This window comes from Leptodactylus fuscus, chromosome 3 (assembly GCF_031893055.1).
Source record: "Leptodactylus fuscus isolate aLepFus1 chromosome 3, aLepFus1.hap2, whole genome shotgun sequence".
NCBI classification, from domain to species: domain Eukaryota; kingdom Metazoa; phylum Chordata; class Amphibia; order Anura; family Leptodactylidae; genus Leptodactylus; species Leptodactylus fuscus.
The window spans coordinates 106,575,904-106,637,130 of NC_134267.1; the positions used below are offsets into that span (position 1 = coordinate 106,575,904).

The following is a 61,227-nucleotide window of genomic DNA, read 5'->3' on the forward strand; positions in this document are numbered from 1 at the left end:
TATATAGTGCCATTGTCTGACTGGGAATTCAAAGAATATATGGGGGTTACGTGCACCCACAATTTTTGCTACTGCTATACAGTGCCATTGTCTCACTGGGAATTCAAAGAATATATTGGGGTTATGTGCACCCACAATTTTTGCTACTGGTATATAGTGCCATTGTCTGACTGGGAATTCAAAGAATATATTGGGGTTACAAATACCCTCATTTCTTGCTACTGCCATATAGTGCCAGTTTCTGACTGGTAATTCAAAGAATATATTGGGGTTACGTGCACCCACAATTTTTGCTACTGGTATATAGTGCCATTGTCTGACTGGGAATTCAAAGAATATATTGGGGTTACAAATACCCTCATTTCTTGCTACTGGTATATAGTGCCATTGTCTGACTGGGAATTCAAAGAATATATTGGGGTTACGTGCACCCACAATTTTTGCTACTGGTATATAGTGCCATTGTCTGACTGGGGATTCAAAGAATATATGGGGGTTACGTGCACCCACAATTTTTGCTACTGCTATATAGTGCCATTGTCTCACTGGGAATTCAAAGAATATATTGGGGTTATGTGCACCCACAATTTTTGCTACTGGTATATAGTGCCATTGTCTGACTGGATATTCAAAGAATATATTGGCGTTACAAATACCCTCATTTCTTGCTACTGCCATATAGTGCCAGTTTCTGACTGGTAATTCAAAGAATATATTGGGGTTACGTGCACCCACAATTTTTGCTACTGGTATATAGTGCCATTGTCTGACTGGGAATTCAAAGAATATATTGGGGTTACAAATACCCTCATTTCTTGCTACTGGTATATAGTGCCATTGTCTGACTGGGAATTCAAAGAATATATTGGGGTTACGTGCACCCACAATTTTTGCTACTGGTATATAGTGCCATTGTCTGACTGGGAATTCAAAGAATATATTGGGGTTATGTGCACCCACAATTTTTGCTACTGCTATATAGTGCCAGTTTCTGACTGGTAATTCAAAGAATATATTGGGGTTACGTGCACCCATAATTTTTGCTACTGGTATATAGTGCCATTGTCTGACTGGGAATTCAAAGAATATATGGGGGTTACGTGCACCCACAATTTTTGCTACTGCTATACAGTGCCATTGTCTCACTGGGAATTCAAAGAATATATTGGGGTTACGTGCACCCACAATTTTTGCTACTGGTATATAGTGCCATTGTTTGACTGGGAATTCAAAGAATATATGGGGGTTATGTGCACCCACAATTTTTGCTACTGCTATACAGTGCCATTGTCTCACTGGGAATTCAAAGAATATATTGGGGTTACGTGCACCCACAATTTTTGCTACTGGTATATAGTGCCATTGTCTGACTGGGAATTCAAAGAATATATTGGGGTTATGTGCACCCAAAATTTTTGCTACTGCTATATAGTGCCAGTTTCTGACTGGTAATTCAAAGAATATATTGGGGTTACGTGCACCCACAATTTTTGCTACTGGTATATAGTGCCATTGTCTGACTGGGAATTCAAAGAATATATTGGGGATACAAATACCCTCATTTCTTGCTACTGCCATATAGTGCCAGTTTCTGACTGGTAATTCAAAGAATATATTGGGGTTACGTGCACCCACAATTTTTGCTACTGGTATATAGTGCCATTGTCTGACTGGGAATTCAAAGAATATATTGGGGTTACAAATACCCTCATTTCTTGCTACTGGTATATAGTGCCATTGTCTCACTGGGAATTCAAAGAATATATGGGGGTTACGTGCACCCACAATTTTTGCTACTGCTATACAGTGCCATTGTCTCACTGGGAATTCAAAGAATATATTGGGGTTATGTGCGCCCACAATTTTTGCTACTGGTATATAGTGCCATTGTCTGACTGGGAATTCAAAGAATATATTGGGGTTACAAATACCCTCATTTCTTGCTACTGCCATATAGTGCCAGTTTCTGACTGGTAATTCAAAGAATATATTGGGGTTACGTGCACCCACAATTTTTGCTACTGGTATATAGTGCCATTGTCTGACTGGGAATTCAAAGAATATATTGGGGTTACAAATACCCTCATTTCTTGCTACTGGTATATAGTGCCATTGTCTGACTGGGAATTCAAAGAATATATTAGGGTTACGTGCACCCACAATTTTTGCTACTGGTATATAGTGCCATTGTCTCACTGGGAATTCAAAGAATATATTGGGGTTATGTGCACCCACAATTTTTGCTACTGCTATATAGTGCCAGTTTCTGACTGGGAATTCAAAGAATATATGGGGGTTACGTGCACCCACAATTTTTGCTACTGGTATATAGTGCCATTGTCTCACTGGGAATTCAAAGAATATATGGGGGTTATGTGCACCCACAATTTTTGCTACTGGTATACAGTGCCATTGTCTCACTGGGAATTCAAAGAATATATTGGGGTTACAAATACCCTCATTTCTTGCTACTGCCATATAGTGCCAGTTTCTGACTGGTAATTCAAAGAATATATTGGGGTTACGTGCACCCACAATTTTTGCTACTGGTATATAGTGCCATTGTCTGACTGGGAATTCAAAGAATATATGGGGGTTACATGCACCCACAATTTTTGCTACTGCTATACAGTGCCATTGTCTCACTGGGAATTCAAAGAATATATTGGGGTTACGTGCACCCACAATTTTTGCTACTGGTATATAGTGCCATTGTCTGACTGGGAATTCAAAGAATATATTGGGGTTACAAATACCCTCATTTCTTGCTACTGGTATATAGTGCCATTGTCTGACTGGGAATTCAAAGAATATATTGGGGTTACGTGCACCCACAATTTTTGCTACTGGTATATAGTGCCATTGTCTCACTGGGAATTCAAAGAATATATTGGGGTTATGTGCACCCAAAATTTTTGCTACTGCTATATAGTGCCAGTTTCTGACTGGTAATTCAAAGAATATATTGGGGTTACGTGCACCCACAATTTTTGCTACTGGTATATAGTGCCATTGTCTGACTGGGAATTCAAAGAATATATTGGGGTTACAAATACCCTCATTTCTTGCTACTGCCATATAGTGCCAGTTTCTGACTGGTAATTCAAAGAATATATTGGGGTTACGTGCACCCACAATTTTTGCTACTGGTATATAGTGCCATTGTCTGACTGGGAATTCAAAGAATATATTGGGGTTACAAATACCCTCATTTCTTGCTACTGGTATATAGTGCCATTGTCTGACTGGGAATTCAAAGAATATATGGGGGTTACGTGCACCCACAATTTTTGCTACTGCTATACAGTGCCATTGTCTCACTGGGAATTCAAAGAATATATTGGGGTTATGTGCACCCACAATTTTTGCTACTGGTATATAGTGCCATTGTCTGACTGGGAATTCAAAGAATATATTGGGGTTACAAATACCCTCATTTCTTGCTACTGCCATATAGTGCCAGTTTCTGACTGGTAATTCAAAGAATATATTGGGGTTACGTGCACCCACAATTTTTGCTACTGGTATATAGTGCCATTGTCTGACTGGGAATTCAAAGAATATATTGGGGTTACAAATACCCTCATTTCTTGCTACTGGTATATAGTGCCATTGTCTGACTGGGAATTCAAAGAATATATTGGGGTTACGTGCACCCACAATTTTTGCTACTGGTATATAGTGCCATTGTCTGACTGGGAATTCAAAGAATATATTAGGGTTACAAATACCCTCATTTCTTGCTACTGCCATATAGTGCCAGTTTCTGACTGGTAATTCAAAGAATATATTGGGGTTACGTGCACCCACAATTTTTGCTACTGGTATATAGTGCCATTGTCTGACTGGGAATTCAAAGAATATATCGGGGTTACAAATACCCTCATTTCTTGCTACTGGTATATAGTGCCATTGTCTGACTGGGAATTCAAAGAATATATGGGGGTTACGTGCACCCACAATTTTTGCTACTGCTATACAGTGCCATTGTCTCACTGGGAATTCAAAGAATATATTGGGGTTATGTGCACCCACAATTTTTGCTACTGGTATATAGTGCCATTGTCTGACTGGGAATTCAAAGAATATATGGGGGTTACGTGCACCCACAATTTTTGCTACTGCTATACAGTGCCATTGTCTCACTGGGAATTCAAAGAATATATTGGGGTTATGTGCACCCACAATTTTTGCTACTGGTATATAGTGCCATTGTCTGACTGGGAATTCAAAGAATATTTTGGGGTTACAAATACCCTCATTTCTTGCTACTGCCATATAGCGCCAGTTTCTGACTGGTAATTCAAAGAATATATTGGGGTTACGTGCACCCACAATTTTTGCTACTGGTATATAGTGCCATTGTCTCACTGGGAATTCAAAGAATATATGGGGGTTACGTGCACCCACAATTTTTGCTACTGCTATACAGTGCCATTGTCTCACTGGGAATTCAAAGATTATATTGGGGTTATGTGCACCCACAATTTTTGCTACTGCTATATAGTGCCAGTTTCTGACTGGTAATTCAAAGAATATATTGGGGTTACGTGCACCCACAATTTTTGCTACTGGTATATAGTGCCATTGTCTGACTGGGAATTCAAAGAATATATGGGGGTTACGTGCACCCACAATTTTTGCTACTGCTATACAGTGCCATTGTCTCACTGGGAATTCAAAGAATATATTGGGGTTACGTGCACCCACAATTTTTGCTACTGGTATATAGTGCCATTGTCTGACTGGGAATTCAAAGAATATATTGGGGTTACGTGCACCCACAATTTTTGCTACTGGTATATAGTGCCATTGTCTCACTGGGAATTCAAAGAATATATTGGGGTTATGTGCACCCACAATTTTTGCTACTGCTATATAGTGCCAGTTTCTGACTGGTAATTCAAAGAATATATTGGGGTTACGTGCACTCACAATTTTTGCTACTGGTATATAGTGCCATTGTCTCACTGGGAATTCAAAGAATATATTGGGGTTATGTGCACCCACAATTTTTGCTACTGGTATATAGTGCCATTGTCTGACTGGGAATTCAAAGAATATATGGGGGTTACGTGCACCCACAATTTTTGCTACTGCTATACAGTGCCATTGTCTCACTGGGAATTCAAAGAATATATTGGGGTTATGTGCACCCACAATTTTTGCTACTGGTATATAGTGCCATTGTCTGACTGGGAATTCAAAGAATATATTGGGGTTACGTGCACCCACAATTTTTGCTACTGGTATATAGTGCCATTGTCTGACTGGGAATTCAAAGAATATATGGGGGTTACGTGCACCCACAATTTTTGCTACTGCTATACAGTGCCATTGTCTCACTGGGAATTCAAAGAATATATTGGGGTTACGTGCACCCACAATTTTTGCTACTGGTATATAGTGCCATTGTCTGACTGGGAATTCAAAGAATATATTGGGGTTACAAATACCCTCATTTCTTGCTACTGGTATATAGTGTCATTGTCTGACTGGGAATTCAAAGAATATATTGGGGTTACGTGCACCCACAATTTTTGCTACTGGTATATAGTGCCATTGTCTCACTGGGAATTCAAAGAATATATTGGGGTTATGTGCACCCAAAATTTTTGCTACTGCTATATAGTGCCAGTTTCTGACTGGTAATTCAAAGAATATATTGGGGTTACGTGCACCCACAATTTTTGCTACTGGTATATAGTGCCATTGTCTGACTGGGAATTCAAAGAATATATTGGGGTTACAAATACCCTCATTTCTTGCTACTGCCATATAGTGCCAGTTTCTGACTGGTAATTCAAAGAATATATTGGGGTTACGTGCACCCACAATTTTTGCTACTGGTATATAGTGCCATTGTCTGACTGGGAATTCAAAGAATATATTGGGGTTACAAATACCCTCATTTCTTGCTACTGGTATATAGTGCCATTGTCTGACTGGGAATTCAAAGAATATATGGGGGTTACGTGCACCCACAATTTTTGCTACTGCTATACAGTGCCATTGTCTCACTGGGAATTCAAAGAATATATTGGGGTTATGTGCACCCACAATTTTTGCTACTGGTATATAGTGCCATTGTCTGACTGGGAATTCAAAGAATATATTGGGGTTACAAATACCCTCATTTCTTGCTACTGCCATATAGTGCCAGTTTCTGACTGGTAATTCAAAGAATATATTGGGGTTACGTGCACCCACAATTTTTGCTACTGGTATATAGTGCCATTGTCTGACTGGGAATTCAAAGAATATATTGGGGTTACAAATACCCTCATTTCTTGCTACTGGTATATAGTGCCATTGTCTGACTGGGAATTCAAAGAATATATTGGGGTTACGTGCACCCACAATTTTTGCTACTGGTATATAGTGCCATTGTCTGACTGGGGATTCAAAGAATATATGGGGGTTACGTGCACCCACAATTTTTGCTACTGCTATATAGTGCCATTGTCTCACTGGGAATTCAAAGAATATATTGGGGTTATGTGCACCCACAATTTTTGCTACTGGTATATAGTGCCATTGTCTGACTGGATATTCAAAGAATATATTGGCGTTACAAATACCCTCATTTCTTGCTACTGCCATATAGTGCCAGTTTCTGACTGGTAATTCAAAGAATATATTGGGGTTACGTGCACCCACAATTTTTGCTACTGGTATATAGTGCCATTGACTGGGAATTCAAAGAATATATTGGGGTTACAAATACCCTCATTTCTTGCTACTGGTATATAGTGCCATTGTCTGACTGGGAATTCAAAGAATATATTGGGGTTACATGCACCCACAATTTTTGCTACTGGTATATAGTGCCATTGTCTGACTGGGAATTCAAAGAATATATTGGGGTTATGTGCACCCACAATTTTTGCTACTGCTATATAGTGCCAGTTTCTGACTGGTAATTCAAAGAATATATTGGGGTTACGTGCACCCATAATTTTTGCTACTGGTATATAGTGCCATTGTCTGACTGGGAATTCAAAGAATATATGGGGGTTACGTGCACCCACTTCTTTTGCTACTGCTATACAGTGCCATTGTCTCACTGGGAATTCAAAGAATATATTGGGGTTACGTGCACCCACAATTTTTGCTACTGGTATATAGTGCCATTGTCTGACTGGGAATTCAAAGAATATATGGGGGTTACGTGCACCCACTTCTTTTGCTACTGCTATACAGTGCCATTGTCTCACTGGGAATTCAAAGAATATATTGGGGTTACGTGCACCCACAATTTTTGCTACTGGTATATAGTGCCATTGTCTGACTGGGAATTCAAAGAATATATGGGGGTTACGTGCACCCACAATTTTTGCTACTGCTATACAGTGCCATTTTCTCACTGGGAATTCAAAGAATATATTGGGGTTATGTGCACCCACAATTTTTGCTACTGCTATATAGTGCCAGTTTTTGACTGGTAATTCAAAGAATATATTGGGGTTACGTGCACCCACAATTTTTGCTACTGGTATATAGTGCCATTGTCTGACTGGGAATTCAAAGAATATATGGGAGTTACGTGCACCCACAATTTTTGCTACTGCTATACAGTGCCATTGTCTCACTGGGAATTCAAAGAATATATTGGGGTTATGTGCACCCACAATTTTTGCTACTGCTATACAGTGCCATTGTCTCACTGGGAATTCAAAGAATATATTGGGGTTACGTGCACCCACAATTTTTGCTACTGGTAGATAGTGCCATTGTCTCACTGGGAATTCCACAAATAATTTGGGGATTCATTCACCCTACATCTCAGGCTCTTGCCATATTCACCCAGGTTGTCAGTGCTGCACCAGCTCGTTCCCAGACAGTTCGGCCCGAAAAACACGTTACCTATATAGAGGATTTGGACAATGAAGACAACATGTTCTAAATCTAATGTCTGCACCTTCTCCAGAATTAAAATAAAGGCAGCGTTTAACTTTCAAATAGCACTGCACAAAGGAAGAGCTTATCAGCTTGTCTCATGACATGCTACTGAAAAGTGTCATTTGTGTATCTTAATGTAAATATAGTTGTATAAGCTTTTTGGGTTTTAGGCACTGCCAAGTTATTTATTACCACCCGCTCCCTTATAATGATGATGACGCCAAAGTCACTGTGGGTGTTCAGAGCTCACAGCTTTGGTTGACATTTGTCTTTCTCTCTGTCGGTACCAGCTGTCTTTTTGGATACCGTAAAGTTATGTTGACTTTATTAACAGCTATAGAAGCTTTAGCCAGGTTGTGACGGTGTGTAACCCTAACAACACTAAGTGGGATGCACATTAATAGTCAGTCTATGTACGCTAAACGTATCACTGAAGTAATTTTTTTTCCCTCTCCCCTAATATAAGAAAGGAACAGACATTAGACCTAGACCGGGGTTCGAGGCTTGTAAAAATCCAGTATTATTTGTTCTTCATGATGTGAAATATGTGTTGAAAAGCAACCCAAGATGAAGTCAGCCATGTGTGCCAGTGTGTTACTTGGCATGCCTTTGCTGGCCCCAACTGTAAGGGTCACTCTCCATTTCCTCCATTTTCCACTCCCCTTCACACCATTTGTGGTGAAGCAATGGGATGCACTGAAGTGCACCCTCTAGCCTCGTGTGGGACAGGGACATCAGATGCCACTCCAACCCCCTCGTCTTCCTCCGCCAGCCAATGGTGCGAAGATGAGAGGAGTGTGCTCTGAATGTTTTCTGCCTAGCAGAGGCTAGTTCTCACTTACGAAAATGGCCCCACTTTGACCTGTATATCAGGCACAATGGTGTAGGTTTCAAAGAAACATGGCACCAACAAGTTGAAAAACGTGGGCCATGCGTGGACCGTGTTTGAGTCTGGCAAGCTCCAGATCTGCTACCAGGTTCCAGCCATTATCACAGGCGCAAAAATGCCAGGCCCCAGGTGTAGCAGGGAAAAAAAAATGCCATCTCAGCCAGGATGGCATCCCTGACCTCGGAGGCACTGTGCTGTCTGTCCCCCAAGCTGATCAGTTTCAGCACGGCCTGCTGACATCTCCCCATGCCAGTGTTACAGTGTTTTCCGCTAGTAGCTGGGGTGGAGGTTGCAGCATCGTAGGGTTTCAGTCTACTCCTGCCATGAATTTTGGCCTGGGAGAGGAGATAGGCCAACCCAGTTTGCACCCGGGGAACAGACTCCACCACATTCACCCTGCCTGTCATTAAAGATAAGCACTGCAGCATCCCTGACCACAGGCGCTTGTCCATGTGTCGGTGGTCAAGTGGACCTTGCAGCAAAGCGCAGAGCTCTGGGCCCGACTGATGTTATGGGACACATGCAGGCGCAAGGCAGGGACAGCACACCAAGAGAAGTAGTAACGGCTAGGCCCAGCATAGGGAGGTGCCCCAGCTGCCATCTGCTGACGGAAGGCCTGGGTCTCCAGAAGCATAAACAAACACCAACATCTCCAGGGCCAGCAGTTTATCGATGAGGCTGTTAAAGGCTTGGGCATGGGGGTGGGTTGTGTTGTACTTCTGCCTGCAATGAAAAGCTTGGGAAATGTGGAGTGGCTGGGAAGAGGTGCATGATGGTGCAGGCCAAAAGGGCGCATGAGGGTGAACTCCCCAATGTGTCAGAGATAGGTGTGTAGGTGTCCTTGCATCATATACTTGCACCATATTTGGCTTTGGAAGTTAATTTTGTGCCAAAAAGTGGTTAAGACAGCGATCCCTCAGCTACTCCCGTTACACTGTCTAGTGAAATTACCATCTTTGGAAGTGGACCACCACTTGTAAGATCCCAAAGGAAGCAGGCAAGAGATGTGCAGTGCAGAAAAAAAGATGAGAAAATAAGTGTAGGCTGTAGAGCACAGAGGGATCGGAGAGGACAGAGCTGGTGTCGGCCAGGTATTCCCACAACATGCGCCTATACTTGTCCCTCCTGGTGACACTAGGCCCCTGAGTGGCAGTAATTTGTCCAGGGGGGCCATTAACGTGTTCCAGACCTAGGAATAAGTCTTCCAACAGGGTAGAGTTTTGCATGCCTTTGCTTCTACCCACTGTTTTTGCTGCTTAGCTTCCCTCCACATCTACACTGCTTTCACCCCTAAACATCACCCCAGTTTATGCCTTTGTTTCTACCCTGTTTTTTTTGTTGAATTAGCTTCCCTCCACATCTACACTGCTTTAGCCCCTAAACATCACCCCAGTTTATGCCTTTGCTTCTACCCTGTTTTTTTTTGTTGAATTAGCTTCCCTCCACATCTACACTGCTTTAGCCCCTAAACATCACCCCAGTTTATGCCTTTGCTTCTACCCAGGTTTTTTGTTGATTTAGCTTCCCTCTACATCTACACTGCTTTAGCCCCTAGACATCACCCCTGTCCATGTGGGGTCGGTGGCCTCGTCATCCACCAACTCTTCTTCCAATTGCGCACTGGCCCCTTACTGCAAACCGCACATGACCACAGCTTGCCCTGATAGCAACTGTGTCTCATGATCCCCACTTAGGTCCAGACAAGTCGGTGGCGGGTCCAAAACCCCAAAATTGGAAGGAAATGGTGGATGCTGCAGTATTTCTAACACCTGTTCCTGGTGCTCGGGCCTGGTCTGTGTTGTACCCTGCACCCTGCTTAACGCAGCTACCATATCTGAAGTTGTGCTGAGCGCATGCTAATGTTTCGTGTCCAGTGCAATGGATGGGATGTGATTTCACATAAGTCTGCCACCCATGGCCACTCATGGTTGAGCAACTGAGGGAGTTGACTTTGACAAACCCGAGGGTTTTGGAGTTGGAACTACATCAAAGGTCTGTGCTGCTTACACACTCTGCTCAACACATGATATGTTTAGTGCCAGCAGTGTGGAGACGTCGCACAACAGCCGTTGTTCCAGCAGGTACAGGCGTTGTAGGAGTGCATAGAGGCTAGCAGCGGCAACTATAGACTTTAAAAACTATCCGCACAAGCGCCACACTTTCACCAGTAGCTCAGGAACATTGGGGTACCTTTTTAAAATGATTAGCAGCAATGAGTTAAAAACGTGGCCCAGGCATGGAATATGTTGCAGGCTGCCAAGCTACAGAGCCAATCCCAGGTTACGGCCATTATCACACATGACAACATGCCTGGGCCCAGGTGCAGTGGCAAAAACCACATTGCCGTCTCATCGAGGATGGCATGACTCACTTTGTAGGCAGTGTGCTGTCTGGCCCCCAAGCTGATGAGCTTCAGCACGGCCCGCTGACGTCTCCCCACACCAGTGTTGCAGCGTTTCCAGCTCGTAGCTGGGGTCAATTTAACAGCGGAGGAGGGTGGTGTTTCAGCCCTCCTCCCAGGAATGTTGTGCGGGGAGACAAGTCAGGCCACCACATTTTGCGACCCGGTCCACGCCTCAACTACATTCAACCACTGTGCCCAAATTGAAAGGTAGCGTCCCTGTCCGCATGCACTTGTCCATTCGTAACTGGTCACATGGAACTTTAGGGCTAAGCGCTGAATTTAGGGACCGCCTCATGTTTGGGGGAAAGTGCTGGTGTGGACGGCACAGTGCGGTGGCGCAGTAGACACTCTGCCCAAAAAGGGCAGAGTGTCCCCCAGCCGGGATTCCAACATCTCCTGGGCCAGATTTCTTGAGATGAGGCCGTTGAAGCCTTGGGCATGTGGGTGGGTTGCGCTGTACTTTAGGATGAAATGAAAGGCTTGGGAGATGGGGAGTTGCTGGGAAGAGGCGCATGATGGCGCGGGCAAAAGGAGAAATGGCAGGAAAAGGTGAGGATAAGGGTGAACTCCCCAAAGTGTCAGAGGCAGATGTGGAGGTGTCCTGGCTGCTGGTCTGGACTGCAGCGCCAGCCCTGTCAACAGTGGGAGAGGCAGTGGCCGCCAGGCCAAACGACGATTATCCTGCGCTTGCTCTCACCCACTGAGCCCAGGGCTTGCCTTCCAAATGATGGCACCCGCAAGAGGTGGTGAGATTCCTCTCCGCAGATCTCCAACCCATCTTGGACTTGCAAATTGCACTAAATTTGTCATGTAACTGACATGTATATGATGAGTCTATCCATTGTCTGTTCATTTTGGTGAAAGTCAGCCTGTCAGCTGACAGACAGCTGTGCTTGTCAGTGATGATGCCACCGGCTGCTTGTACCCCCAGTTTTTGCTGCTTAGCTTGCCTCCACATCCACACTGCTTTTGCCCCTACACATCACCCCTATCCATGCCTGTGCCTCTAGCCATAAGTCTGCCACCCATGGAAACTCATGGTGCAGAAAGTGAGGGAGCTGACTCTGAGGAACCCTTGGGTTTTGTAGCTGGTACTCCATCAAAGGTCTCTGCTGCTCACACACCCTGCTGAACATACGGTATCTAGGGTTAGAGCGTGTGGTGACCTCGCACAACAGTAGGTGCTTCAGGCAGATGTAGGCCTTGCTGGAGTGTATTGCGGCTAGCTCCAGGTACTGTAGACTTGGGAAAGTGGGTGTCCAAGTGCCGCACTTTCACCCTTAGCTCAGCTAATTTGGGGTATGTTTTTAAAAATCATTGCACCACTACATTGAACACGTGGGCCAGGCATGGAACGTGTTGGAGGCTGGCAAGCTCTAGAGCCCTCCAACAAGACAAAAAAGCCTGGCCCCAGGGGCAGCGGGGATAAACAAATTGCCATCTCATCCAGGATGGCATCCCTGACCTCAGAGGCAGTGTGCTGTCCGTCTCCCAAGCTGATGAGCTTCATCCCAGCCTGCTGACGTCTCCCCACACCAGTGTTGCAGCGTTTTCAGCTCGTAGCTGGGGTCAATCTAACAGCGGAGGAGGAGGAGGGTGGTGTTTCAGCCCTCCTCCCAGGAATGTTTTGTGGGGAGACAAGTCAGGAAAATTCTTGAAACAGGGGAGAGTTTTGCATCTTTGCCCTTGCTGCCTATGGACATCCCTTTGCCTCTAGCCACCATTTTCCCTGCTTTGCTTGCCTCCACATCCACACTGCTTTTGCCCCTAGACATCACCCCAGTCCATGCTTTAGCTTGTACCCCCAGTTTTTCCTGCTTAGCTTGCCTCCACATCCACACTGCTTTTGCCCCTAGACATCACCCCAGTCCATGCCTTAGCTTGTACCCCCAGTTTTTCCTGCTTAGCTTGCCTCCACATCCACACTGCTTTTGCCCCTAGACATCACCCCAGTCCATGCCTTAGCTTGTACCCCCAGTTTTTCCTGCTTAGCTTGCCTCCACATCCACACTGCTTTTGCCCCTAGACATCATCCCTATCCATGCCTCTGCCCCTAGCCATAACTCTGCCACCCCTGGAAACTCATGGTGCAGAAACTTTGGGAGCTGACTTTGAGGAACCCTTGGGTTTTGTAGATGGAACTCCATCAAAAGTCTGTGCAGCTCACACACCCTGCTCAAGATATGGTATTGTAGGGTTTCAGCGTGTGTGAATGACGGACAACAGCCTGTGTTTGGACAGATGTAGGCCTTGCTAGAGTGTTTTTAGGCTAGCAGCGACTCCTGTGCACTTGCAAAAGTGGGCGCACAAGCGCCGCATTTTCAACAGTAGCTTCGGTACATTTGGGTATGTTTTCAAAAATCTTTGCACCACTAGGTTAGACGTGGGCCAAACATGGAACGTGTTGGAGGCTGGCAAGCTCCAGAGCCACTACCAGGTTCCAGCCATTATCACAGGCATAAAAATGCCAGGCCCCAGGTGTAGCAGGGAAAAAAAAATGCCATCTCAGCCAGGATGGCATCCCTGACCTCGGAGGCACTGTGCTGTCTGTCCCCCAAGCTGATGAGCTTCAGCACCGCCTGCTGACATCTCCCCACACCAGTGTTTTAGCATTTGCCGCTAGTAGCTGTGGTGGAGGTTGCAGCGTCGTAGGGTTTCAGTCTACTCCTGCCATGAATTTTGGCCTGGGAGAGGAGATAGGGTACCTCAGTTTGCACCCCGGGACCAGACTCCACCACATTCACCCTGCCTGTCCTTAAAGATAAGCAGCATCCCTGACCACAGGCGCTTGTCCAAGTGTCGGTGGTCAAGTGGACCTTGCAGCAAAGCGCGGAACTAAGGGCCCACCTGATGTTGAGTGACACGTGCTGGTGCAAGGCGGGGACGCCACACCGGGAGAAGTTGAGACGGCTAGGGACGGCATAGTGAGGTGCCACAGTTGCCATCAGGTCCGGGAAGGCGGGAGTTTCAACAAGCCGGAACGCCAACCTCTCCTGGGCCAGCAGTTTAGCGATGTTGGCGTTCTAGGCTTGCGTGGGTGGGTGGTTAGCGGTGTATTTCTGCCGGCGCTCCAATGTCTGAGAGATGGTGGGTTGTTGTAAAGAAGCGCCTGATGGTGCCTTTGATGGTGCAGGAGAAGGAGATAAGACAGAAACAGGGGAGGATGAGGGAGAAGTCAACAAAGTGGCGGAGGCAGATGAAGTGATGTCCTGGCTCGTCCTCTGGAGTGCATCGCCAGCACTATGAGCAGAGGCAGTGGCATGAACGGCGGGCGACGTTTGTCCTGCCGTTGCTGCCTGCCACTGATTCCATTGCTTGGATTCCAAATGATGGTGCATTGAAGTGGTGGACAGGTTGCTCTTCTCAGGGCCCCTACTCGATTTCGAGAGGCAAATTGTGTAGACGACACTATATCTATCCTCGGCGCATTCCTTGAAAAAACTCTACACCTTCGAGAAACGTGCCCTCGATGGGGGAGTTTTTCTGGGCTGGGTACAAAAGGGAACATCTTCGGACATTCCGGGTCTGGCCTGGCTTCGGCGAAGCTGTTGACCTCTGCCTCTAGCTACCCTTTTTGGTGCTGCACCTGCCTCAACATCCACACTACTTTCCCAGCTTGACATCCGCCTTGTCCAGGTTGGGTCGGTGTCCTCGTCGTCCACCACCTCCTCTTCCAACTCCTGTCTCGCCTCCTCCTCCTGCACAATGCGCATGTCAACTGGCTGCCCTGACAGCAACTGCATCTCATCATCGTCAATGAGGGTGGGTTGCTGGTCATCCGCCACCAAATCGACCGGAGATGGAGGAGACTCTAGTGTTTGAGCATCTGGACACAGATACTCGTCTGTTAGGTCCGTGGAATCGCGAAATGGAGGGGCAGGTTGCGGTACAGTCAAAGGAAGGGAGAACAGCTCTGGGGAGCAGGGACAGTTGGGGTTATTGTTCTGGGAAGATTGGGAATTTTGGGTGGAAGGAGGACAAGACTGTTGGGTAAGAGGAGGTAGAGGCTGACTGGCTGGTGGACAATGTGCTTTAAGCGTTATCCGACAGCCATTGCAAGACCTGTTCCTGGTTCTCGGGCCTACTAATCTTTGTACCATTCAGCCTAGTTAATGTGGAACTTTTGTGCAAAGCGCAGAACTTAGGGCCCGCCTGATGTTAAGGGACACACGCTGGTACAAGGCTCAACTCACCCTAAGTGCCAAAAACACTGCTGGTGCAAGGCTCTACTCATGCCAAGGGCCTCAATCTCTGCTGGTAGCTCAGCTTAAGGTCCTGTAACTTTGTTTGGAAGGGCTCATGTTAAGGGCTAGAAAAGTGAATTTTGGAAGGTCTTACCACATCACACACACACACACACACACACACTCAAAATGACAGTTAAGGGTGAGGGCTTTTGGAATTCCCATTGCCTATTCCATTTGTGGTTGTCATGGGGAACGTGATTTAAAGGGGTGGTTGTTACTGTTTGTTGAGCTTAAATTGGGGTTTGTGTCCATCCATTTGGGGAGTAAAGAAGGTTTCCAGGTATTTTCCCACTTTGATAGAGGTTTTTTTGAATGTGGAAAGTGTGTAGTTGTTAGGCAGTGATGTTGGGGTAATAGAGGGTCTTTGGTGTGTTAGATGCCCCCAGACATGCTTCCCCTGCTGTCCCAGTGTCATTCCAGAGGTGTTGGCATCATTTCCTGGAGTGTCATAGTGGACTTGGTGACCCTCCAGACACGGATTTGGGTTTCCCCCTTAACGAGTATCTGTTCCCCATAGACTATAATGGGGTTCGAAACCCGTTCGAACACACGAACATTGAGCGGCTGTTCGAATCGAATTTCGAACCTCGAACATTTTAGTGTTCGCTCATCTCTAATCACTAGTATTCCTTACTTAAACCTGGAAATGCGATATTCTCAGATAAAGCATGAGACTTTCTATGCAGACTTGCGGTAAAGTCAGGTGACATGTCTCATGGGACAAGTTGAGATAGGTGACGTCAAGAAGCGGTGAATTTAAATAAACCGAATAATCTAAACAGCATGCAATATACAAATATTACAAATGGACATGTCAGAAAAAAAAAGTGTGCTTTGTCAATAGCAATGCTCCGGAACAAAATGAATCCAGTATATAATAAACTAGTAACAACCTAATACATGGCCAGTGAGCACTCACATGAACAATCATGTTAAATGAAAAACATCACAAAAGTGATAATTCTATGCAAGCTGGATAGTCTGTATAATGGTCAATGAAAAATTGTCCTAAATGGGCATTTTTCAAAGAAAAATACCACTAAAACCTATTAAAACTGCACCAATGTTGTAGTCTCAGGTTAATGTAAATACGGACACCGAATTTTGCCAGTATTAAGCAATAAAAATCCACAATCATGGCCGTAACTTATTAAATTCAAAGGTCAACAAAACAAACTAATTGAAATTTTCTTTTTGTTCAATAAATTGCCATCCACAAAGCAATCCATGTAAACCACCTATAAACCTACCGTATTTTACGGACTATAAGGCGCACTGGACTATAAGCCGCATTGCCCATGAGCGCCTTATAGTCCGTCTCGGTTCATATATAAGGCGCACCGGACTATAAGCCGCAGTCCGGTGCGCATTATATCTTATTGAAAGCGGCGGCAGGCAGACTTTGCCAGCGGCCGCTTAACCCCCCGCGTGCCAGCCGCTTCTATTGGAAGCGCTCGGCAGGCGAGGAGGGGCTCTATCAGCAAAATCATGCTGATAGAGCCCAACCGTAAACGTTAGGTTAAACTACCCCCCCCCCCCCCCCCCCCCCCGTTTTAAAATAAAAGCCTGAAACAGAATGTCAAACTTACCGAGCGGTGTAGGGTGGGCGGGCATTCAGGCCTCCTCTTCCTCCGATGTTCCGTCCTCCTCCGGCGCTCGCAAGCTGATAATGGCCAGGGCACATGCGCAGTAGAAGCATTATGATATTGCGCATGCGCCCCGGCCATTATCAGCGAGCGCCGGAGGAGAAGGACGGAACATCGGAGGCAGAGGAGGCCTGAATGCCCGCCCGCCCGCCCTGCACCGCTGGGTAAGTTTCACGTTCTGTTTCAGGCCGGCGTGACAGCAGGGCTGCCGGACACTTCCTATTCATTTCTATGGGAGCCGACATGCGAGCGCTCCCCATAGAAATGAATGGACTGCTTTTTTCCATTCATTTCTATAGGGAGCGCTCGCATGCCGGCTCCCATAGAAATGAATGGGAAGTGTCTGTCCATTCATTTCTATGGGGAGCGCTCGCATGCCTGCTCCCATAGAAATGAATAGGAAGTGTCCGGCAGCCCTGCTGTAACGCCGGCGTGTACGGCTGTGATACACGCCGGCGTTCGGTAGTGTGAATGCACCCTTACGGTGCCTTTTATGTATGTATGGAAGCGGCACGCAGTCTTTGCCGCCGCTTCCATCCATATATAAGCCGCACCGGACTATAAGCCGCACTTACGATTTCTGAGGAAATCGTAGGTTTTTATGTGCGGCTTATAGTCCGGAAAATATGGTAATAATAAACATCTTTAGGTGTCCCCTTATTAAGCATTATGTATATATATTCAGGTTCAATGCTTGTTTATAAAATTAATATGTATGTATGTATATCACATCCTATCACACACAGTTAAATATTATGTGACTTCTAAAAAGACACACTATGAACATGAAAAGCAACTTAATATAAATAAGCTAGATCACTTTTCATGTTCAATCCTGTCGGAAAACGAGTTCCCAACTTTAATATCCAAAAATCTTTTGGATACGACATAGTGACAGGTTTGAGGCTATGATTAGTGGAGGGTCTAGGTGCTGAGACCAATCAATATGGAGGTTAGGGTGGCACTACTGAGTGCATACAAACAGTATTATTGAGGATAAGGGGTAAGCCTCATACAATTCACTGGTGGTGCTCACAATAAGCAAAAAAAGTCCAGGTACAGTCCAGAAGTAGAGAAAACTGGGCACTCACCATTAGAAGTATGTAGTTAAAATTCCAGTCTTTATTTCAAAAATTCATATTAAAATACACGCCTGGAGAGGAAGGTGCTGAGACCCACCACTGAATACTATAATGCGCAAGGTGCGGTATACAGATTCATAGCAAGCCTATAGATTCTCAAAGAATCCATACACTGAAGATTGAGCTTTTTTTCTAAAGCACATGATTCAACTGTGTACTGAAAATAGAATGAGGCCTACAAAGAAAAGAACACAGCAGCAGAAGTCAAATATATTGGAGGTTCAAAGCTGTTTTGGGATTGTTTTGCTGTCTCTAGCATTGGGTGCCTTGACTGTGTGCAAGACATCATGAAATCTGAGGGTTACCAAAGGATTTTGAGTCGCAACGTAGGGGCCAGTGTCAGAAAGCTGGGTGTGCGTTCTAGGTCATGGGTCTTTTTGCAGGACAATGACCCCAAACATACTTCAAAAAGCACCCAGAAATGGATGGAAACAAAGCTACGGAGAGTTCTGAAGAGGCCAGCAATCTAAATTGAACTTTTGTGGAGAGATCTTAAAATTGCTGTTGGGAGAAGTCACCCTTCAAATATGAAGTTTGCAAAAGAAGCGTGACCCAAAATTCCACTTGAGATGGTGTTGATGGTTATAGGAAGCAGAGGGTGAGTTTTGCATGAAATTATATAATTGTTGGCTTTTTTTTCCTCTGTTTTTGTATTCCAATACACATACACACACATACACAAAAAGTGTATAACCAAACATATGTAATTGCAATAATTTTCTGGGAGAAATACATCATTTTCTGGAAAAACTTCAAGGGTGCCAACACTTACGGCTATCACTGTATATAGTGTAGTGTATTTCTAGGGTCTGTATATACAGCTTATACAGCCATTTCTAAAGCATGTAACATCTTATTGAGGAATGTACTTTGTCAAAATGAACGTCTAGCAATGAATACCACAAACATATGTTAATAGAAATTTAATGACTGTAGAAAATTCTATAACAGCGAAATATATGTACCCAGTGTATCCTAAAAAGTCAAGGGTTAGGTCTTCAGATGATAATATGATAGGAACTTTGTCATGTAATCTACAGCATTATATTCATGTTGCACATCACTAGTTTGGAAGGTTTCATTTTATTCTTTTCTATTAGTTTTTTTTGAGCCATGTGGCGGTCATATGCTAGAAATTAGTAATAAGGTCCTTCCATTATGGGATATTCCCCCACCTCTGCTGTGCCCTACACTATTAAGGGCTTGTTCACATCTGCGCCCGGTCTCCGTTCTGCAGGTTTTTCAGAGATGATTGTTCTATTGAATCTCAATTTGTTTCCATATACATATAAAATAGATACATTTTGCAATTGTAGCACTCATCTTTCAGGTGAATGTAAAATATATATGTTTATAAGAAATGTACAACATCATTGTGGATTTTAAATTGTTTTTCTTTTTATTGTTGTTTTTATTCATATTATCATCAGTTCAGTACACATTTTTTTAGGCTTTATTGTAATGCTCCATTAGGGACTTCAGGTGTTTCTGATTCAGTCCGGATATCCTGAGGCCTTTTTAAAGGAGGCTTATGTGGTATTGTGTCAGGCTACGACTAAGAGGATCATACATCCTCGAAACGCGTCAGTGAATAGTTCCTGATATGTTTTTGTACTAACGGAAAGATGCGATGATGTATGGCTTTTTAAATGCCTTCAATAAAAGTTAAGTCTTAAAGAAAACGTCACGTTTTGGTACTGGATACTGTTTATATATTGGTCACTGAAGATTACTGCGAGAGAAATCATTTTCATACAGAATAGAGATGAGCAAACACTAAAATGTCCGAGGTTCGAAATCCGATTCGAACAGCCGCACACTGTTCGACTGTTCAAACGGATTTCGAACCCCATTATAGTCTATGGGGGATGCAAAATTCGATAAAATCATACTTACCAAGTCCACGAGTGACGGTCGGGCTAGATTCTGCTGGAAGTCTTCTCCCGGCGCAGGGTCCCCGCGTCTTCTTCCGGGTGGAATTCACTCTGCCTAGTGCATCCGGCCTAGGCAGAGCCGACTGCGCATGCGTGGACATGCATGCGCATTCGGCTCTGCCCAGGCCCGACGCCTGAGCAGAGCCGACTGTGTATGCGCGTGCATGCGCAGTCGGCTCTGCCTAGGCCGGATGCCTAGGCAGAGTGAATTCCACCCGGAAGAAGACGCGGGGACATAGCGCAGAGAAGACTTCGGAAAGGTAAGAGAAGAACCAGCGTTGATTGGCAATGTATAGCATTCTGCCAATCAACGCTGGTTCTGCATCGAACCTTAAACTTTGAACAGCTAGTAGTGTTCGATCGAGTACGAGTATTTAGAATACCGTAGTATTCGAACACCTACTCGATCGAACACTACTCGCTCATCTCTAATACAGAAGAAAACCGGGATTTCTACCGAATGGCGGCGTGAAGAAGACATCTAAAGGTAGGAGAAGAATAGTCTTTTTTAAGGCTATTCTTACGTGTTAAGGAGAAAAAAAAAACGGGATTCCAATGATTGGAATCCCTTTAAAGATGGACGTGGTCCCCTGCTTCCTATATTTGTTTCTGGCCCTGCCAATTTGGATTCTGAGCTCATTCTTCTCATTGCTTATATGATTTAATGATCAATTCTTGACAGTTTTATCAGTTATGTGACATAGTGTTAGCTATCCTAAGAGCAATAAGAGTAGCTTGCCTCATGCCTGTAAATACTCTAAAGTCTACACCTTTATGGCCTTAGAATAAAGGAACTAGTTTCAGTTTACCCACAGATGCAATCTGTCCTGAAACAGAGTTAGGAGCTTCATCATAAAAGCATTCTCCAGCTGTGCATGGATTATGTAGACAGCTACACTAAACACTAGTCTTCAACAATTGCTTCACCCTTGATAGCAATGTTTTTGGTTTCCAGTGTCCTGACTCTTCCATACCGCTAGACTAAACCTATTTTGCCATCAGGCAGTGACCTCTACTGTTCGGTTTTACATATATAATTGGAGTCCCCAAATAAAGACACTGAAATATACTTACATTTAACAGTAACGCAATGAAATTACAGGGTTGTCGCCACATAAAAAACAAAAATAGTTCTAAATCCAGAAAAAAAATAAAGGGAAAAGTGTGTAGAGTTCAAGCCAATTTTATTTGCACTAGGCAAAACAGAACATTTTGTACAAAAGTAGCAGGTACCATTTCCCATACACGAGAACTGCCATGCTGTTACACATATACAGTGTTGGCCAAAAGTATTGGCACCCCTGCAATTCTGTCAGATAATACTCATTTTCTTCCAGAAAATGATTGCAAGCACAAATTCTTTGATATTATTATCTGCATTTAATTTGTCTTCAAATGGAAAACCACAAAAAGAATTGTCAAGAAGCCAAATTGGATATAATTCCACAGCAAACATAAAAAAGGGGGTGGACAAAAGTATTGGCACTGTTTGAAAAATCATGTGATGCATCTCTAATTTGTGTAATTAACAGCACCTGTTACTTACCTGAGGCACCAAACAGGTGGTGGCAATAACTAAATCACACTTGCAGCCAGTTGAAATGGATTAAAGTTGACTCAACCTCTGTCCTGTGTCCTTGTGTGTACCACATTGAGCATGGAGAAAAGAAAGAAGACCAAAGAACTGTCTGAGGACTTGAGAAGCAAAATTGTGAGGAAGCATAAGCAATCTCAAGGCTACAAGACCATCTCCAAACACCTGACTGTTCCTGTGTCTACCGTGCGCAGTGTCATCAAGAAGTTTAAAGCCCATGGCACTGTGGCTAACCTCCCTAGATATGGATGGAAAAGAAAAATTGACGAGAGATTTCAACGCAAGATTGTGCGGATGGTGGATAAAGAACCTCGACTAACATCCAAACAAGTTCAAGCTGCCCTGCAGTCCGAGGGTACAACAGTGTCAACCCGTACTATCCATTGGCGTCTGAATAAAAAGGGACTGTATGGTAGGATACACAGGAAGACCCCACTTCTTACCCAGAGACATAAAAAAATCCAGGCTGGAGTTTGCCAAAACTTACCTGAAAAAGCCAAAACGTTTTGGAAGAATGTTCTCTGGACTACCAACAAATTTTGCAGCATAATGTAGGGCCCAGTGTGAGAAAGCTGGGTCTCCCTCAGAGGTCATGGGTCTTCCAGCAGGACAATGACCCAAAACACACTTCAAAAAGTAATAGAAAATGGTTTGAGAGAAAGCACTGGAGACCTGTAAAGTGGCCAGCAATGAGTCCAGACCTCAATCCCATAGACCACCTGTGGAGAGATCTCAAAATGGCAGTTTGGAGAAGGCCCCCTTCAAATCTCAGGGGCCGGGAGCAGTTTGCCAAAGAAGAATGGTCTAAAATTCCAGCAGAGCATTGTAAGAAACTCATTGATGGTTACCGGAAGCGGTTGTTCGCAGTTATTTTGTCTAAAGTTTGTGCTACCAAGTATTAGGCTGAGGGTGCCAATACTGTTGTACGGCCCATTTTTGGAGTTTTGTGTAAAATGATCAATGATTTGACTTTTTTTTTTTTCATTCTCTTTTGCGGTTTTTCATTGCAAACAAAATAAATGAAGATATTAATACCAAAAAGTTTGTGCTTGCAATAATTTTCTGGAAGAACAGGAGTATTATCTGACAGAACTGCAGGGGTGCCAATACTTTTGGCTAACAATGTATGTTATGTGTACATAAAGTATTCTTACAGGAAAAAATATATATATAAAATATATCACATAAACAACTCCATGTATTTACTGAAATTGTACAATGAAAACCAGCGTCCTATAAATCAGTCTAAACAACCTTTAAAGTTTGTGCTGAACACTGCACTGAAGCTTGTACCTCAGGCAGCAAGTCCTGAAACACAGAGAAACACTTTATGACATCTGTTCAGCGTGTCAGTCACTCTTGCTTCTCTTTGGGCTGTTGTCTTCATTTGCTGCTGCTGCCATTTTTTCTGCTGGTCTCTTCTTCAGTGCCTTGACTTTACGAGTTTGTAATTTACTCAGATCCTGTTTCTGCATATGGATTCTGCCATACTGTGTTCCAAATGTATCATGAGATATGTTCTTCTTTTTCTTTGCCTATTTAGAACAAAAGCATATTGTCAGCAAGCAAATAGACTAGAAAGCCAGACTTTGAGAGAGTAGGGCAGAAGGCTGTACTTCAGAAAACCAGAGTACATGTCTTCCACCTCCTTTGAGAGTTGTAGACACTTTCTGTGTCTTATCTGACACAGGACAGGGCTTACAAACTGACACCATGTGCCCATCATTTTGGCCCTTTTTTGTCACAAAATAAACAAACTTATAGGCGGTGTAAACTTTAGACTAGACACACTGAAGATAAGTTAGATTTAACATCCAGCTTCAGTCACTGGGAGAAATCTAGTAAATTTTGTGAGGAGCTCCTTCCCTTCTGTATCTGGCTGTGGCCAAATCAGCAGTTTATACTCGCAGCATATGACATTAAGTACGTTATTCTGGGTATAGCATTGTCATACATGAATGCATAAACTGGAAAAATACAGGGGTGTAGATGTAAAGGAGTGCTATGTGGCTTTTGATAAGCTAGATATACAGTAACATCCAGCTTTAGCCATTGGGAGAAATCTGGTGAACTTTAAAAGATAAAAATTTTTAATCTTAAATTTACACTTAAACTTCAACCATAATAGTAACTCTACCAGAGTTTTTTCCTTGCACAAAATAAGATAGGTCTGCATCTCTAATAGGAAAAAAAGTCATGAATGTAATAACAGCATTATGTATGAGCTTTAAAAAAAAAAAAATATTGGGTATGTGGTACCTGAAGGGCTTTAGGACGTTTCAGAGCCAGTTTGTATAGGTCATCAGAAGCCAGATGAGTCCTTCGCATCACAAAATCAAAAGAAGGCCCCATTTCTTCCAGTTCTATTCTAGGTGTCCTGCACCCAGACTTCTTCATCAGTACCCTGTTCACATTATCAGGAAAGAATACATAATGAATCAAAAAATAAACTCTTGGAAGAGGAGTGAGGTCCTTACTGGGTAAATGGAATATAGAGGCTGATTAGAGGGAAAAAATTGGCCACACATTAGATATGTATTAGCCAATCCCACTAATTTCAGAGAGACCTGCCATCCATGTAATGTGTATGGGGCTTCCCTACACTGGAAAAAGATCTTCATTTTATTTAGAATGTTGCATAAGGTACTAAGATGCCATCTTTTCCAAGCCTCAGACTGATAGATTACAGTGCTAGTTACTCATTGTACTTGTCAAAACTCAGGAGACCATACATAATTTAATAACGGCCAGATGGGCAGTGACTATCGCATAAGCCCACTCAACTCCTGAGCAGGCACCAGCCCTAAAGTTACATGTACAACAGATAAATTCTCATATCACAAAGTCAATAATTAATCCTGGTACATTGGGGGATATTTGCTAAGGTAAATGTTTCAAATTTCTGACCCAATTGACACAAAAAAACCCCAAACAAACAAAGAAAAACAAAACAAAACACACTAGCCTACATTCTGTACATTATACAGTTTTTTGCTTTATACAGGCCAGGCTTAGCTTGTCAAAAAGGGGATGGGGTATGGCTTAAAAGGAGCGCTATCGCAAGTCCTTCCTCCCAACCGCGATCAGGCTACATAATCTACATCAGACCAAGCAAAGATCACTCTGCACAGAGAACTAAATGACCCTGAAGTCTTCTTTCTTTCTCTCTTCTCTTCCTTAGCTGCTATGGACTCCTAGTATATCTTCTCTTCTCAGCATATGTGTGTCTACTTCCATAATATATTACTGTTTATTATCCTGTATCTGTATTACTATGCTGCTGTAACATACTGAAATGTCCCCACTGTGGGACTATTAAAGGATTATCTTATATTATCTTATCTTAAAAGGATTTGTACCAAATCATGACGGTAATGTCATGCTCAGTTGAGGTGCAACCACTAGGACACCCAGTGGAGCTCCCGTTCTCTCATTCTGATGGAGGAGCAGGCTGAGCATGTGGTATTCGTTTCCTTGGCTACCTCCGAAACCCCCATAGAAAATGACAGGGGAGGCAGTACACATGCTCAGCCTGCCGCTCCATCAAAATGAAGTCCCATTCTTGGGATTGATGGAGGTCAACTCCCCTAAAATGTGGCAAGGAGTGAGACAAGCACAACAAAGAATGGATGGCATAAACATAAAATAAAAGATATATGGAAAATGCAAGATTAGTAGTATGGGCATATAAAAACCTTATATAAAAGAAAGGACACTGAGATACATCTTTGAAGATGGCCATTTATCATCCAAATGGTGGAAGGAGAAATTAGATTGGGATGGTCTGTTCTATCTACATAATAAATGAAATGACAAAAATAAACAATGAAAACTCAAACTAGGTTAATACTTACTTGTAGCTGCGCATAAAAATTTTCCCATCCATTGCAGTGAAATGCAAGACATGCTCAAGCCCAGCAAGTCGGATGGCAGACACAGTTGGTCCTCTAAAGAAGTCTACAAACGACAAATAAAAACACCAGCTATGAAGCAGGAAATGTGTACTGGAAACTAAAATACTATAAAAGGTTCTTCTAATAATTTTAATTAGTAAATTAGAACAGTTAACTCTTACAAATAACATAGTCTTATTATTTGCTGTAGACAACTTTCATTTGACACCAAAGTATCATCATTCCAATAATCTATATTGTTTTGTGTGTCGTCATTTCTTGGTTTAGAATGCTTCATATCGTGCGAGTAATGGAAAACCTGACTGCTCAACTACATAACCGTAAGGAGTCCTTTTCTAGGTCCTGGCATTACTGGCTTGTTTATGCTAGGTTGGCACTAGTGCCGTGGTGCTCCCTCATTCAGGTCCACCAGTAAACCCCAAACAACGGGGAGCTGGATCTCTAAAATAGGGGTTCCACATGGACACGCACTGGTGGAACCCCTGACTAAAATGGGGTTTGCAGTTTCAAAACAAAGCGGCGGAGAGAAAAATCCCTTCTGTGACCGTCTCCAATGGAGAGGCAAATGTGAACCCATCCTTAGCAGGACTCGCCTGAATATAAAGCCATAATGGGCCTACCCTGAATAATATTAGGTGTAATGAAGTTTTATTGAATCTTTATATGAAACAAAACAAATGCAAAACGTACAACACAGGAAAAGGTGTAACAACGTCATTAGCAGGTGCATTGATGGACGTACAAGTCCACAAACAGGTATGTCAACCATGAAGAACATTAACTAGTGTGGGGGTTTGCGCTTGAGCCGCTGTCCTATTATTGTATACCCCATTTTTGTTCTTTCACCTCTGTCCCTCCTCATTCCTGCTTCTTTTGTCTCTTGTAGCACGGCATTTCTGACTTGAATTACCATTTTTCTTTTTCCTTGTGGTGTACGAATATGTTGTTGTCTTGACACCAATACCCCCATGTTATGGGGGTAGTGAATCTCTTTTCTAAGATATCACTGTTTTGCCTGATGTTTAAAAAAAAACAAAAAACCCTCACGACTTTGTGTGATCTTCAGTTTTTACAGGTGAAGCACACAAAATAAAATTTCACTTGTAAAAAAGCGTGCAGTTTTTACTATACGATTTTAACTGCATTCTTAAAAGGATTCGAAGGAAGCCATCACACTAGCCACCGCACTTTGTGGGAGACATTACATCGAGCACAATCATACAGTTTTTAGAAAAAGTACTTTTGGAGATACACAAATGAGGCTGAGGTGCAGTGACTGTGCCAGAGCGCTACAACTTCATTCCCACATTTTGAAAAACTGCTTTCTCAAGGAAATGGAGGATCTAAGACACTATAATGTATCAAGGTGTGATGCTGTGCAATATAAGTGTATTTTCATCATTTCCAGCTGACAGACTCCCTTTAAAGTCTATTTGTAGTTTTGTGACAGAGCTTTTAATTACATTTTTGTTACCTATTAGCAGGCTTTTCAGTCTTCTATAATCTTCATTTATCTCAAAAGCATCACCAGCAAATATCAGTAGTGGCTTTGTGCCTTCTGGACATTTGGCCGACTGTAAGACAATAGAGAACATCATAGTATACCATGCAACAAGCTGTGCATAAGCAAGCAACAACTGAGCACATGACGTAACCCGAACCTAGACAGATCATCCTTCTCCCAGGTAGATTTAAAAATTTTAAGATACTATCACATGTAATATGATAAAATGAATCTTATGTTGCACAAATGGTAGCATAGTTGTAACGTTTCTGTTAGCAAAATACTGAAAAAACATGAAAGTTAGAGTAAAAATACACAATGTGCCACAAGGTATTAAATTCATTGTCACTCTCTCCTGACAGACCTTTAAAACTTGCATGTGGTCGATGTAATAGAAACAAAGGAAGAAGTTTGATGAACAAAATGTGCAGAAATTGGCAATTCAGGCCAAAATATTTTAGGCACTCTAAAGCCGGGTTCACACAAGGTTTTTTGTTCAGGATTTTGACGTGGAATCTGTGTCAAAATCTGGCTAAAAAAAACCCCCTCCCACTGAATTCAATGGGTTCCTTTTTCAGTGTGCGGTTTGTTCCTGCTCGCAGAAAAAAGAAGCGACATGCCCTTCCTTTAGGCAGATTCCGCAGCAGAATCCACAGCGCGATACCTCCCTCCCGACCAGGCCCATTCATTTGGGCCTAATCCAGAGTGGAATGCCGCAACTGGATGCTGTATGCACTGCACCGGCATCCAGTCGCGGCTAGCCATTTTTTGGACCAGATTCTGAGGCTGTCTTCGCGTCAAAATCCGGTCCAAAACCCCCCGTGTGAACCTGGATTTAGACTCACCTGACAAGGGATGTAATTTTAATTTTGCAGTGAAACACAAAGTCTTTTATTGTAGATATAACAAAAGTTGATGCACCATGTACATAAAGGCATATATGTGCAAGATAGAAAGATAGATCAATTGGTAATGGGACGTTTTGGTCGTCCGACCTTCCTCATGCCTGATCTATGTAGGAAATACAAAGTGCTCCCATGGCATTGGGAGGAAACTATGCAGGGAACAAGAGATACTTATAATTAGCTGTCTTGGGAGCTAGGAGGATTGCCTGGGATAGATGCATCATATCTAGAGCTAGTTGGGAGAGAACCTGTATGATGTATAATGGTTGCAATCACTGTGATGGAGTGTAGGAATCTTCAGCCTGGTCATATGTGTATTGTATATACCAACTATGAAGTTAGTCTCTTGCGAACATTACGCGATCAGTATGGGGATAGACGCACTACTACTAGGACACTATCCTGCTCCCATCTGTGTACCAGTAGTTCTACATAGCTTTGTATATACTGTATGTAGCAATGTTGAGTGCCAGTTTGTAGCAATCACCAGTGAGTGTAGTGGGGGGTTTTTTAGCACAGGGGAGGATGTTACACTGTCCTCTACCTGACAGCACTTAGCAAATGTACATGTTGGAGTTGCATACAATCCTGGTGTGTCATTGCTGCAAATTATAATGGAATATCAAAATTTAGTGTGGTAGTGTTAGACAGGGTGTAGTCTACATTAATTAAACACCCCTAGTGTTTGCATCCACACAATACCCATTACTGTTCTAAGCGCTGTAGTTTTTAGCTACTTTAGCAGTGTTTTTTTGCACTAGAGGTTACGTACCTCAAATAAAAGAATCGTTTATACGTTCACTCCCCCCCCCCCCCAACAATTTTTTTTTAAACTATTTATGATTAGTGAACTATTGTGGTGAACTATCCCACTTTTTGTTTGGCTCCAAAAATAGCAATATAAAGTGATAAAAAAGTCAACCGTACCAAACAATAGTACCAATAAAAACTACAAATTGCCCCACAAATGAAGACCCCTGACATAGTTCAGTCAACAAAAAATAAATAAATTTATAGGCATCAGAATACGGTGACCCCAGGTAAAGCGCACATTTTCAAAAAGTGACGTTTTATTTGTAAAAGTGGTAAAACATAAAACCAATATAAATCTGGTATCACTGTATTCGTAACCACCCGCCAGAGAAAGTTAATTTTTCCAACTTAAGAGTGGTCAGTTTGGGAGTGTGTAATTCATTAGAATATCAGAATACATATCAAAATTGGTAGAATTGTTTTCCAGGACATTTATGTTGATGACCTCTCCTTGAATATACTTTTGCTTCATTTATGCTTATAGGTGAGCAGGCATCTCCTTGTAATACGTGTCCCACACAAATGGCATTTGAATGTATCCTTACATGTTACAATTTACCATATCGCCTGCACCACTCCTGCGCTGTTAGTATGGTATATTCACAAGGCTGAATTTCTGCCCCTGACAGATATTATTTTCCACCTCCCATTCTTCAATAGGAGTTATCAGGTGGAAACCACCTCAACATCGAACATGACTGTTGTAAAACATACCTTAATATCTTGTAAGGACACAAACTTCTCCATGCCGAGCTCAATCATATCCAGCACGTGAAAATCAAACATTCGGCCTAGATACAAACACATATAATTGCCATGAAAGAAGAGTTAACATGATGTTTGCATTATCAGAATCCCAAGTATGTAAAAACCACAAGAGCTCTAAATTTTCCCATAATTTTAATCTGCGTTTGATGCTATAATGCATGCTCCTCATCTCTGTTCTAAGGTCATTTCAATCTACAACATGGATTTTAAAAATACTAGCTAAAGCAAATATGATTTTAGAAACTGACAGAAAGCTCTGCTTAAAGTAAGATAGCAAGTGCATCTAATATTACGGGGCCGATTTATTATGGCTTGTAGGCCCAGTAGGTGTGGTGCAAGCAGGGCTATATTCATCATTTTTGCCAGTTTTCCAGCATACATCATGCTAGGAATCTATGCCAGCAACAATCTGGCATATACTTCAATGTACACACATGGACCTTGAAGAACGTACCGAATTTGTGACAATGTCTTGATAAATCAGCCCTATATGCATGAGCTTAATCGGAGAGGTTTCTTCTCAGGCAGCCATCAAGCTATGTCCTCCTGAGTGCACAAGTGCCCTGCCCTACCATCCTGCTGATATGAGACATCCTGCACTACAGTACCTGGCATTCCTGCCACCTTGGATTGGAGACCTCTGAGGGTTTCCCCTGGGGCTCATTTCTGGTGGGAGCCGCTGTGGATTTAAACTGTTGTCATCTTGGCCCTTCTTCTCACCTCCGGATTCCCATTTCTCCACTCTGCCTGCCTGGTGCCATCACTCCTGATGCACCCATTACTTCTCTCTGGCCCCGCCCCTGGACTGTGTTAGGATGTGTGGAGCTGGCCATCTCCTTCCGTGATCGAGCAGCTTGTGAGTATGAGTAGGCACCACCATCTTGAATTTGTGGGGGCCTCACCCAGCATGGGCAGGTGCTGAGCCTCCTACCCTAGAGATTCTTCGGCTGGTGAAAGGGATGGTAAAGGGGAAAGGAGCCATTCTGTGTCCTGGGCTGTCTGCCATCTCCTAACACCCTACATACACGCTACCATACGGTAACCTGCCTGCAGCCTGCTGCTCTGCTATCATGGGGTGTCCTTGCACCCCTTCCCATCCTGTACCCACTGCATACTTAGCAGGGCCATTGCCCTCACCTTCCGTAACTACTAGAGATGAGCGAACAGTGTTCTATCGAACACATGTTCGATCAGATATCAGGGTGTTCGCCATGTTCGAATCGAATCGAATACCGCGTGGTAAAGTGCGCCAAAATTCGATTCCCCTCCCACCTTCCCTGGCGCCTTTTTTGCACCAATAACAGCGCAGGGGAGGTGGGACAGGAACTACGACACCGGGGGCATTGAAAAAAATTGGAAAAAGTCATTGGCTGCCGAAATCAGGTGACCTCCATTTTAGACGAATAGTGGATTTCAAATCCGGGTCATATGAGAATGTGAACTTTGTGACTATGAGACAGGGATAGCTGTACAGGCAGGGATAACCTTTATTTAGGGGGGAATGTTATTAAAAATAACTTTTTGGGGCTCTATCGGGTGTGTAATTATGATTTTTGTGAGATAAACTTTTTCCCATAGGGATGCATTGGCCAGCGCTGATTGGCCGAATTCCGTACTCTGGCCAATCAGCGCTGGCCAATGCATTCTATTAGCTTGATGAAGCAGAGTGTGCACAAGGGTTCAAGCGCACCCTCGGCTCTGATGTAGCAGAGCCGAGGCTGCACAAGGGTTCAAGCGCACCCTCGGCTCTGATGTAGGAGAGCCGAGGGTGCACTTGAACCCTTGTGCACCCTCGGCTCTGCTACATCAGAGCCGAGGGTGCGCTTGAACCCTTGTGCACACTCTGCTTCATCAAGCTAATAGAATGCATTGGCCAGCGCTGATTGGCCAATGCATTCTATTAGCCTGATGAAGTAGAGCTGAATGTGTGTGCTAAGCACACACATTCAGCTCTACTTCATCGGGCTAATAGAATGCATTGGCCAGCGCTGATTGGCCAGAGTACGGAATTCGGCCAATCAGCGCTGGCTCTGCTGGAGGAGGCGGAGTCTAAGATCGCTCCACACCAGTCTCCATTCAGGTCCGACCTTAGACTCCGCCTCCTCCAGCAGAGCCAGCGCTGATTGGCCGAATTCCGTACTCTGGCCAATCAGCACTGGCTAATGCATTGTATTGGCGTGATGAAGCAGTGCTGAATGTGTGTGCTTAGCACACACATTCAGCTCTACTTCATCGGGCTAATAGAATGCATTGGCCAGCGCTGATTGGCCAGAGTACGGAATTCGGCCAATCAGCGCTGGCTCTGCTGGAGGAGGCGGAGTCTAAGGTCGCTCCACACCAGTCTCCATTCAGGTCCGACCTTAGACTCCGCCTCCTCCAGCAGAGCCAGCGCTGATTGGCCGAATTCCGTACTCTGGCCAATCAGCACTGGCTAATGCATTGCATTGGCGTGATGAAGCAGTGCTGAATGTGTGTGCTTAGCACACACATTCAGCTCTACTTCATCGGGCTAATAGAATGCATTGGCCAATCAGCGCTGGCCAATGCATTCTATTAGCGTGAACTGAGTTTGCACAGGGGTTCTAGTGCACCCTCGGCTCTGCTACATCAGATTGCTACATCTGATGTAGCAGTGCCGAGTGTGCATCAGATGTGTAGTTGAGCAAAACTGACTCAGCACTGCTAAGTCTCTGCATTCGCATAGGAATGCATAGGCCAGCCTTCGGCCAATCAGCGCTGGCTCTGCGGGAGGAGGCGGAGTCTAAGGTCGGACCTGAATGGAGACTGGTGTGGAGCGATCTTAGACTCCGCCTCCTCCAGCAGAGCCAGCGCTGATTGGCCGAAGGCTGGCCTATGCATTCCTATGCGAATGCAGAGACTTAGCAGTGCTGAGTCAGTTTTGCTCAACTACACATCTGATGCACACTCGGCACTGCTACATCAGATGTAGCAATCTGATGTAGCAGAGCCGAGGGTGCACTAGAACCCCTGTGCAAACTCAGTTCACGCTAATAGAATGCATTGGCCAGCGCTGATTGGCCAATGCATTCTATTAGCCCGATGAAGTAGAGCTGAATGTGTCTGATTGGTCGAGTTCCGTACTCTGGCCAATCAGCACTGGCCAATGCATTTCTATGGGGAAAAGTTAGCTTGCGAAAATCGCAAACTGACAGGGATTTCCATGAAATAAAGTGACTTTTATGCCCCCAGACATGCTTCCCCTGCTGTCCCAGTGTCATTCCAGGGTGTTGGTATCATTTCCTGGGGTGTCATAGTGGACTTGGTGACCCTCCAGACACGAATTTGGGTTTCCCCCTTAACGAGTTTATGTTCCCCATAGACTATAATGGGGTTCGAAACCCATTCGAACACTCGAACAGTGAGCGGCTGTTCGAATCGAATTTCGAACCTCGAACATTTTAGTGTTCGCTCATCTCTAGTAACTACCTATATATCTACATAGTCTTCTGGCTCCATCTAGTGGATGAATTGCAGTACTACAAGTGTCGTCAGTTTGTGGGTGTATTCTCAATGTGAATTGTTTTGGGATTCACTAAGAAAGAAGGGGGAAAGCAAAATCTCTCAGCCTCCCTGCAATGGGGACTCCGTGAATGGGGAGCATTTCATTCCTTGTAGGATTTAACAAAGTACCCACCATTCACCTACACAACTGTGGCAAAAGTTCAGGCCAGTGCAGCAAAGAAATTGAAGCTATTCGCTAGGTCACAGTCCACTCCCAATTCATACTGCCCTATCTCACTCCGTAAGTCTAATGTCAAGGTTTTGGTAACACAGATTAATCGCATTATCCTATCACTGATTCAAACAGATCAGACCGGCTTTATGCCAAGGAAGGGCAATGATATTAATTGTCAGCATCTCTCTCTTAATATAGATGCCACACACCATGACTCCAATTTTGGCTTTGGTCTTTCTCCAGACTCCATTGATTGGCAATACTTGGAGCTTCTCTTTTCCCAAATGAACTGTGGCCCTCAATTTTCAGCCTTGGTTTGGTTATTAACATCAAGAACCTAGAGCTAGAGTGAGAATGAATCTGGATATACCTGATGCTTTTCTCTAGAGGAGCAGGACTTGACAGGGCTGTCTGCCTGCCCTATTGTTGTTGGTACACTGATGTATACTGATGTGTACCTGGCTGATGACTACCCCTTCCCTGACTTCTTTACTATCTCTTATTAAAGCATTTAGATCCTACTCTTGCCAGTTAGTGAATCGATTGAAGTTGATGCTCTTCCCTCTGTCTCCATGGCAAGATCTTTCAGCCCCCCTGCAGGTAGTTTCACAATTTAAATACCTAGGGGTTTGCCTGTCTCTTAACTTATTGGATTATTTGGAAAGTCTTTAGATACTCATTTTTTTCACAGCCCCACCTCCCATCATTCTGTACTCAATACCCTACACATTCAAAACACAAATGTATTAAAAATGACCTGTTGAGAAAAAACTAAAATTTTGCCTGAACATAATTATTTTGACCTTTGTTATGACACTTGAAATTTAGCTATGGGACCTCCCAATTCTTGATAATTTTTTAGTTGTTTCTAGACCTAGAATGGAGTTCACCTGTTGTAAATTTAGTCGATATGAGCATATAAAATTTCACAACTGACAACAGATTTCAGAGCAAAAACCAAGCCATGAGGACCAAGAACTGCTAGTAGTGCTCGAGAGTGGTTTGAGTAGAGGCATAGATCTGTAGAATGGTGCAAAACAAAAAAAAATTCTTAAAATGGAAGAACCTCCAAAGATTCAGGTGAAGATGGAACATACATCCAAAAAAATCAACCATCACAGCAGCACTCCACTAATCTGGGCTTTAAGACAGAGAAAGAAATCTCTTCTCGGTAAAAAAAAGAAATGAAGGCCAGTATGGAATTTGCAAAAAAGCACCTAGACTATGAAAAACAAAATTCTTTGGTTTGATGAAAAGAAGACCGGGAGACTGGGTCAGGGTTGAAGGAAAACTGAATGGACAATGACCCTAAGCACAAAGACAACAAAGGAGGGGCTTAAGGACAACTATGTGAATGACCTGGAGTTGCCCAGCAAGAGCTCTGACTTGAACTAGGGCTGTGCGATTATGACCCAAATCAAAATTAATCCAGCATTTTACTGCACAATACGATTAATGGTGATTAAGGCCACGCACCTTAACAGGCTTCCTTTCAAGTATGAGAATGCATTGGGCAAACCTCGGTATGTCCGAAATGGAAATATTTTACTCCAGGGTCTCTTCAGACATCAGAGGATAATTATCAGAGGCTCCATGGGAGGTGAGCAAACAGTGTTGTTCACCTTGACAGTATGGGGGAAAAGCTTCTTTTTTTTTTAATCCAGAGTCTGAAGATATTCTAAATGAACTGAACAAACTTTCAGAGGACAAAAACAGAAACAAACCCTACTCTGTGCACAGTGCTTTGCAGCCTGTTTACATGTGTGCAACCACAACTCTAAGCCTGTCCAATTCCGTCCAGTATAATGCCCCAGGTCTTCATAGGATAGGCCATCAATATTAGATGTGCAGTGGGTCCGACACCTGGAATCCCTGCAGATTGTCTTTATTGAGATTGCACAGTGCAGTTTGGTAATGTTTACATACCATGAGCCACACTGCTCACATGCCATACAAACTGTAGTAGCAACTGTCAGTTCTGCAACACTGTCCTACTGAAGTCTACAAAGGTCCTTCATTTTGCCGCTAGGGGTGCGATTTTGGAAAAGCAAAAAAAAAAAAAAAAAAAAAAGAAAACCAATGTTCCACATGTAAATCCTGTCCTGGAGGATTCCCTGACGGCAAGAGAACACAGCCCTTCTTCTCAGCTGCTCCACCATCTTCTAATATTTGTGCAGTCAAGATCACCCTAAACAGAAACTACCATGTTTGGGCTCGTTCACATCTGCGCCCGGGACTCTGTTCTGCAGGTTTCCGTTTCCTGCACAAAACAGAGGCAGGAAACGGAAACCTGCCAGCATCTTTCAAGTGAAAAGTGTCCAGCCGTGAGCACCTGTGAGCGTTTTATGCTCTTCGCAGCTAAACAGTTTTTTTTAACCGGACACAGAGTCGGACATGCAGTACTCTGTGTCCGGTTTAAAGAAAAACGGTTTGGCCGCGGAGAGCTCAAAACGCTCACGGCCAGACTCGACACGACAGGTTTCCGTCTTCTGCTGGCAGAAGACGGAAACCGAATACGGAGTGCCGAACGCTGGTGTGAACCCAGCGTTAAGCCCTGCCCACACCCAAACTCCAACCCCTATCCATTTACTATAAGCATGCAGAGTAGCAAAACATGAACATTTCAAGAGATACATACAATTACGTCCACTGATGTACACAGTCCAACTTACCAAAGACCAAGTTGTTAGGACGTTTCTTATTATGAGACCCAAATACAAATAACGAGCAGTCAGATTTCTTAGAAAAAAATTCCTAGAAAAGACAGAATAGTTTTAGAATATATGGTTAGCGCAGAGGAAATGAGAAATTCACAAACAGTTCATCTGGGGCCATATGAGCAGTAATAAAGTGGTTGTAAACGTGCTGGGATCTACAGTCAGGGCTGTGGACCCGGAAGCCCAAACCAGTGACTCCAACTCCTATTTTTCCACAGCCCGTCTCAGACTTCTGCTCCAACTCATACATTAATGGCTGACAGCTATGGTCAGACTGAAGGAGTAAAGATCCTCCAATTCATTAAAAAGTCTGGTAATTGAATTCCTATGAAAGTAAATATGCCTATAATGATACAATATTAATAATTGTATATTATAATGAATATTTTTTTTTTATTTTTAAGCGGGTCTACATACTTTCCCTGCAAGAACACCATTTGTCCTATAGGCTGGATTTATACAGTTCACAAAGAAAAAAAGGGAGTTAGACTGTGACTCACCATAAGAATATTTGAATGAGGTGCCGAACCTTGCCTCTGGACTAGGGAGGACAATCAGCCATGCGAAGGGTAGAAAAAAAGAGGATAATGGTCCGCAACACTCCAGTCTTTAAAACTCGTAACTTTAATTCATCTTCTTAAAAAAATAGATACATAACACAAACGAAGTGGTAGAAAGAAAACATATAGAGTGAAGTAAAAACCGCTAACGCGTTTCGAGGTAGGTAGACCTCTTAATCATAGCGTATTGACTCTCTGAACTAAGCACACATTTATATGTTCTTTAACATCCGGTGTATTGGTGTCACCTGAGGCTAGCTGACATTTGACCTCTGCTCTCGCCTATCAGTAGTTTTTTAAATTTCCACAATTAGTTATTCTCAATAATACATATAGATAAACTGTCTATATGATATGTAATATTCTCTTACAATAGGCGAATATTCCTTAATAAAGAGTAAAAGATATACCCAATAGCATCCCAGTCACAAATACATAGATGCCGTTTGTATAACAAAAACAGAAAAAAGAAGAAAGAAAAACCTATGGATGTACTCTAATAGGATCATCCAAATTTACAATATGTAAGAGAAACCTGCATTACCTCCAATAATAGACTTCTGTATTTCTCTAAGCATAGTTGAATAATCCAAGCGTCACAGTAATCCATTCACGTGATATCACCGATCATGTGATACAGAGAGGATCACATGATATGGGGAAAGGCTACATCTGCCAAAAAAGAAAGAAAGAAATCCCGCCTCTCTATGAATATCCTTATTAATCAATGGAACGTAAAATACCTCCCATTCTATGTCACATGGTACCTCTCTCTCCAATAAAATTACAGCATATAAATAACTACAGATGGATGGCCGCAACAGCGCCCTCTAGTTCAATCATACACCGTATATTGATATTCAAGGATAACGGAAATCAAAAGTTTTGCCAGAGAAGAGGAAAAGGAACCCGAAAAGGCATATATTGGATATATTAAACACAGTAAGTACCAAAAGATTATATTCATATTACAAATGAAACCAGAAAAACGGGGGGGGGGGGGGGGGGGGGGGAGAATGAAAAATGAACAATGAAAAAAGGGGGAAAAGGGAAAGGATGGCCCATATCAGTATATATATGATAAGTCTGATTTAATATTCATCCCATAAGGGGCCCTACTATTAAATTGATGAATGTGCCATTCATCAATTTAATAGTAGGGCCCCTTATGGGATGAATATTAAATCAGACTTATCATATATATACTGATATGGGCCATCCTTTCCCTTTTCCCCCTTTTTTCATTGTTCATTTTTCATTCTCCCCCCCCCCCCCCCCCCCCCCGTTTTTCTGGTTTCATTTGTAATATGAATATAATCTTTTGGTACTTACTGTGTTTAATATATCCAATATATGCCTTTTCGGGTTCCTTTTCCTCTTCTCTGGCAAAACTTTTGATTTCCGTTATCCTTGAATATCAATATACGGTGTATGATTGAACTAGAGGGCGCTGTTGCGGCCATCCATCTGTAGTTATTTATATGCTGTAATTTTATTGGAGAGAGAGGTACCATGTGACATAGAATGGGAGGAATTTTACGTTCCATTGATTAATAAGGATATTCATAGAGAGGCGGGATTTCTTTCTTTCTTTTTTGGCAGATGTAGCCTTTCCCCATATCATGTGATCCTCTCTGTATCACATGATCGGTGATATCACGTGAATGGATTACTGTGACGCTTGGATTATTCAACTATGCTTAGAGAAATACAGAAGTCTATTATTGGAGGTAATGCAGGTTTCTCTTACATATTGTAAATTTGGATGATCCTATTAGAGTACATCCATAGGTTTTTCTTTCTTCTTTTTTCTGTTTTTGTTATACAAACGGCATCTATGTATTTGTGACTGGGATGCTATTGGGTATATCTTTTACTCTTTATTAAGGAATATTCGCCTATTGTAAGAGAATATTACATATCATATAGACAGTTTATCTATATGTATTATTGAGAATAACTAATTGTGGAAATTTAAAAAACTACTGATAGGCGAGAGCAGAGGTCAAATGTCAGCTAGCCTCAGGTGACACCAATACACCGGATGTTAAAGAACATATAAATGTGTGCTTAGTTCAGAGAGTCAATACGCTATGATTAAGAGGTCTACCTACCTCGAAACGCGTTGGCGGTTTTTACTTCACTCTATATGTTTTCTTTCTACCACTTCGTTTGTGTTATGTATCTATTTTTTTAAGAAGATGAATTAAAGTTACGAGTTTTAAAGACTGGAGTGTTGCGGATCATTATCCTCTTTTTTTCTACCCTTCGCATGGATTTATACAGTGCTTTTTATGCTGAAGAACTGCATGCAGTTATTAACTAGAGTAATGAGTAGCACATATTAATTATACATTTCACTTACAATGCCCATTAAACTGAAAACCTCTGGTGCACTGGCTGTTGTCATACAAGTAAGATGAATAGTAACATTAGCTTTTCATTATTGCAGTTAAAAACTGCATGCAAATCTTCAGTGAAAAAAAATAACAATAATGTATAGGTTCTTGTCCTTTATGGTCCACACCTGGCTCTGGCTACAAAAACTGCATCAGAATGCTTGACTGTAAACTATTACCCTGACATTATAAGACTGAGTTTTACTGTGAAACTCCATGTGTACGCATGCTGGATATACTAGCCTGTACATGCCGGGAGAGTGGATCCTAGCATCACAGGCATCTATGCTGCTAAAGTTACTGAGTATAGTATGTCTCTGGGAGACAGGGACTACTAACATCATAAATAACTAACTGCTAAAAGTCCGGCTTCTTTCATGATGTTCAGGCCGGTAAATTCAGCCAACACTAAGTCGTCTGAATACGGTCTTAGGCTTATAGGCTGGTATAGATCCAAAAAAGAAGTATAATGGAAAGACCAAGGCATTTCACTTTTGTGTCCACCGACCAAGAGGCTTAAGGGCTAGTTCACACGTAGGCAAAGGGGCGGATTTTGACAGCGGATTTCGCTTCAAAATCCGTGCCTTTACAATGGTGGTCTTTGTAGACCACCGGGCTTTTTTTTTTTCGCTAGCGGCGGGCTGCCGCTAGCGGAGAAAAGAAAGGACATGCCCTTTCTTCAGGCGGAAGCCGCGCGGGCTCAGCTGCGCGGCTTCCGCCCCCGGCAGCTCCCTCCTATGTCGGCTCATTCATTTGAGTCGACAGCGGAGGGGAAAGCCGCGACCGCGATGGTGAAGGACAAGAGAGAGACGCGGCTCGCCGTGTCTCTCTCGGTGTCAAAACCCGCGCGGGCAGTTCACGTGTGAACTGACCCTAAGACAGCAGAACACTGTCCCAAAGCAAGAACAGCTAGACCTGCAGTATATTTATTCAGCAAACTGCAAAAAGTTCTATGGAATGAAACAATAAATCCCTGTACAAATTTTAACCTCCAGCTTTAAAGGGAGTCTGTTAACAGTGAATTGGTTATACATCTAACCAGGGTGTGTTTGTGGGAATTTTTACCTGTTCAAAGAAGTCACACAGACACCGATATTAGACAAGAGGACCTGACTCATAATCTCCCTTCTAGTGTTTTACAGGGTTGAGGTCACGGCTTGGTAGGGGGATAGTCAAGTTCTTCCACACCAAACTCACCTAATCATGCCTTTATGGACCAAAAAGGGTATTCCCCAAACTGTTTCCACAAAGTTGGAAGCATACAACTGTCCAAAATGCCATCACTGGAATCAAATTGGCTTATGCTAAAAAACAACTCTACAGCATTAACCCTTCTCCACTAAAATTTAGTTAGCAAAATGCAGTCAGGCAGCTAGCATTCTCCTGGGCCTGGCATTAACCAAACTCCGACAAATATAGCAGCATGATTTGTCATTCCAATGAACAAGTTTTCCCCAGTCCAGAGGTGAAGTACTTTACGCCATTCTATCCAGTACTTGACAACTATGCTTGGTGTGGTAAAGGTTTGTAAGCAGTTGCTTGGGCGTGGAAATCTATGCCATGAAGACCCTGGTGCATAGTTTTTATGCAGATGTTAAAGACAAAGGTTTGGAACTGCAGATATTGAATCAGCAGAGTGTTGGTAACTTATGTACTACATGCCTCAGCACTCAGCGACCCCCACTCTGCAATGTTATGTGATCCGTTACGTTGTGGCTGAGTTGCTGTGGTTCCTAAAACACTTACACTTTTCAATAATACCATTGTGAAATATCTAGGATTGAAGATATTTCATGGAATAACTGCAATAATATATAACAGTCCCACAATAGAATTCGGTCTTTAGATCAACCCATTCTAAAAGTATCATTTAATATTCCTTACAATGTACTGGGAAGCAGTTTTTCTTATATATTAACCCTATTAATATATTTTCATATGTTTGTAGACCGAACGTCTTAGAATGCGGGGATGTATAACATATTCTTCTTTATTTTTATTTCAAAGGGCCAAGGGGGATGGGGCTATATGATTTGAATTTTTTTTCATTCTTGAAAGTCCCATGATAATTTACCAAGTAAAACATACACACGTGCTTATACTTACCAGGGATGTCTGATCTTCAAATGGCCTGGTCATATTTTTCCTATACAGATAAATTGCCTGATTAATATAACAGATCAATTATGAACATAGGTATATAGGCCACAAAATAAAGTACCAGGTTCAGCACATATAAATTATACCTGGCAGTAGGACAGATAACTCAGATTGATAGACTGAGTGCTTATTGCCATGGTGTAACCAGATAAATATACCCTGCGTAAGCAATGGGTCCCCATCAAAGGCAGATCTGCTTTGAAAGCACAGCATACCAGGATGAAACAGACACTCGCAATGTGTTTTAGCACCCAGTAAAGTAACTGTGGGGTCATTGCAAAGTTATAAATAAAAATTTTTTAAAAAGTTATTCTAAGTGTCTTAGTCTACAAAAGAGACACCACTCAGTTCAGTTTTTATCCAGTACAGTACTCTATGGGTAGTTTTTAGAAAAAAATTCAAAGTGGTAGGGTAGAATACCATTGTTATACAGCAAGCAATGAAACACGCCAAAACTTTATCCCTTTATGGGTATGTAAAGAAAAACCTCTGAACAGTTATTACAGCCAGTATACCTCCATAGGAGTGAACAGCCAACATACTACATGCTAAATATTTATGTAACTGAAAATAACTATGTATGGTTTATTACTTACCTTTTATACATTACACAGGATGGTTTTTTCAACGAGTGCTGGAAAACAAAAGTCTATGTCAAGTATATAATTTTTTTATTTTATTTTGGACACTGAGATCATTTACTACAACATCTAGGAGTTATAGCAATAAAACTGGAATCACATGCAAATTTTAAAAGAAGTTGGGACAAAGGGAAGGAATTGTGTTAAAGGGGTTGGCCACTTTCAGACCAATATTGACAAACAAACGTACAATAAAAAGATAATCAATTTTCCAATATACTTTCTGTATCAATTCCTCACAGATTTCTAGATCTCTGCCTGCTGTCATTCATTCTGTTACTTCTAGAGGATAAAACTCTGACCATGGTCATGTGATTTACGGTCCATGGTCATGTGATTTACAGTCCATGGTCATGTGATGAGCACACAGGTGCACAGCTGATCACCAAGCAGATGTCTGATTACTGGGCTGTGACTATAACGAGCAGCACCTGTGTACTCATCACATGACCATGGACCGTAAATCACATGACCATGGTCAGAGTTTTATCTTCTAGAAGTAACAGAATGAATGACAGTAAGCAGAGATCTAGAAATCTGTGAGGAATTGATACAGAAAGTATATTGGAAAATTGTATATCTTTTTATTGTACATTGTTTGTCAATATTGGTCTGAAAATGGCTAACCCCTTTAAGGAAAGACGTGCACTTTTTATCCATTCCACTAAAGGTGGAGGTCCACTCCCCATTGATCAGGAGAATCGGGGTATTTTACACCCAGTTTCAATGTAGCAGCAAGCCAAAATGTCATTGGGAGCTGGCCAAGTGTAATGCTAGGGAAAGGGGTTAACTTGTTGCCAAAACTACCCCCTTTAAATAGCTGCATCAAGAACAAGAACAAAACTAAATGACATCCGTGTGACAAATTTGGATAGATAAATACATTTCATTGGCTTCCAAACACAGAAACTACCCTTAAAGGGGTTGTCCAGGAATTACGGAATTCTGCCAGAAGGCCGGGGAAGTCCTTGTCACATGTGACCACTGAGGCCAATCAGTGGCCTCAGCAGGCACAGGAAAGTACACAGGATGTCATTAACAGATATTACACGACATCTCATATCCATTCCTGTGACCACTGAGGCCAATCACATGCAGCAAGGACTTCTGCCAAATGGGATAGGAGCGGGAGACAATGCTGAGCAGGGTACAGGGGAGTATGGGTTTTTGCTTTTCTTTTTTCCCTACCTTCCCCGGTGTCTTGGCAGAGATTTGTAATTCTTGGACAACCCCTTTAAGCATACCTCTCAACCGTCCCGGATCCCAGGTCCTGGTGTCCAGAGGAGTTGAATACAATGATTAAGCAAGAGCTGTCTTCGGATGGCTCCTGCTTCACCACTGTGCTCCTGCATGCTCTGGCCCTGGGAGCTGTAGGCGCGATGTGATGACTTCAATCACATAGCGCCTGCAGCTACCTGAACGCTCCGGGAGAAGAGACCTCACAGAACAGCAAAGAGAGAAGAGCATCAGTTGTTTTTTTTTTTTCTTTTATGTTAAACTTTGGGGGCAGATGGAAGGGGGGAGCATGAATCTGGAAAGGGCCATTAAACTATGAGAATTTAATGTACCATGGTTTAATGTTCTCCCTCCAACTACCCCCACGGTTTAATTGTCATTCATGGGCGGAGTCAACATAGAAATAGGTAGGGCTAAAATTGCCACAGAACGCACACTGCAGCAAACTCTGTCCCTCTTTCTGTCCTTTGAAAGTTGGCAGGTACACTTTAAGCATGGGAAGAAAGAACCATGCACCCACGTAGTCATACATACCAGATCTTTGAGCGCCTGGGTCACAGTCATGTTGGCATTCCCCCCTTTGATAAGCATAGCATTTTTGTCGTTCTCAGTAAGTTTGGGTTCCCTATGCTGAAGGAATCTCTTTGATCTCTTTGTTTTCGGTTTTCTGTAAGAGAAGTCAGAGGGTTACTTGAACATAGGCGACTATGCAGGCATGACAGCACGAAAGGAAGCTGGAGAATGAAGAGAGCTCTATCATCCAAGAAACCTGTGAGAATACCAACAGAAGATTCCGTACAGAAAGGTGTCTGCTGCAAGGAGCCCGGTACTCACATTACACGATCTAACTCCGACATTGTGAAATCTCATCCACACACGTGTTTACTCCACAGAACTTTCCTCTTCGGCTCAGAGTAATGACGTCACGTTATCCCGGCGTGTTCTTGCGTGTCACCAAACCGGAAGCAGAAGCAGAATCCGGTATGTGTAGAACCTATCGTACGTGTGTAGGCTGACACCTAGCGGACTGGAGGAGCATACAAAAGAGCTATACGTTAATCTGCGCGCCAGCCACGTATAGTTCACTTATAGGTAAATGGGTTGTCTCATCCTTCTTATTACTGTAAACTCTCTAATCATACAAGTCTGCCTGGAGTTTCAGTAAAGTTCCTGCCCGCACCACGTCACCTTCATTTGTACAAGCACAGTGGCTAGTCACTATGGGTAGCTGTGTATGGTACTACAACTTGAGGGACAGGACACCAATCTATTAGTTTAGGAGAATCCCATTAGGCTAGGGTTACATGGTGACATTGGTCATGGCCAGATGCATATAATGAAGCTTGTGGGCCCCAATGCAAAATCTATAATGGGGTTCAATCATGTACCATTTGGAATAGTGGTACACCGCTGCACCCCCTATAACTATGTTCCTGGCCATGACTCTTGTCATGCAACCAAAGATCACTGTATTGTATGCAACGTCACCAATATAAGTGGATGGAGTCACAGTGCCACCCCAACTGCAACAAAATTGTGCATTACTTCATTTTATTTTATTTTTTGCAACTAGAAGTCACAATTGCTGCACCCTTGAGGCCACAATGCGACTTCATTCCATAACAGTGGCGTAAGTACTAGGGTAGAAGCCATGAAGGCTACCAAAGGGCCTGGGACCTTAGGGGAACGGTGGGCCCCTGATACTTTTTTGTTATATTAATTGGCCATAACTTGCTGGAGTAGCCCCAGCAGTTAACGGTCCCTATTTACTTACCGATCCCCACTCCTGCTCATGGCCACCTCCACTTCCTCTTCTGCATTCCATATCATGTCGCTGGGACTCCCTGGAGGGCAGAAGGAGAAGCAGATGTGGCTGTGAGCAGGAGCAGGGATTAGTACCCCGACAAACATTGCTATTATTATTATACTCTCGGGTCTTTTCAGATCCCAGAGTATAATGATTGGAGACCCAGGGGAGGTGAGGGGACATAAAAACCAGTGTTACTCACCTCTCCTGGGCCAAATTCTGACCAGAGGACGGGAAAGAACCTGCACTGACTCCGTACCTTTGGAGTAAAACACGCACTTTATTATATTCATAAAGTGCGTGTTTTACCCCAACAGTACAGTCAGCGCAGGTTCTTTCCCGTCCTCTGGTCAGAATTTGGTCTATTTTCACCCTACGTGGGTGCTGGGATATTCTGCTGCTCTTCACCTCTCTGTTTGTTATTTACCTCCGGTATTGCCATATATCATTAATGAACTTTTGGAATCAATAGAATACGGTTGTTCGGTACTATCTCCATCGGTTCGCCTCTCCTGGGATCCTGTGTGACTCCCAGCAGGCCTCTATGGTGATGCAGCTTTTTTTGTTGCAGATTTTGTTGCGTTTTTTTGAGCCAAAGCCAGAAGGTAGAAGCAAAAAGGTAGAAGCCATTAAGAAAAAGGTAGAAGTATAAGAACTCCCTATATGTTCCCCATTCCTTTTGTAGCCATTCTTGGCTTTGGCTTAAAAAAAACGCAACAAAATCTGCAACAGAAAAAGCTGCATTTCTGCAACGTGGGGCCTTAGCCTTACACTGTTTGTTTGTTTTTTCTTTTTAAAACTGTAAATTTTTATTGGAGTTTTTTTTACAAGATACAAAAACCAGACAAAATCTGAAATGCAATGAAGGAAAAAATAAAAAGGGGGAAAGAAAAACAACAGTAGCAAAAACTGGCATACGAAAGTGCATCATAACAGGGTGAAACGGGATGACAGAGAAGGGGTATTAGGGAGAGGAGTCAGAGACCATTAAAGGCACAATAAGCATCCCAGGGTGACCAAATCTCCTCGAACGCATCAAGGGAGTGCTTAGCGAGGCTGTCATACTCTCCATACTACGGACATCTTTGATGTGCCCAATAAGATCTGTTCCTGAGGGAGGGGACACCCTCCTCCAGTGCAGGGCAATAAGAGTTTTGGCAGCCGTGCAGAGGTAGAGAAATAACTTAAAAGAGTGTTTACCAAGGTGGGTAGAGGGGAGATTAAGCAGGTAGGTAAGAGGATCTAAAGCAATACCCTGGATAAAAAGGGCATCAGTCAGAGATTTAACCTCCAGGCAGAAGGGGCATATCCTCGGGCAATCCCAAAATACATGAAACAAGGTATCAATACCTGTTAGACAGCGCCAACAGTAGGGAGAAATACTAGGATTAAGGGAGTGAAGTAAAGAGGGGGTATGGTTCCAGTGCATAAGTAATTTGTACGGAGTTTCACGGAATGTTATGCACATGGAAGATTTAGCAGCCTGAGACCAGATTAGCTGCCACTGCCCGGGTGAGATCTGCTGATTCAAAGCCTCAGACCACTTGACCATGTACTTATGGACAGGGAAGCTCTGCTTCTCAGGGGAAGACAGGAGCCTGTAAATACTGGATATCAAACCTGCCATAGAGGTGCCAGCTCGACATATTCTTTCAAAGTCAGAGGGCTGGGAAACCTTCAGGGAGCCGCAAAAACATGAAATGTACAATCTGCTGGTAATGGAACCACTCTGAAGTGGGCAAGTGTAAAAGTTAGCAGGTCAATCAGGTCAGCAATATGAAAGAGACCTCTCCCAATCCAGGGGCAAACCATAGCAGTTGAGAGTCCCCCCGGGAGGAGTGGGTGATATAGAAAGGAGATCATAGAAGAGCAGGGGAAGGACAATGGGAAAAGCTTAGAGAAAGTTATCTAGATAGCTCTGGTAAAACGGATAGGCCCTAAGGGATTAGATGGAGGGGGGAGGACTGGGACCAAAGAAACGCATTAGGATGGATTGGGGCCAGCCAGAGTTTCTCAATCTCGACCCAGTTCGTATAGGCCTGATGGGCCGTCCAGAATGGGATACAACTTAAGTGCGAAGACCAATAATAATGCAGGATATAGACCCGCTGACGTTGGTGCGTAGGCCCTTTGAGTATTTTGTGTCAGAACTGCATCTACCCGCCACTGAATGGTTGCATTACCAGCAGATTGTCCTTTTTGTTTTTACCCAGTACGGCTCTCTGAAGGTGTCCCCACCGACTGTCTTTGAAAAACTGTGTCTTGCGGGCACCTCTACTGCAGGCCTTATCAGGCATTTATGGTATCCTCTCCTCCTCTGGACAGCAGGGCCCCATATCGCATAAATATATGGAGAGGTGGTCTGGGGCCTTGAACAGGCAGATCTCCCCGAACCAATGGCAAATTATCTGGTCCCGTGCAGCTAAATCCTCTACCTGTGTTACGTTCCAGGAGACCCAGTACAAACTACTTATGCACTGGTATCATACCCCAGCCTTGCTCCACACCCTTAATCCTAACATTTCTTCCCAGTGTTATCGTTGCCGGGCAGGAGTGGGTACCCTGTATCATATTTTTTGGGACTGTCCAGGGATCCGTCCATTCTGGCTGGAGGTCAAGTCCCTTACAGACGCTCTATTTATTCAAGGTGTCCCTTTAGACCCCCTCATCTATCTCCTCAATCTCCCCCCTGCTCATCTAGGTAAGCACACCTCTAAATTGTTTCTTTATCTCTGTACCGCAGCCAAAACTCTCATCGCTCTCCGATGGAAGAGTGCCTCTCCTCCCTCTGGCTCTGATCTTGTAGCCCGAGTTAAGGATGTCCGTAGCATGGAGAACTTGACAGCCACACTTAATCATACTGTTGAGGCGTTCCAGGCTATATGGTCATCTTGGGACGCATACTGTATTTTGAATGGTCTCTCACTCCTTCCCCTTCCCTTCCTCCCCCACCCCCTCTTTTCTACTCTCAGGTTTTTGTGAGGTGTATACATTTCCAGTCTATTTGACGTTATATGCATTGCTTCACGTTCATGTTTTTTAGGTTTTCAACTTCTTCTGTTGTATTGTATTTTACAAAAATCCTTTCAATAAACATTACAGTTTAAAATAAAAAATAATGCAGGATATGTGGAACCGCCAGTCCCCCTGCATCCTTACCAGAGAGCATCACTGAGCGGTGGATATGGTGACGTTTACCATTCCAGATAAACTGAAAGATCGGCTTCTGCAAGGCACGCAACTCAGCATGGGGGACTGCCACTGGTAGGGTCTCAAAAAAGTATAAGCGTTTAGGAAGGAGGGTCATTTTAACAGCTGTGATACGCCCTATAAGGGGGATATGGAGGAGACACCATTTATCCAAAAGCCCATATAGCTCACAAAACAAGCTAGGAAAATTAACAGAATACAGGGAAGAGTAGGAAGGGGAGAGCATAATCCCCAGGTAGCAGAAAGAGTGGTCTCTCCATTGGAAGTCAAAATTGGACTTAAGTAGCTGCAAGGAAGCACTAGGGATGTTTGAGAGAAGGGCCTCAGTCTTAGAAGCTTACACTATTTTTTATGTTCCCTACCCAGGGCCTCCGAATATTATACTCTGGGGTCTGAAAAGACCCCAAAGTATAATAATAGTTTGTGGAACATAATTCTGTTAGGAGTAGGGCTGGAGCCAATGGTGTCTGGAGGTTTCGGGCCCTCTTCTTCTGGTTCTCAGGAGGCAGACCGGAACCTCCGCGGTGGTGTGCGGGGGTTGCTGGTCCCCTCCTTAGCCAGACCATGAACTTCTGGGGCTGGGGGGTCAGACGGCGGGCTGGAGCTTTTTTCAAGATGAGTTCTCCTTTTGGCTTGCTGTTGGCTATTCAGTTTTACTACTAGTTAGCTTCCTCTGCCTTTTGTCTTGTGTTCTTCTGCTCTTGAAAAAATCCAAGAAAAAAATTCCAGCATGCCACCAATTATCTAAAATATTACTTTTACTTCAATGTATAAAAAATATGGATATTACATCACCTTAAAGAAGGTAGGAACATGATGAAAAGCTGACGCGTTTCGGGACAAGAGTTGATGTAAGTCCCTTACTCATAGTATGCTTCTGCTCTTGACCTTCTGATTTTGTTTCCAGGACTCTGCCTTTAACTCCTGATTTTGTACTGTGCCTTCTCCTGTTGACGACCCCAGCTTGCCTTTAGACCTCTGCTCTACCGTCCTGGCCTGCTTGACCTCCCTTCTAGATTTTCCTCTGTACTGCGCTGATCTCACGTTGACGACCTAGATTGGACGACTACTCTGGTGCTCTGCTGCCATCTATAGACTACTGCCAACCGCTGCCTTCTGATTCTTCAGACCTTTATCTTTACTCCGAAAACCTGCTGGTAAGTGATTCCAGTTTCTGGTTCTGCTGTGATTTGTGGTGTTCTGAGTGTCCAGCTTTCTATGACACCTACCTCCCTGCCCGACAGTAGCCTCCAAGTCCATCCCACATCAGGGACTCTGGTGAACATCTCTGAAGGGTTGGGTTGTCCCGGGGAGTGCTGAACGCTCGGCGCTGTGTTTTCCATTTTGATAAGTTTATCTAGTACTGGTACTCACTATTTGCTCAGTGTTGCATCTGCATGCCTAACAAATTCTGTGTGCAGGGGCCACTGTGGGACATAACACTGTGTAAAAGGACCACTTTGGGACATAATACTGTGTGGAGTGGCAAGTGTGGGACATAATACCATGTGCAGGGGCCACTGTGGTACATAATAACGTGTAGAGGGGCCGCTATGGGACATTATACTGTGGAGGGACTGCTATGGGATATTATACTGTCTGGAGGCCACTTGGGGACATTATAGTGTTTGTAAATGGGGCATAATACTGTGCGGGAGCCAGGGAAGGAGGCACTATACCGTGGGAAGGGGCAAGTCAAAAGTTTGCTGGTGGGCCCAGTCTTTGCTAGTTACGCCACTGTTCCCTACATTACCGTACTGTTCGGGGCTGCATTGGATCCCAGTACTATGTATACCTCCCAGCTATCCCGACTTCAGTGGGACAGTCCCAGATTCTGGGTGCTGTCCTGGTCAGTGGGAAGTAGTCTTTGATAAAGGGGTGCAGCTAAATATCTTCAGACCCCATATAATAATATTGGACCCAGGGTTGTTACTGGTTGGATAAAATGTACAATTGCGCTATTCTTCTTTACACCAATATTGTATTCATTGTCTTGTGCGGTTTGTTACGGTTTTGGTGATGCCAAATGTAATGTCTATAAAATGATTGAAACTAAAAGATAAAGGAAATGACAGAAGCTCCAGCATCTCTAAAGTCTGATCCATTAGGTGTGAGGCAGGTTTGGATTCCAAGATTCCCCCTCAAGTTAATGATCAACCTCCTTCATCATACTACAGTAGGGCACTAGGCCTTCACTGTGTCACCAACCAGAAAGCAGCTTTCATTTTAGCAGAGTAGTAGAATAAATAAAAAGTTGATCTCTGGTTACTTGCTATCTGGCCTTTGTTGATCAAAGCAGCTTGTGAAGTCCATAGCAACCAATCAGAGAGAAGATTTCATTTTAGTAGAGCAGTAGAATAAATGAATGTTGATCTCTGATTGGTTGCTATTTGAGCCTTGTTGATCAAAACAGCTTTTGTTGCCCATAGCAACCAATCAAAGAGCAACTTTCATTTTAGCAGAGCAGTAAAGCTTAACTCTGATTGATTACCACGATAAATTAGGCCCTTGTCTACAACCACGTAGTAGCGTGCCATATTATAGTAGTGGTCTCTCTTGCCATAATCTAACCTTCATTTACAGAAAATAAATTTGGCACATGCAACGGAACCACAAATAAATGCTAGTAAGGTTATCCATCTGGGAGAGGCCACACCTCCTACAGATAAGCCCCTCCTACTTTTGAATGGAGATAAATATGTGTAAAATAAACATAAAATGATAATTCTAGCGCCATTTTGCTGTGCGACTTTGTTATGGCAAACGGCCCTTATTAGATTGCATAGGGCAGTCCTTAGTGGCTGGTGACATGTCAAGGCCTATAGGGTTAATCCTAACATTCTGAGCCTCTTATGACATCATAATTGCTGACACACAGCCCCGGGCTCTAACATACTGAGGTCAATTTGTGAGGTAGTCTAGGATACAGTTGGAGAGGTGATGGTCCACTCCAACAAGGTCCAGCTTGTCCCTCAGTAGCCCTGGCTGTATGGTGTTAAAAACACTGGAGAAGTCAAAGAACATTATTCTCACAGTGTTCCCTGGTGAGAAAGAGCTCTGTGAAGAAGGTGGATGATGACATTATCCACCCCAATGCACAGCCGGTAGGCAAACTGGAGGGGGTCCAGAGCGGAGCTCACTAGAGGTCAGAGATGTGTCAGAACCAGACACTCTAGAACCTTCATCAAGTGGGATGTCAATGCTACAGGTCTGTAGCCATTAAGGTCCATCAGATGATGTGTCTTTGAAACTGGTGCTACACTAGACCACAGTTGTGGTACCACTCCCTGCTTCAGGCTCATATTGAACATATATTTAATAACACCACACAGCTGGTCACCACACTTTAAGAAGTCTGGTGCTTATCCCTGGTCCTCCAGCCTTGTCTGCTTTTATCCTTCTGATGGCTATAATTAATGGCTATATAGTCAATTCTAGGCTCTTGTGGCATCACATCCCCCGATGACATCACAGAGTTATGAACCTAGCTGCCATTCTAACCCTCTTATGATGCCATAATGATTGATACCATCAAGGGCCTATAAATGTAGGTGCCCAGGAGTTTCTGTCTTCACAGACTCCAAACTAGCCTGCACACTACCTGTGTGATTCTGTGAGTTTGGTTCTCTGCACTTTGTGCTCATAGCTTCAGACATGGCGGCTATCACCACCCTCATCTTCGTGATAGCAGTGTTCACTTGGATGTCTACCTCCGATCAGCTATCCTGAATCATGGAGAAGGGCAGTCATCTTACTTGGGTCACGGTTTCCAATAACATAATCGCCTGGATGCCAACCCCAAGCCTGATCCTGACCTGTACATCATTGTCGGCGACATGCTTGAGTAGACAACGGCTGTTTTGGATCTACTGGATTGGATCACTGTCAGTGTCCAACTGCTGATGTACATAATCAACTGCACCAACTGGACTGTGTGTGTGATCATGGGCAGCTGCCTACTGGGCTACCTCAGCACCGCGACCTGTATCATCTGCTAGCTCACCCTCAACACCTATCTGCTTGGACTGATCGGCTACAGCGACTTCATGGTGCAGGTCGTCACCAGCGGTAGCCGTATCTGCTATGCCATCGCCAACTGCCACCTTCTCACCTGGGGCACCATCATCAACGACCTCATCAACTGTTGCATCAGCTGCAGTGACCTACTGTTATGGATGGCGACCACCTTCAGCCACCTCACCTTGATTGTTAGCGGCAGTGATCTGGTCATTTGGGTCACCGAGAACAGCGATCCCTTAAGCAGAATGACTACTGCCATTCTGCTACTAATCAGCCTGTTCAGCCTGCTTGGCACCATCATCAGCAGAATACTCGCCTATAACCCAGCATGCATGTGTCACTGCTGACACATCCTCAACTCCATCAACTGGATCCTCACCTCTAGTGATCTTCTAACCTGGATCACCCCCTCTAGTGATCTCCTAACCTGGATGTTCCACAACTTCATCTTCTGCATCTTCTCTGTGCCCAGGTACGTGATCCAACCCTTTCCCCAACCCCACCTGTACTTCTCCATCATGAGTATTTGTTGTACTGATTTGGTTTTCTCTGTTTTTCAGCTTGGACTCAATACAAGGATGTGAAGAAGCCAAAAACAGTCTGACCAGATCTTAGCAGATGCCCCAGACCTCAGGAAGTTATCGGTTTCCAGCCTGCCACTAAGGGTGCATTCACACTAAGTATACGCTGAGCTGATTCTGAACATAAAACACGTGTCACATTGAAACCAATAGGGAAAAAAGCAGCCCATTCATTTCAATGGGGAGCGCTCGTATGCCGGCGGCTCCCATTGAAATGAATGGGATCTGCTTTGTACGCGCTGATTCTGAACATGTTTTACGTTCAGAATCAGCTCAGCGTATACTTAGTGTGAATGCACCCTAACTCTGGTAACTCACATAGTATAATACCCCCTTAGTGGCCCTCAAACAGTATAATAGCTCTTTATTGACCCAAAACAGTATAATTGGTGCAGCAGCAACTATCATACTTCTCAGAGGAGCTTCAGGAGGGTCATTGATGCAGCAGCTATCATACTTCTTCGAGGAGTTATAGGAGGGTCACTGGTGAAGCAGCAGCTATCAAACTTCTCCAAGGAGTTAGTTATAGGAGGCTGACTGGTGCAGCAGCAGCTACCATCCTTCCCAAAGCAGTCATAGGAGGGTCATTGGTATAGCAGCTATCAATCATACCTGTCAAAGGAGTTATAGGAGTGTCACTAATGCAGCAGCAGCTATCATACTTCTCAGAGGAGTTATAGGAGGGTCACTGGTGCAGCAGCTATCAATCATACCTGTCAAAGGAGTTATATCAGGGTCACTGGTGCAGCAGCTATCAATCATACCTGTCAAAGGAGTTATATGAGGGTCACTGGTGCAGCAGCAGCTATCGTACTTCTCAGAGGAGTTATAAGAGGGTCACTAGGGCAGCAGTAGCTATCATCCTTCCCAGAGCAGTCATAGGAGGGTCGTTGGTGCAGCAGCAGCTATCATACTTCTCAGAGGAGTTATAGGAGTGTCACTGATGCAGCAGCAGCTATCATACATTTCAGAGGAGTTATAGGAGGGTCACTGGTGCAGCAGCAGCTATCATACTTCTCAGAGGAGTTATAGGAGGGTCACTGGTGCAGCATCAGCTATCATACTTCTCAGAGGAGTTATAGGAGGGTCACTGGTGCAGCAGCAGCTATCATCCTTCCCAGAGCAGTCATAGGAGGGTCATTGGTGCAGCAGCAGCTATTATACTTCTTAGAGGAGTTATAGGAGGGTCACTGGTGCAGCAGCAGCTATCATACTTCTCAGAGGAGTTATAGGAGGGTCACTGGTGCTGCAGCAGCTATCACATACCTGCCACATACCTATGTGCGCTGTGGCAAATTTAGCTCATGACATTGCACCTACAGCTCCCAGCGCCAAAGCACATGAGGAGCACAGTGGTGCTCATTCACTATTGTATTCAACTCATCTGCATCTGGCCGGGGGTAAATGAAAAAAAATCAATACAAACAGTCCCAGGTGCTCCGGTGTCCTCACAGCGCGGTCCAGTCCTGCTGCTCCCTTCCGCTAAAGCCACTGTTGCACCGAGAGGACCAGACTGCGCTGTGAGGCACTGGAGCAACAGGAAAGGTGATTTTTTTTTATTTGGTTCACCTCCCCCGGCCTATTTAAAAATTACATTTATTGTTCATTTTTGCCTGGACAACCACCAGATGGCAGTATACCATAAATAACCAAATTATTTAGAAAAACTATGTCCCTGGTAAATCTGGCAAATTCAATCAGTAATTAAACTAAATTTATATATTACTTATAATGTCATTTGTAACATTTGCTTGTAGATTTGGGGAAAAAAATTATTGTGCTAAGGGAAAATACTGTAATACAGTATATTTTTTTTTATAAAAACAGGCCCCTCTAGTTGTCATGTAATAGGCCAGCACTGGGCAGTGTTGGTGAAATGATATCTTGCAGACAGGAACATAACTACCGGTTTAGCTGTGGTAGCGGCTGCCACAGGCCCTGGGACATTAGAGAACTCAGAGCCCAGAGGGCCCCTGATGTTTTTTTTTTTTTTTTAATAGACCGTTACCTGTGGCTATGATCAGGAGAGGGGATCAGTAAATTTGGTCGCAGGCCCACGAACCCCACAAACACCACTATCATTATACTTGGGGGTCTTTTCAGACCCCCGAGTGTAATAGATTCAAACAGCACGAAAAAACCCAAAAACGCTCCACCTAGTAATGATTATGAAAAGGCTGCACGGGCACTAACCCCAGACTGTAATGAAGTCAAAGTGATACCAAATCGAAAAAAAAATGTGTCCAGCATGCCAACAGTTAAAATATAGTTTTCAATGAAATGGAAAGACGGCGCTCTCAGGTCACAACAGGATTTTATTCAAAAAGACAATGATGCACAACGCTAAAAAATCGCCGCGTTTCGGGCACACCTGCCCTTTCTCAAGTGCGTAACACCAAACACAGTGCTGGATACAGGGGAGCGGCTCTGTGGAGGTATATAACACTATCTAACAGTTAAAATATAACTTTTACTTCATATAAAGACGATCTATGGGAGCGTTCACACTACCGTCGGTGTCTGACAGCTAGTGTCTGCTGCTAATGTCCGTTCAAAATAATATGCGGACATTAGCATCGGACACTACCTGTGTCCGTGACATTTTGCATTGATTTAAATGGACATCGGGTGCGTTCTTTTACTGTCCGTGGGTGTCCTTAAGTGTCCATTCCCAAAGATGTCCGACTTTTCAAGCGGACAGCAAAACCCGACATGTAGCTTTTTTCTGTCCGCTTGAAAAGTCGGACATCTTTGGGAACGGACAGTTAAGAACAGACACGGACAGTAAAAGAATGCACCCGATCACCATTTAAATCAATGCAAAATGTCACGGACACAGCTAGTGTCCGATGCTAATGTCCGCACAAGATTTTGAACGGATATTAGCTGCGGACACTAGCCGTCGGACACTGACGGTAGTGTGAACGCTCCCTTACATTGTTTGTCCAGGATACAAGAACATTGGCAACAGCTTACACGTTTCGGGACTCCCTCTGCTGTCCCTTATGAGCAAGGGACAGCAGAGGGAGTCCCAAAACTTGTAAGCTGTTGGCAATGTTCTTGTATCCTGGACGAACAATGTAAGATCGTCTTTTTATTTTTTATATGAAGTAAAAGTTATATTTTAACTGTTGGCATGCTGGACACATTTTTTTTCGCCCAAGTGTAATGATCAGAGGTCTAGTAGAGGAGACGGAACATAAAAAACAGTGTTACTTACCTCTCCTTCACTCCGGAAGGCTTTGGGCCTATTTGGCGAGCGTCATTGGGTCGTGATGCAAGCCCAACTTACGTGATGTCTGGTCCATCATTAAACATAGCCAACATCAGCGAAGAGTGCACCAAAGCGCAGGAGAGGTAAGTAATATTTTTTATGTTTATGTCCTCCCGTGGGTGTCCGATCATTATACTCTGCGGTCTAAAAAAAACCCAGAGTATAATAATTGTTCATGGGTGGTCCACAATGGGGCATAATACTGTGTGCAGCTGCCACTATGGGGGATATTACTTTGTTTAGGGGCCACTATGAGGCATAATAGTGTGTGCAGGAATGCTGTTTGTGCGCGCGAATGTTCATCTTGGGGCCCAGCCATTCCTAGTTACGCCACTGCTTCCACAGCTACTTTGCTGGCAGCATTGGCAGAATACAGGCACCTGTATCACCACATCTCTGTTTAGTGAACAGAGAAAACAGGAAGGATGTTCCAGCACTTGTATAATATTAAAATGATACGCACCCTCTTCAGTGCAGTCTATAGACAAGCTGTGTGCACTACAATGCACAGGTGCAGACAGGACAGCATACTTCACAACTTTCAGAGAACAGAAAGAGGGACAGAATGTGCGGTGCGCCACTGCAAATTTAGTTCCACCCATTTCTGAATTGACTCCTCCCATTTCCATCCGTTTCTCTTTGTGCTCCTTACACAATATAATGCTCTTACAGTCACCCTAATATTATATGCCCCCACATTATAATGTTCTCCTCGAATTCACCCCACAGTATAAAGTCTCTCTCCTGGTGCACCCACAGTTTAATGTCCCCATCCAGCTGCCCCAGTTCAAACTGGGGGAAACCAGGGGGGGACATTAAACTGGAACAACTGTAGGGTGACATTAAACTGGTGACAATTGGAGGGGGACATTAAACCATGGGGGCAGCTGGAGGAGAACAATAAAGTGGGGGCAACTAGAGGGGGACATTAATTTTCCCCTCCAGCTGTCCTCAGTTTAATGTCATCTTCCAGTTGACCCCAGTTTAATAGCCTCCTTTAGTTGTCCCATTTTAATGTCCTCCTCCAGCTACCCCCTCTGTTTAATGCCCCCCCTCCATCTTCCCCCAGTTTAATGTCCTTCTCCCCTATAGTTTAATGCCCCTCCATCTGCCCCCAGTGTAATGTCCCCCACAGATTAATGCCCCCAAGTTTGTCTCCCCTCCATTTGCCCCCACAGTTTAATGTCCCTTTTCAAGTGCCAAAGGTTAACATAAAAAACACTGATACTCACCTCTCCTCACTTTTCTGCTATCCACTCTGCAGTCTCTTGTTCTGGGGCTACATGCGCGTTGTGAGTAAAGTCATCACATTGTGCCTCCAGGTCCTGGAGTCGGAACGCACAAGGGCACTACGGTGAGGCAGGAGCTGTTTGTTCCTGTTTCACCACTGTATTCAACTCATCTGCATCCGGAGAGGACGCAGATGAGTTGAATCTGGGACATTCCTCTCTCCAACCAGAACCGCAGGACATGACCCTGAATCTGGGACTGTCCTGCAGAATCTGGGACGGTTTGAAGTAGGGGTAATTCATGTCAAATAATGAAGATGGATTTTAGGATCTGCACTGTGTATTAGGGGGCATTCACACGGAGTAACGCCGGGCATGTATCACAGCCGTACACGCCGGCGTTACGGCAGACTGCCGAACACTTCTCATTCACTTCAATGGGAGCGCTTGAAACAGCGATGTTTACGAGCGCCCCCATTGAAGTGAATGGGAAGTGTTCGGCAGTCTGCCATAACGCCGGCGTGTACGGCTGTGATACACGCCCGGCGTTACTCCGTGTGAATGCCCCCTTACTCTGTGCTGTTTCTTCTCTATGTGTATGGGGACTAAATACTATTTTCACTTTCATGTTGGCATATTCTACCAGGATTTAGCCATGAAATCCATGCTATAGATACTGACAGAATCCTGAACATGCTCAGACATTCATGCGCTGATTTTTGCAAAACCTTTTTTTAACTATTACCCCTTTAGCACAAAGAAAATGTAATGTGCCTTACCAATAAACCATAAAACTTCATTTTCATTAATACTTATTAACCCCTTAATGACATAGGGTAGTTTGTACGTTAATGCTGGTCGGCTTTTATCATATTTTCCCTTCCCATCTTCCAAAATTCATAACTTTTTTATTTTTCTGTCAACATAGCTTATTATAGGCTTACTCTTTGCGTGACGAGTTGTACTTTCATTAGCCACCATTTTGGGGTACATATAACATTTTGATTCTTTTATTTACGTTTTTTGGGGGGTCCATGTGAAATAACATACAATGCTATCATAAATGTTTGTACTTTGTTTTTACAATGTTCACTCTACATTAAAACTTAAATGGCAGAATTGTCTGGTAGGTCAATACAATTACTGTGATATCATATTTATATTGTTTTTTTTATTAAGTTTTACCGCTTTTACAAATTAAACGTCACTTTTTGAAAATGAACGATTTTCCTGGGGTCACTGTATTCTGACGACTATAAATTTTTTACTGTATTGTTGACTGAGATATGTCAGGGCTCTTTATTTGCAGGGAAGTCGTATTTTTTATTGGCACCAATGTTTGGTATGTATGACTTTCTGATTTATTTATTTTTTAGGAAAGCAAATTGACCAAAATATGTTAATTTGCACATTGCGGTATATTCTATAGGGTGTTCACCAGACGGGATAATTAATATTGATTTTAGATAGTGGGGACTTACGCATCTGGGGATACTTAACATGTTTGTTTATTTAAGTGTGTTTACATTATGTTTTGTTTTTGTTTTTTTAAATAAAGGTGTTTTTTTTTTTGTTTGTTTTTTTTAGAAACATAGCCGAGAGCCAGCAGTAATGCTGCAGGCATAGCTCATGTGCCTGTGGCATTACAGCCCTGTAATAGTACAGTGCTGAGCATTAAGGGGTTAATATAAATATTTGTTATATAAGATATGTAGGCATTGACTTAAACTCTGCTGGAGAGGACAGAGGTCTTCATTGCAATAACTGTGCTTAATCACTAGCCATTATTGCTGGCCTTGGGTGTTCACATACACAGTGAGAAGTACTCTCGCTTTGAATTCTATGGATTTACATATCAAATATAACAAAAAAAACATCTAGTCCTTAGAAGGTCTTACAATTAGGTAAATACAACCTCAGATGCACACAATTCCATTTAATTATTTAACAGGGAAGCTAAAATGGAAAAGCCTTCTCTGAAAAATGAATTACACCAGTTGAACAAATAGTTTCTAGGTCCACCTTTAATGGCAATAACACAAAATAATGTTTATTTGAATGACTTTATCTGTTTCTCATATTGTTCTGAAGGAATTTTGGCCCACTTTACAATGTTACTTCAGTTCATTGTGGTTTGTGGACCATGCACAACTCTCTTAGGGGAAGTTCACACTACCATTGATAACGTCCGTTGCTGTCTTCTATCATAGTATGACAGCAACGGACATTAAACTGTCACAGAGAACAGTCAGAGACTGACACTAATGTAACGGAAGATAAAGTCCTGCATGCAATAATAGACAGAGATTAGGAAGGGAATTGTAGGGAGAGAGAAATGTAGTGAAATGGAGCATTGTGGACAAGGGTGATAAGTTTACAATGTATCCTGTATTGAATAAGCAGCCAACCGATTAGAAGAGATTTACAGTAGTCAAGGTGATAGTGAATAAGAGGCAATAAGTGACAACAAGCGGTCTTTAATGGCGGATTCTGGAGATGTTTTTGAGGTGGAGATGACATGAGCATTCAAGTGATTGGATATATTAAGTGAAGGAAAAGTCTGAGTCAAACATAACCCCAAGGAAGCGGGCATACTGCCTCGGAGTTATGGTAATACCCAAGACTGATGATCAGTTCATCAAGGGTATTGGCTACTATTTATGCTCTTCATTCCTATTGAAGCAGTAAGGGTGTACTTAATTTTTCACATAATGCTGCTGCATTTTGGCCTAGTTTTTGTTAAATAAATAAATAAACGGTGGACTCTGCTGTGTCTTTTTATGTATCTGAGGTTGTATTTACTTAATTTTAAGACCTTCTAAGGACCAAATGTTTTTTTCAGTATGGACTGATACCTAAAATCATAGATGTCAAAATACATGTACCGTATATACTTGAGTATAAGCCAAATTTTTCAGCACAGTTTTTGTGCTGAAAAAGCCCCCCTCGGCTTATACTCGAGTCAGCAAGTATATGGGGGGGGGGGTCTATGACCAGCCACAATATCAATATATAGAATCTCCCATAAAATAGTGCAAAAAAAAAAAAAGTTTAAAAAAAATAAATAAAATAAAAGTTCTAAATTACTCCTTTCCCTAGAATAGACACAAAAGTAGAAAATTACTGCAAAACACATACACATTAGGTATCCTGTGTCTACTGAATATAGGGTATCTGCAGTGCTCCTGTTCCGTTGGGAAGGGGTTAATAGGAGCTCTGCAGATACCCTATATTCAGCCAGGCTGAATTCCAAGTGGGGGAAGAAAAAAACATCCTCAAGCTCAGGGAAGGGGCAGACAGACAACCAAAACACCCCCTCCCCTTTCCCAGCACCCAACATCTACTGCACCCAAAAACTCCAACCATTTTAATTTTTTACATTTTCCAGTAGCTGCTGCATTCCCCCCCCCCCCCCCCCCCCTTGGCTTATACTCGAGTCAATAAGTTTTCCCAGTTTTTGTGGTAAAATTAGGGGGGTCGGCTTATACTTGGGCCGGCTTATACTCGAGTATATACGGTACTCTGTTTTTCTCATGACTATATATTATGGTGTAATGCGATATACATGTATAGTACTGTCTGGCTACAGTCCACACAGATCCTTTATCACACACAGTCGCTGTCACATAAAATTATCCCCTACATGTTTCATCGGTAACCAACATCTACCAGGATTCAAAGGCAATAGCTTTCACAAAATAAGTTCTACCTCAGTTATATCATACTGTATTTTTCTCTTGTCTGACAACAGGTATACTTCAGAATCCAGAGTTAAATGTGCATAATGTTACTAGAAGAGCTCTAATTCCATGTTTAAAATTACCCTAGTGAATTATTTGTGACTTCTGAGAAGAGACACTCGATCTGTAATGTCATTCTCAAGTTCTGTGCCTGATTCACACACCACGCTATAAGAAACAAGTGATAGGGCCGTCTTTAGATGACCACAGTCCTGCTTAGCTCATGGAACACTTTATTATTTAATGAATGTGGATTATTAAGATAGTGTTCTCCATGCACAGCTCCCACTCACA

General features: G+C 43.3%; 1 protein-coding gene across 1 annotated transcript; it reads right to left on the minus strand.

Moving 5' to 3' along the window:
• Positions 1-22,786: 22,786 nt before the first annotated feature.
• RPF2 (ribosome production factor 2 homolog) lies at positions 22,787-43,996 on the minus strand. Its single transcript, XM_075268169.1, has 10 exons — positions 43,907-43,996; positions 43,607-43,739; positions 41,792-41,829; positions 41,142-41,181; positions 36,032-36,113; positions 29,609-29,685; positions 27,147-27,246; positions 25,613-25,715; positions 24,018-24,162; positions 22,787-23,293 (listed from the first exon to the last, which is right to left on the minus strand). Exons 1-10 carry the CDS (start codon positions 43,927-43,929, stop codon positions 23,108-23,110), a joined length of 927 nt encoding a protein of 308 aa, XP_075124270.1. The 5' UTR covers positions 43,930-43,996; the 3' UTR covers positions 22,787-23,107.
• Positions 43,997-61,227: the final 17,231 nt, after the last annotated feature.

Coding starts and splice junctions, on each gene's coding strand:
- RPF2 (XM_075268169.1), bottom strand. CDS start 43,929: ATGTCGGAGTTAGATCGTGTAAT. Junction 41,830..43,606: donor CCCAGGCGCTCAAAGATCTG/GTATGTATGACT, acceptor TTTGTTTTCCAG/CACTCGTTGAAAAAACCATC. Junction 24,163..25,612: donor ATTTTTATGCGCAGCTACAA/GTAAGTATTAAC, acceptor TAATGTGAACAG/GGTACTGATGAAGAAGTCTG.